The 72089-nt window shown below is 40.9% G+C and overlaps 1 protein-coding gene across 1 annotated transcript; it reads left to right on the top strand.

Moving 5' to 3' along the window:
• Positions 1-37639: 37639 nt before the first annotated feature.
• Positions 37640-60220, top strand: LOC104605787 (aldehyde dehydrogenase family 3 member H1-like). The gene is made up of 10 exons (XM_010270677.3): positions 37640-37983; positions 39985-40053; positions 40174-40270; positions 57932-58138; positions 58298-58413; positions 58563-58667; positions 58769-58941; positions 59048-59138; positions 59302-59451; positions 59830-60220. The coding sequence occupies exons 1-10, from the start codon at positions 37762-37764 to the stop codon at positions 60067-60069; spliced, it is 1470 nt and encodes a 489-aa protein (XP_010268979.1). The 5' UTR covers positions 37640-37761; the 3' UTR covers positions 60070-60220.
• Positions 60221-72089: the final 11869 nt, after the last annotated feature.

Here is a 72089-nt window from a genome sequence, read left to right as displayed (position 1 = left end):
CACCTGTTTCCTGGAGCTATGTGGTGCCATTTTCTAGAGCAACGACAATGATGCCAACAGACGCCAAAGATATGAAGATCCAGACCACATGATTTCCAAAATGGTCTCAAAAATCAAACAAACTCCATCCTGGTTGTGGTTATGGCTGCACCAACGTTTATTTTGAGAGCATTGATAGGGGAGGGGACTAGTAGTCCGGATTCGCAATAGAGCTGGATCTTTTGCAAGCAAAATTTTGCTCATGATAGAGCATCTAATTGCACATTGGGAATATCTTCCGTACATTTATATTAAATAGATGAGGAGATGTTCCCAATATAGAGTGGGATTCCCATTCTTTCACAATGTGTGCAGAGTTTTTGCTTCGAGAGATTCGTCGCCCCACAACATGGGTTGTATTATTTATTCATTGATGGAAGACTCTTGATATAGTGTTGGGTTGCTTTTGAAAACTCCATGCATGAACTAAGACACTGAGCTGTTTGGATAATAGCAAGAGGTGTGGTTTGTTTGTTATCAAAGATTAACCTATTAGGCTGCGATTCCGAAGAGTTCAAATGTCGATTCAGTGCATATATACAGTCTGGTTCAATTTTGCATGTATTTGATAAGAAAGTATTTATATACCGGTAATACAACAAACACAGATTCCAAGAATACAAAATTATCATTATGCAAAACTAAACCAACTAAAAAATTATTTGGCAAGAATACAAAATTATTGCAAAACTAAACCAACTTTACAAGTTTACGTCTTTCTAAAACAAACATATTTGTATTTGTACTGATATTATTGTATTTGTACTCTTCCCAAAACGCATCTTTACATATACTTCCCATAAATGCCATAGCAACATAGCAATATCAGCCAATATACTCTCCTTTAGCCATTCTATAATCTATTCTTTGATGGAAAGGGATACAATTGTTGTTCTCAACCAGGGCTGGCAAGGGATTGATTCTACTCAGCAGACCCAGACCGATCAAACTAATTATAACGGTTTCTGATTATGGTTTTCAAAACCGGACCAGATGGTCGGACCGAAAAACCGGTAACCAGTTAGCCCCTGGGTTCAGTTTTATTAAAAACCGGAAATTCCTAAAAACCGTTGAAAAGGTCAGAAAACTGTGTACCTGGGCGATCGGACCGTTAAACCGTTCGATCCGAGCAGTGGTTCGTGGGTTAGTCTTTTTATTTTCAATGTTTTAAATAAAAAAAAAAACAAAAAACAAAATACCTTCTATATCCCCCCAACCCAGTTCGAATGTTTATTCCTTTAGCTTTAGGGTTAGAACCCATTTTCGTTCTATCCCTTCCTGAGTTCTCTCCTCTCAACCCTCACACCCTACCGACCACCTGTGGCGGCCAGTACCTCCAGCGTCCGACGGCGACACACATCAACCGATGGCGACCGGCAACGGTGAGTACTTGCAACGGCGGACGACGAACTTGCAGCGGATGTTCGACAAATTTGCAGTGTCACTCGGCACTCAACATTGGGCATTGGCGACCAAACCCATTGTCTGCAAGTTGGAGCAGCAATTACAGGCTTGCAATGGCAACTTGCCTGCGACCAATCTCTTCCCTCTGGCGGCGAGCCCATTGTCTTTAAATCCTATTCTAACTTTTTTTCTCTTTATTTATGTTGACAATACTCGAATAAAGGATGCAATGAAGTTGGGAAAAGTATCTTGCTTCTATTTCTTCTTTTTCTATTTCCTTTTTTTCATTTTTTATTTTTCACTTCAGTTCAGAATATGTTCAATTACCATAGATGTCTGATGGTGAATTCTTTTTTCAGATTAATATGGCTTCAACATGGACACTTGAAGATTTCAAATCTGCTATTGCTGAGGATGTTGGTTCCCCACCAATATCAGATCAGATGTTAATTTACGTATTTTAATTTTGTTGGCAATTTTTAACTTCTGCACTTAAAAAAACAACATAATTTGTTGAAATATAATCCAGTTTGTTATATCCATTATGAGAGATCAATGAGTAACGAATATGAGAAATCTTGGCAAAAGGAAAAGAACAATAATCAAAACCCCTCTGTTCCTTCCATGAAATTTGATTTTTTTTTGCAATTTTCTGTATTTTTTAGAATTTTTCTGTATTTTATTTTTATATTTTCTCTGTGTTTGATACTGTATTATTTTTTATTTAGATAGTTTTATTTTCTGTTTTTTATTTACTTTTATGCTATTTTTATTATTTATAAATGTTTTTTATTATTTTTAATTTATTTATGACATCACGGGTCAAACCGTTCGACCCGGACTATTGAACCGCTTAACCGGAAACTGGTCCCCTGACCGGTTCTATTTCCGGTTCGTTTTTAAAAACCATGGTTCTGATTCTGATTTTCTTTTGATTAATAACTGGGTTGGTCCTAGTTCTTGCTTGTTCCAAATTGATTCATACCCAAACTGATTATTTTGTAATAATATATAAAGATTCCTAGTTTTTTTATTAAGATAATTTTGATTAAAATCACTTATCTGTTAATATATAAATAATTTATTATTTTATTATCACATTTATTAAGATTGTATTAAAAAAACAATTTTTGAGTTATTATTTATTTAAATAATTATAACGATCAGTATAATTGGGTGTAATCAGGTCAATCTCATTATTTCAATTATTAATTAGGACACTTCTAAGCATGGTTTTCAAAACTGGACCGGACCAGAAAAACCAGGAACTAGTCAGATGATCGGTTTCATTTTACCTCAGAACCATTATTTCACCAAAAATCATTGATTTAGTCAACAAAACACTGATTCGGACATTTGAACCGTCCAACGGTTTTGATGGTTTTTATTTTTTTTATTTTTTCGCAGAACAGACCATCCGTTCGATTTGAATGACCGGACCATTTGACTCGACAACCAAACCCTAATTAATTCATTGTCCGGTTCAATTTTAAAAACCTTGATTCTAAGCGTATGATTTTATTCCAATTAATAATCATAGGGACAAAGACTAATACAGGCCAAAACCAATCCCGATCCGTTGACACTTGACAGGTGACAGCCCTATAAATGTAAAACACACGTCACGTCAAGATCCAAAGTTCCAAACCAAACCTTCTGGGTGATCTTACATTTCAAAAGCAAATGTTATTGATTTTCGGTCTTATCGTAACGGTGAGGGCAGTTCCAATCAAATTTAGCACGAATTGATCTCGTGGGGATTAAATGGCTTAAACAGTGTCATACAATAAAAAGTTGTACGGGTGGGGCGCTTTAAAAATAGGAATTAATTTTTGTTATTTGAAACTTGTCTTTTTCATCTTCTTCTACTCTTGAAAACTAAAAGATTGGAATTTTGGTCAGCAAAGTGATTTCTCATCTTCTCTGGTGTGGCATAATTGCATTAACAGTAAAACAAAACCAACTTGCTAAATCCCTCTGATCCAATGCATTTTTTTATATTTAGATAATTACAAATATCAATGGATCGGGTTAAATGGTAAATTCGGCTTCAACCAACCTTATAATATTGGGTTAGGGTTTTTTTGGGTGTAGGATAGGGTTAGGGTTTTTTTGGGTGTAGGATAGGGTTAGGGTTTTGTTACTTCAATCTGAGTCAAATTCAAATCTGGTTATACTAATCCATTGGGTCATGATGCCCCTATATATAAAGGGTATTCTTATAATTAATTTGGTATGAGTTTTAACCCTCGAACTTTAAAGTTTATGAGTTTTTTCATATTCTAATACCTCAGAGCCTATAAAACAAATTCCAACTTAAATCGTCATAGATTCTTGGGCTTTCAAAATGTGTTATAAAAGCTGTTGGTTGAGTCAGGTCAGCATTGAATTGAAGCTTATAGGATCGATCGTGGTGGGTTTGGAAGACTACATGTTACTAAGTTGGGTCAGGTTGAATTCAGGTGGGTTCATTGGAAGTTGGGTTAGAATGAATGCAACCTGTACCAAATCCTACCTGTAGACATCACTATGAACTATCTTGGCCCTATTTTGACTATGGCTATAAAACTGTATTTGTGAACATGGTTTGTCATAAAGCATTTTTTTTTTAATCTAGGTCTCCTACCCACAATAATCTTACTCTAAGATGTTCTCAATGTACAGTTATAATGTTTTGTGGGTAGGTATAGGTAGAATCTTTGTGGGTAGGAGATGCAATCTGGTTTTCTTTTTCCTTTATTTGACTAATAATTGGAATTGGGATCTGCTCTTTACATAGTGCATCTCACAGCCATATCCTACCCTATATTGGAAACATCTTTCCATGAATAATAAATTTAGGAACAAAAGATATTTCTGATGTACGACAAAGACATACTGTGAGGTTGGTGTAAAGCATACAATGTGAGGAACAGATCCGGACTCAAATAGTTGGGGCTTATCCAAAATTTATTTAATTAACCCCTTTTTCCATGTAAAAGGAAGGCCTAGCCACAAGTTTGAAGAAATCCTCTATAACCGACCAAACTGATTATGTTGATTCTGGTATAGTTTTGTCAAAATTAATGATTGGGTGACGACCAGTTGCTTTTTCTTTTTCTTTTTCTTTTTCTTTTTTTTTTTTTTGTATTTTTTTTTATATTTGGTAAATTATATGGACTATATATATGACAGTTTTGATTAAAATACTTATTTTATCAAAATAATCATTTTTGTTAAGGTTATGTTATCAAAAAAAAAAAGTTTTAAATTGTTAGTATAGATGTCAAGTATAATTGGAGGTTATCGGATCAGACCCGATTGTATTGATTAATAAATGGGGTGGTTGGGGCAGTTCTGGATCTATCTTACGTAAATTGATCAGTAATCAATTTCGGACAGGTACAATCTATTAAGAATGAGACCCAACCTACACAAGACTACAAACTAACATGTGCAGTTTAAATATTTTGAACTACCATGTACTGGGTGTATATTTGCATAAAAAATAAGATATTATGTATTATATAGAGAGGCCATTATTATTTGATGTAATGGTAAAATCTCGGGCTGACAAAATATGAAAACGCAAGTTTTATTAATACTATTGGACTGTATAGGGCAGGTCCATATTCAATCCAATTGCCAAATTTAAAATATGACCTAAAATTAAATAAATCATAAAAATAAGAGCCCTAGTGGAAAATTAAAACAAGGAAAAATGATCTTTTGGGAGCAATATAGCATGTCAGCTTTATCATCATGTTCATCATTGCTAAAATTAGATATGCATTAAAAATGTCTTAAACTTTTTCATTAATAAGTGATAAAGAATGATAGTGATCTTGATGCTTACACAGCTTGACAGTTCCACATGACCATTATTCTTAATGCCTCGTTCCCTTTTCGGTAAGTCACTTATCCGAATAAATGCACTTACTTAAGTACTTGGGTAAGTATTTCCCAGGAAAGACTTATCCGGGTAAGTGCATTTACCCACGATCTTTTATTTCCCATGTAAATAAGGCAATGACCATCTTAGCTATAAAAATTCCATATTAAAAGGGGCATTTTTGTTCCATCCAAATATTGGCAACTTTTCATTAGATGGGAAAGTTTAGGCATGTTTGGTTCAATTCTCATTCTGTCTCATTCTTACCCAAGATGAAATTCTAAAATGGAAAAGAATGGGTAAAAATAGGCATAAACATAATGAGAAAATATTGCTATGAACCAAATAGGTTTTTTCCTAAAAATGAATTCTTTTCAGACTAACAAGTGTTCTATGTTGTTCATTTTCATTCTTCACAAAAAAAAAGCTGGTATTCACAAACCGCCGGCCTAGGTCTCCAATAGTCAATGTTTACCAATTGGTATAGATGTTTTGTAAAAGTGATTTTATAAAAGTACTTTCATAAATTTTTTTTATAAAAGTGCTTTCCTAAAATTGCTTTTGTAAAAATGCTTTCATAAAAGTAATTCTGTAAAAGTGCTTTCATAAAAGTGCTTTTATAAGTGTTTTCGTAGAAGTGATTTCCTAAAAGTGCTTTTATAAAAGTACTTTCACAGAAGTGGTTTTATAAAAATGCTTTCATAAAAGTACTTCCATAAAAGTACTTTTGTAAAAGTACTTTCATAAAAGTACAAAGTGATTTTATAAAAGTAATTTCGTAAGTGTTTTCATAAAAGTACAAAGTGATTTTATAAAAGTAATTTCGTAAGTGTTTTCATAAAAGTACTTTTGTAAAAGTGGTTTTATAAAAGTACTTTTGTAAAAGTGCTTTAATAAAGTACTTTTATAGAAGTGCTTCCATAAAAGTGCTTTCATAAAATTGCATTCATAAAAGTACTTCCATAAAAGTGCTTTTGCAAAAGTAAACATCTATGACAACAGTTTTATAGGTAGAGTTTTCTCAAAGAATGAAATGAGCAAAATAGGGCATGATTATTTTTCATGATGCAGACTAATCAATTTTTGTGCTATGAGGCTGATTTTTCATTCTAAAAAGAATGTGGCCATTGGCAAGAATTTTGTAACCAAACACTCTAATTTTATTCATTCTTGCCCATTGTTGTCTAGAATGAGCAAGAATTAAGAGAATGAGGACAAAAAAAGTGAACCAAACATGGCCTTAATTTACCCACCTAGGAGATGGGTATCACTTACCCGGGTAACTGATACCCAAGAAAAAAAACTTTCATTGGTCCCCACATAAAATCTGAAAAATAAGCATGGGTTTCTTGGTCAATGGGAATTAAAATCCCATTGACCAACTTTCCCCCCCATAAAATCCAAAAAAAGAATGCACCTAAAAGTTTGCAATATATATATATATATATATATAATATACTAGTTAAGATAGAAATTGAAAATTAACAAAAGAAACAATATGATTGAAAATAAATTTAAATATTTATTATTCAATTATGACATAATGGGTTTTTTTGAAAAGTTGGATCATTGACCCACCATCTAGATAAGAAAATAGCTTTGCTTTTGGATTAGTTTTAAATTAGGGGAAATTATACTTGAAGCCGGTGTACATTTAAAATTAGGCTACAAGTTGGTCCATAAACCAACGAAATTTTGACAACCGGCTCTACATTTCAAATTATAAAACCCTTGCCATGTCATCGGAGGCTTATGTGATTGTTGCCAACATGCAACTCTTAATCCATGTTGGACACAACAAAAAGCTTATATTGAAATTGCCCTTTAATGTTGGGTGATTGAAAAAAAAAAGGTTTTTAGTCTCTCTCTCTCTCTCTCTCACTCACTCACTCAGTCACAGTCATCTTTATATGCTCAATGACTATGTGATTTGAAAATAAATAAAAATGATTTTCGGTTTCTATGTTTATGTTCTCTACATCAATTTCTCTCATTCTCTCTCTACCTATCATTCTCCCCTAATCTCTCTCGTTCTCTTTCTCGGTCGATCTCTCAGTCTTCCTTAATTTCTATCGTTCTCTCTTAGTTTCTCTCCTACTCCCTCTCTCATTTTTTTTTAATTTTCTTACATACTTATATGGTATTAATTAGGTTGTAGAAAAGAACATGAGACCAACTTGGTATGGTTTGGCTACAGACCGAAGTTGAGAGAGTGGGAGAGACAGACAGAGTGGGAGATTGAGGGATGACTATGAGAGTGAGAGATAAGGAAGGTAGATCGAGAGACAAAGGGAGTGGGAGAAAAACTGAAAACCAATTTTCAGTATAGGTTTTTTGTTATGTCCAACATGGACTAAGAGTCCCATGTTGGCAACAACTACATAAGCCTTCGGTAACATGGCGAGGATTTTTATAATTTGAAATGTAGAGATGATTGTCAGAGTTTTGTTGGTTTCTAAATCAACCTACAACCTAATTTTAAATGTACAACTGACTTTGACTATAATTTTCCCTTTAAATTATATATTTCACTTACATTATATAAAATATTTTTTACTTATCACATTTAATTTTTGTTTGTCTGTGGTATCATTTGACTCAAACTACTAACCCACCATCAAAAGTAAAAATTGTTTGATTTCTAGGTTGATATTAAAATTTATATTACATTTCCATCATTGATATTAAAAAATTAGGGCAATTAAATAGGGTAATTGGTTCTTGATATTAAATGAGTTGAAAAGAGGCCATTTAAAGATAATCAATGCATTCAATTCTCTCTCATTAAATCCAACATTTAAGTGATTAACTTGCATTCATGTTCATTGAATCATATATTTAAGTCATTTTTGTTTCTTTTCATCATTAAGTTCTATCGATTAAATTCATACTTAATAAATTAATAATTCCAATAACATAAAACCTTATACTTTTAAAATCTACCTAGCAAAAATAGTGTTTTCATCTAGGTGGTGGTAAGAAATTAAATCATTTTGGGTCAAATGGGTTAGTCCATGTTGCCATGATAAACAATAATAAGTATGATAAATAAAAAATTGGGAACATTTTTAACATACATATTAAACAATAATAAGTATGATAAATAAGAAGCGTTTTTTATTAATGATGGAAATGGAATGAAAAATTTAAAACCAATTGGAAATAAAAATACTTTCCTATTCTCTCTCATTAAATCCTAAATTTAAGATATATTTTTCTCACCATTAAATTCTTGTAATTAAATCCACAATATTAATTTCAATAGTATAAAAATAAATATTTTCAAAAGTAATTTGAAAACAAAACCATTTTCTTCCCTCCCAGTGGTGGGTAAGCAATTTGACCATTTGGGGTCAAATGGATTAATAAATAACGCCATAATTAAATAATAAAAAGATTAAAATAAATAACTATGAAATGTAAGAAGTATTTTTATTAATGATGAAAATGGAATGCCAAATTCAAAATCTACCTAGAAATGAAATGATGTCATTGTCAAATAATAAAATTTTTAATAATAGAAAATACAAAGAACCACAAAAAAAAGATAGAGAAAATTTCGGGCACATATCTAATGCTATACATTTATAAAATAAATAAAATATTGGGTAAATGTCTAATATTGTTCATTCATTATATTGAACAAAAATAAGTTTTATACATAAGAAATAATATAAAGGGATAAATTTTGTCCTTAGAAAATTTCAGAAATATTCTTGAGGCCATTTGTACTTTTTAATATATATATATATTGTTCGGGTCATGGTTGAGCTGGCCCTACGAGACACGTGGCCGCCTAGCCATCGTCCGACTACGTCATCCTAGCTCGGCCACATCGGCCTACCTCGGCAAGCCATGCTATTATTGAGGCCCCCCATCTTATCCTTTCATCCACATCAACTACATGTCACATGGATGAGCACGACTATGGATAAAGAGGAGTAAGGAAGACAACTCCGCCGGAATGGGACTCTATCCTAAATACCTTGGCGGCTAACCTCATCCCGACAACCTCGGAAGCCCAATCCGACGAGAACACGAATCTTCGGCTATAAAAAGGTACTCCATGCTCAAGGTAGGGGATCCTAACTTCACCCATACTACTACTTAGCTCAGACCAGCATCCTTATAGCTCGGCCCGACCATCCACCACCTCTTACTGGCTTGAGCGTCGGAGTACTGACCCGGGGATAACTCCTCGGGCCTCTGACTTCTTCTTTCTTGATCAAAGGTCTTGAAGTGCGGCTTCGTCCTTGTAGCTCGGCCCCGCCTTGTTAGCAAGTACTATCTGGTTGCTCTCCTCAGTTCGTGCACCAAGGAGAGGCTCGGTAGACGAATGCCACCTCATGTGATCTCCGTTGCCGAGTCCAGCTTTGTGAAAGACCGCACCATGCGCCCCAAGAAGGAAAGGGAAACGCACACCGCAGTCCCAGACCATAGGCATGATGAGATATGAGAACTTTGACAGCGCTTGGAAGAGCTAGAGCGCAGCCAGAGAAGCACGACGCCGGTTGTAGATTAGTCCACGCAACTAGTTGCACCCACTACCAAGAAACCACCCTTCACCTAGGAAATTGTGGACGAAGTACCTCCCACAGGATGGCAGGCACCTCAACTTGATAAGTACAATGAAAACACTGATCTTGCCGACCATATCGAGGCATTGAAAGCTCAGTTAATGTTGCATGGATCTTCCAAGGGTTTGATGTGCAAAGCCCTGGTGGCTACCCTCAAAGGTCCAGCTCTAACCTAGTATTCCTCTCTGCCTCCACGCTCAATAGCATCGTGGGAGCAGCTGGAAACTCAGTTCCGTGTACAATTCACAATGAGTCAAAAGCATTGGAAGACCTCGGCCAACCTCATGCAAGTGCGATAGAGGAAAAATGAATCTCTCAAGGACAATCTAGCGAGATTCAACAAGGAAGCACTACAGGTTAGGAACCTGAACCAGTCTGTGGCTGTCACCGCCATTCAACACGGCCTCCGCCCATCCCCATTCAACTTCTCCATCTCCAAGAACCCTCCACAAACCTTGACTGCACTAATGAGCCACGCGCAGAAGTATATCAACGCAGAAGAAGCGCAGACATAGTTGCGGGATGAGAAAGAGAGGCCCGACAAGAGGAAGAGAGATACTGAGGAGCAGAAGTCAGAAAGAACAGATCAGGACCATAAGATGCAAGACCGCCGACCCGACCATAGACCATGGACACCCCCACCAACCTGTAGGAACTTCACGCCGCTCAATACGCTGTGGTCTGAAGTCCTGATGTAAATCTACGACCGCAACTATGTTCGTTGGCCTGAGATGATGAAAACGCAAAGCAACAAAAGGAACCGCGATAAGTATTGCGAGTTCCATAGAGATCATGGCCACGACATGGAGAACCGCTTCGACCTGCGCAACCACATTGAAGACCAAATCAGGCACGGATACATCGATGGGTTCATCGATAAGAGCGAAAAGCCGGCACAAGAAGAACAACGCATAGAGGATGCTCGACCACCGCCTTGAACTCCCCCTACAGGTGTGATCCACATCATATCGGGTGGAATCGTTGCAGGAGGGGAGATTAGCTTGGGGCGCAAGAAGTATGTGCGACTGTGCGAGATCGACAACTAGGGACACAAGAAGAAAACCGGCCAATCTATCACATTCACCGATGATGACCTCTGGGGGTTCAGACCCCGCATGACGATGCCCTAGTAATCATAGCCGAGGTGGCCAACTTCAAGATAAGGCAGATCCTGGTTGACACAGGTAGCTCCGTCGATGTACTCTTCGAGGACACATTTGAGAAGCTCGGCATCAACAAAGAGCGCCTCACCCTCGTCAACACTCCCCTAATGGGCTTCTTTGGGGAGTCCCTCCAGTTTACTGGGAGAATAACCCTTCCCTTGTTGATCAAAGACAGTGACATTACTACGACGACCATGGTGGACTTCATTGTGGTTTGTTGCCCCTCTTCGTACAACACCATCCTCGGTAGGCCGACCCTTAATGCTCTGTAGGCTATGGTCTTCACATTCCATCTCGCCATTAAGTTCCCTACCGAATATGGCATATGGGTAGCATGTGGGGACCAAAGAACCGCATGGCAATGCTATTGTCTCTCCGCATGGCAATGCTATTGTCTCTCCTGCTGAGAACTACGCCCAGTCGCAGAAACATTAACGGTAAAAGCTTATGATCTAAGGGGCGAAGTGAGAGCACAGTGTGGCCAACATGTCAAAGACCTCATCCAGGTGCCACTCAATGAAGAAGATCCCGAGAGGACAGTCCAAGTCAGCTCTCTCCTAAATGTTTGCCTCCGGGAAGAGCTTGTGCAACTCCTGAAGGACCACTCTGACGTATTTGCCTAGTCAGCGGTAGATATGCTGGGGATCGACCCCGAAGTCATCATGCATCGTTTGAACGCCGACCCCTGCTACCGACCTATCAAGTAGAAGAAGAGAAGCTTTTCATAGAATGGTGGCAAGTCATTGCAGGCAAAGTGCAAAAGTTACTCGACGTCGGCTTCATTTGGGAAGTCAAATATCCTGATTGGCTGGCCAACATAGTAATGGTGAAGAAAGCCAATGGGAAGTTGAGGATATGCATCGACTTCATCGATCTAAACAAAGCCTGCCCCAAAGATAGTTTTCCTTTACCAAGGATCGACCAACTTGTCGACGCATCAGCGGGCCATGAACTCCTGAGCTTTATGGTTGCCTTCTCTAGGTACAATCAGATTCGAATGCATCCTGATGACCAGGAGAAAACAACTTTCATCTTTGATCGCAGCTTATATTGCTACAAGGTAATGCCCTTTAGCCTCAAGAATGCCGATGCTACTTACCAACAGCTGGTGAATGAGGTGTTCAAGGATCAGCTCGACTGAAACATAGAGGCACACGTCGACGACATTCTAGTGAAGAGCAAAAAGGCCGAGCACCACCTTGCTGATCTAAAAGAAGTCTTTAGTACCCTTAGGAAGTACAAGATGAAGCTGAACCCGACCAAATGCGCTTTCGGGGTTGGCTCTGGTAAATTCCTAGGGTTCATGGTGACACAAAGGGGGATTAAGGCAAATCTAGAGAAAATACAGGTCATCCTCGACATGCAATCGCCCCGAACTCAAAAAGATGTGCAATGACTCACCGGTAGAATAACCACCCTTAGCAAGTTCATGTCCAAATTTGTGGACCGGTGTCTACCATTCTTTAAAGCCCTCAAGCGACTGAAGGACTTCCAATGGATCGAGGAATTTGAACGGTCCTTTCAAGAACTGAAGCGGTACTTGAGCTCGTCGCCTCTCCTCACCAAGTTGAGCCTAGGGATGAGGTCGTCAACTCAGTACTGGTCAAGGAGGAAGACCGGGTACAGAGGCCGATCTACTACACCAGCAAAGTCCTTAGTGGCACATAAACCCGGTACTCCAACTTGGAGAAAATGGCTCTGGCTCTGGTCACCTCGGCCAAAAAGGTCAGGCCATACTTTCAAGCCCACAATATCCGAGTGCTCACCGGCCAACCACTCAAGAAAGTCCTCCAAAGGCCGGAATCATCTGCCACTTGATCAAATGGAGCGTAGAGCTAAGTGAGTTCGACATTGAATATGTACCATGACCCGCGATCAAAGCTCAGCCCCTGGCTGAATTCATTGTCGAATGCACATTCACCGCCGAGGATCCTGCCTCGCCACCGCAAGTATGGATCCTACATGTGGATGGCTCATCCAATCAGCAAGGCAGCGGGGCCGGCCTCATTCTCCTTGGCCCAGATGACACAGTGTTAGAACATGCTCTTAGGTTCGAGTTTAAAGCATCCAACAATGAGGCTGAGTATGAGGCCTTCATCGCCGAACTAAGCCTTGCCCTAGACTTGGGAGCTCAGAGAATAGAAGCCTTTAGTGATTCTCAGCTGGTAGTCAACTAGATCTACAAATAATTTGAGACACGAACGCTCACAATGGCAAGCTATCTACAAAAGCTTAAAAGTTCATCCACCGACTTGAGCACTTTAACATCCAGTAGATTACTCGAGCCAATGCGCTATCCAAGTTAGCTAGCTCTTTGAAGACCGACTTTGGCAAGATAGCACGATTGGACATACTGGCCCAGCTGAGCATCACGCCGACAGCTCTCCTCATCCTCCCTGTACAACACAACACATCTTGGATGGACCCCATTGCACAGAACCTTTGAGAAGGCACACTTCCAGAAGATCGGACAGAAGCAAAGAGACTCCAGCACAGATAAGATCGATACTGCCTTATCCAAGGTCAGCTCTACCGCCACTCACACACTCTCCCCTACTTGAAATGCCTCTCCCCATCTGAGGCAGACTACGTCCTCAAGGAGATCCATGAAGGTATCTGTGGAGACCATCCAGGCGCATGCACCCTAGCACACAAGGCACTCTAGCAAGATTATTTTTGACCGACAATGAAGCAAGATACAACCCAGTTAGTTCGGAAATGCGGTAGTTGTCAGTGACACTTCAACCTCCATCACTAGCCTACAGTTCCCCTGAAGCCAATCACCAGCCCATGGCCATTCGCATAGTGGGGGATGGACATCTTCGGCCCCTTCCCCACTGCGGTTGCTCAGAAAAAGTTCATCTTGGTGGCGGTAGACTACTTCACCAAATGGGGGGAAGCCGAAGCTTTGGCACGCATTACTGCAGACAACGCTTAGAACTTTTTTTGGTGAATTATTGTTTGCCGATTCGGTATTCCATGCGTCCTCATCACAGACAACGGGACATAGTTTACTGATCGAAAATTCGAGGCCCTCTGCTCCAACCTAAAGAGCGACCATCGGACCACCGCGGTACACCGACCCTAGAGCAATGGGTAGACCGAGGTAACCAACTGATCCTTATTGCACGGCCTAAAGACTCGGTTAGACCAGGCCAAGGGGAGGTGGGTCGAGGAACTTCTGAAAATACTCTAGGCATACAGGACTACTCCGTGGGCAGCCACTGGTGAGACACCCTTCAGTCTGACCTATAGAGCTGAAGCTATGGTACCTGTAGAGATTGGCTCTCCGACCCTTCAGACCGAGCTCTTTGATGAAGAGTAGAACGACGAAGACCTCCGCACAGATTTAGACCTGATCGAGGAAGTTTGAGACCGAGCATATGTCAAGATGGTAGCACAACAATAGAGGATGGAAAAATACTATGACACCAAAGTTAAACAACACGAGTTCAAGACAGGTGACCTCGGAAGGGATGGGAGATCCATCATATGGATGGCCAAACCCTGCAGGAAAGTTGGGCGAAATTTCGAAAATTTCTTTACTCCCATCCAGGAATCCTATTCCCAATTTAGAAAACTGCATTTTCAAGGTTCGTTCTTGTAACCAAACCAGACCAAATCTGAAACCAAGAATAGAGAGGGTTATACCTGATACGGAATCTACGCAAGAATGCTCCTCCCAACGTAGGTGTTTATACCCAAAGAGTGTACCAAATCCTCCATCCACTGAAGATGACAGCTTAGGATGAGGTGGGATCAGTAGGTAGTTCTTCACCAAGAACTTGTGATTCTTCAGCAAGAATCGAATGGGGTAGTGAGCATAGCTTCAAAAATTGTTTCTTTTGGCAAGAAACAATATCAAGATCAAATCTTGATCAGATCCAAGAACTAGAGATGGTGGGGACTTCACTCCGGAGTCCACATCCCCATCCTTATTCCAGATCAGGTGTCCCAATAATTCCATGTACATCATACCATGTATGGGCTAATAAAAGCTCAACTCATGCATGGTATGAAATTTGGTTAGATTAATCTTATCATTTTTTATTACTAATTAATTTATAAATAGTTTTTGGGAAAATTCCTAATTAGTACCCTATACTTTGGGCCTAATGCCACCTTGGCCCCTAAACTTTAAAATGTGACAACTCGATACCCAAATTTTCAAAACGTGCCAATCTAGTACCTACTGTTAACCGGTTTGTTAACCAATTGTTAAGTGGTATTTGAAAAGACAAAAATTCTCTTCAAGTGTCATCTAATTCTCTTTATCAACCATCCAAATGTTATTAAAAAATGAACAGTCCCAAATCCTTGCCTCTTCTATTCAAGAAAGTTGGGGTCACATTTCAGTGGGCATTCTGGTGACCCTAACTTTCTCGAATAGAAGAGGCAAGGATTTGTGATTGTTCATTTTTTATCAACATTTGGATGGTTGATAAAGAAAATTAGATGACACTTGAAGGGCATTTGTGTCTTTTCAAATACCACTTAATGGACTGGTTAATGACAGGTACTAGATTGGCACATTTTGAAAGTCCAAGTATTGAATTGTCACATTTTAATGTTTGGGGACCAAAGTGGCACTAGGCCCAAAGCACAAGGTACTAATCGGGAAATTTCCCTAATCTTTTATAAATTTTAATAAATTTATTAAAAAACAATTTTCACAAAAATGGAATAATAGGTGCAACCATAGGCAACACACATGTCACAATCTGCAACAATAGGTGCAATTATATATACCTGGATATTTAAAACTATTTAAATAGTATAAAAATTAAGTATATTATTTATATTAAGTTTATTAATTAATTTTAAATTTGAAGTTATTCTTAATGAAAATGGAACATAAACCTTTAATAATAATTATTAGTTATTTATTAATCATTAATAATATGATGTTATGATGTCCTAATAACTAGTTAATTATTATTTAGGTGAATTAAGTTAGGTAAGATTAGTTAATCAAGTAAATTAAGTAACCCATATATGAGGCATTCAACTTTCAAAGCTTCAAAGCATTAAGGCTGTGTTTGGTTTGAAAGAAAAGGTAGGGAAAGGAAGGGAAAGTCAGGAAAATCTTACCAAATCTTGTATAAATTTCCCTACCTTTCCCTATATTTTCTTTTAAACCAAATACAACATAAAAGGATACATTTTGAACATTGTGACCTGACTTATGAGTACTCTCAACATTAAGATTCGTCGAAAACTATCTTTCACAACTTTTGAATCACAATAAAATGCAATACGTTATGGCAAGTATAAAATGTTTTTCTCTAATAGGATTGTAAGTGTAGAGCCCGTCCAAAGAGGAACTGAGGGAGGGAAAAAGAGATGTGTCTTGATGTAAGAGGAATGTGAGTGGAGGCTTTAGGATTGAGAAAGAGGGAGAGATTTTAGGTTAGTTTGGTTCACAGTTGGAATTGAAATCAGTAGGAATGAGATTTCATTCCCAATGGAGGGGTAGGGAACGGTCATTCCCTCAAATGGGGGAATGCCATTCCAGTAGGAATGGGAATGAGAATCCGATTCCACCCAACCAAACAGTAAAAATCGGAATAGCCCATTCCGATTCCAATTCCGGACCCCTATTCCTGCAAACCAAACAGGGCCTTAGGTAATTGGGAAGACTAACCAAGAAATAAACAAAAAGGAAACCTATATAATAAGAGAATCTAACGAAATCATAGGAGTGAAATTATAGGAACAAATAAGGAAGCAAACCAATTCATATGAGAGGACTCTATATCTAATGGGAAGGGAGAGGAGTGGAGATCTAGAGAGAGAGGTTGCTGACTTCATAATGAGAGGGGTGGGAAGGGGATCGGCTACCATCACGGCAAGCCCGTGCTCACATCATTCCAATCGCCTTTTGCAATCTTGCATTCGGAATATCTCTCCCTGAAATAAAGCATATAACTACGGAGATATTCCCAATGTAAGGCTCTAAAGGCTGCTCAAACAAGCTTTGCCCTGAATGAAGCCAAACTTGGTGGGAAGGGGGAGGGAGAGATCGGCATGGGGGGTTTGAAATTGGAGTAAGGAGAGGGCCTTTGACGTGGGATAGTTTAGAACTTTAGATAAGACCTAGGAGCCTTACCTCTACAACTACAAATGGAACTTATAGCTGATAGCCGTCAAAAGAGGGAGCTTTGTAATTGATCTTCTGAAATGATATTTAATTGGAGGTGCACCAATCCTTTGAAACTCTTCAGCTCAGTTGTTTAAATAGAATGTGTAGTGATGAAACAGTTCAAAGACAACTATAAAGCCATTTAAAGTTGACGATACAGAATGGTTGGTTGAGAGGCCTTCAATGCTGTTGCATGAAGTGTTTGATTGATCAATAGCTGTTGGAAGTTTTCTAAATTGTAATTCCAAACCATATGCTTAGAGATGTGCTTGTGTAAATCAAAGGTGGAAGATGAGGTTACTTCTATGGAGGAAGTTAGTCTAGAGCATCGTATTTGCTTAGGTCATGTTTGGTTCACTGTTTGTTTGCTTAGTGCTTCATTTTTTTTTAATTCTTGCTCATTCTTTGTAAGAATGGGCAAAAATGAATTACATTAGAGTGTTTGGTTACAAAATTCTTGCCATGAGCCACATTTTTTTTAGAATGAAAAATCAGCCCCATAGCACAAAAATTGAGTAGCCTAGGAACATGAAAAATAATCATACCCCATCTTGCTCATTTCCGTTCTTTGAGGAAACTCTACCTACAAAATTGTTTGTATAGATGTTTACTTTTGCAAAAGCATTTTTATTAAAGTACTTTTACAAGAGTGCTTTTACAAAAGTACTTTTATAAAAATACTTTTATGAAAGCACTTTTTACGAAAGTACTTTTATAAAAGCACTTTTATGGAAGTACTTACAAAAGCACTTTTATAAATGTACTTTTACATGAAAGCACTTTTACTGAAGAACTTCTATAAATGTACTTTACTAAAGCACTTTTACGAAAGTACTTTTATGAAAATACTTTTATAAAAGCACTTTTACCAAAGTACCTTTACAAAAGCACTTTTATAAAAACACTTTTTGAAAGCACTTTTTACAAAATCTCATATTTGTGTAAAATGGGGGTATTTTTGAAATATTATAAAATGGGTTGAATCTATGCTATCATTTAGTCCCCTCTCATTTAAGTCTTATATTTAAATTATTAACTCCTATTCTCTCTTATTAAATCCTATATTTAAGTTATTTTTTACTAATAAATACTACTAAGTATTAATTAGATATATTTCCAATACTTTTAACAATATAAACCCATATATTTTAAAACTTACTCAGAAACAACACCATTCTTTATCCAAGTGATAAATAAGTAATTCAACCATTGGAATAAAATTGGTCATCCCATTAAGTCATAGTCAAATAATAAAATTTTAAAATAAAAATAAATATAGAAAATTAAAAAAGTGTAGAAAAAATTATACACATTTATGATATTTTTGTTAATTGAATTAAAAAAAAGAGTATATTTAGTCCATCTCTGATTATGAGGGTCAAAAATTTAATTTCAATTAATGTATTTCACCTCACTTAATCCCCTCCCATTAAGTCTTATATTTAAGGTATTAATTCTCAATCTCTCTTATTAAATCCTATATTTAAGTTATTTTTTCACTAATAAATGCAATTAAGTAAATTTATGTCTAATACTTTTAAAAATATAAATCCATATATTTTTAAAACTGACTCAAAAACAAAGCCATTCTTTATCCAAGTAATGACTAAGCAATTCAACCATCCAAATCAAATTGATCAACCCATTAAGTCACAGTGAGATAATAAAATTTATAAATAAAAATAAATATAGAAATTACAAAAAGGTAGAGAAATTAGACACATTTTGTGATATTTTTATTAATCAAATTTAAAAATAAGTGTAATAAACCAAATTATTTTTATTAATGATGAAAATGAAATATATAATATACAACTAACTGAAAATGAAAATATTTTCCTATTTGGTGGAGATAAATAATTCAACTTTTGGGTCAAATGTATCACCCTTTAATGTCATAATTAAATAATAACAAATAATAAAATATAAAAACACAAAAATGAAAAATACATAAGTTTTACAAAAAAATTGGCACATGTATAATATCATATATTTATCATATTAAATAAAATTAAGTGTACTTAAAATAATTATTTTTATACACATAGGAATAAAAAATTATAGAAAAATTGAAGATATTTTTCTCTTACAAGTAAAATCTCTTCTCATGTAACTTCTTCTCGCAATATCTCTTGTACATGTATGTTAAATTCATGTACAAACCAAACATAGACAACTTAAATTTTAAAGGCCCACCCTTTGACATGTATGTTAAATTCATGCACATGTATCTCCCCACCCTTTATTCATGGAAAAAGTTTTGGCCCAAAAGACCAACCACAAGTCTTTTTTTTTTTTAATTTTTAAAGCCTTTCATGGCAAATTCATTCCATGGTTTTCAAAACCGGACCAAAAAACTAGGAATTGATTTTATTTTACCTCAAAACCATTATTTCACCAAAAACCGTTGATTTGGTCAACAAACCACTGACCTGGGTGGTCGAACTGTTCAAACTATCTAACAGTTTTGACAGTTTTTTTTTTTTTTTTGTCAGAACGGGTTGTCTATTTAATTTGAACAGTCAGACCATTCGACCTGGGAACCAGACTCCTAACTGGTTCATTGTCCAATTTGATTTTAAAAATCTTGATTCATTCAACTACAAGTTGGATTGCATGATAATAGGCCTGATGTGAATTAAATTGGATTGGACATGTAACCTCCACAGTGGTCTTCCCATTTAATGGTTGGTATGGGTCAAGCACCTGGGGCAGAAATAAGTGGGGTCATGTTGAGAAGATCTTTCACTCAACCCTTTTGAATTTTAATCGAGTTTGGCTATGCCAATAGCAGATTCTTCAGCTGAATGCATCTTCTAATTTAAATTGAGATATACCTTTTCTTTACAATTATCAGAAATAGGGGTGGATCTATGTTTAATCTAATTATAAACGGATTGAATTAGGATCACCCTTCATGGGATCAAATTTGAGTTTGAATTTGAACAATTGGATACCATTTTCATTCATATAAAGTGCCAATAGTAATGTTGATTTTGTAAAGAAATATTATGGCCTTCATGGATATGGGAAACTTGCTTTGATAATTATATGGTTAAGTGGGTTCGGAAGCTGAGGAGAAGAGAGAATAATATGATATGAACCTGCATTTTAAAAGTAGGTTGGGTTTAGGTCAACCCTAACCCAATCTGAGCTGTTGAACCCCCAACCCTAACCCTAAGATTTTCGGTTGGGTTGGGTTTGGGTTGTTCCAATTTCTCTATTACCTTTTGCCAAATGTTCTTGTTTCTGACATCAATTCAGTTTTAACATTATTATATGTTTAAAAAGTCATAATTATTATATTTTAGATAAAATCTGATTTTAAAATTAAAATTATTGATATACATTTATACACATATACATACATATACATTTAGATACTCAATAGGGGAGTGAGTCGCGTGACCACATTCAAATTGGTTATGGTCCTTATGGATATGTCAACCACAAAATTCCAAGGGTTTTGTTGTTTTGGAAAACAATATGAGGAGGAGAGAGAATAAGCTGATGTGGACAAAAGCATCTGTGTATGGATGTGAGGAGGAGAGAGAATAAGCTGATGTGGACAAAAGCATCTGTGTATGGATGTGAGGAGGAGAGAGAATACACATACAGACAATTGCATTTTAAGTATGAAGAGACACATTCGGTGCACTGACTGGTGTTAATATATACCCATATTCTAAGGGTTTTGTTGTTTTGGAAAACAATATGAGGAGGAGAGAGAATAAGCTGATGCGGACAAAAGCACCTGTGTATGGATGTGAGGAGGAGAGAAATACACATACAGACAATTGCATTTTAAGTATGAAGAGACACATTCGGTGCACTGACTGGTGTTAATATATACCCATATTCTATAGGGGAGTGACCACATTCAATTTCCTAATAAAACTGAAAACTGATTTAATTGTGGGTATTATTTAATAACTCCTTGAAAAATTAATACCAAGAAAAGAGTGAATAAGCTGACTGTACAACCGTGTTTTAAGAATATAGAATAAATGATTTTTTTAAGTAAATACAGTAAAATGGATAATATATAAGAGCAGAAGATCACAATCTGCTATTAAAACATGCCCATGCTCTATATAGCCTATGGAGGAGTGATTGGGTTCAGTTTCGTAATAAGAAGGAAACTGAATTTGGTTGATTTATTAATTATTTAGTATCTCCATATATGGTGAGCCCCACTTATTAGTAGGGCTGTTAATGGGTTGGGACGGGTGTTGCATGAAGTCCCAAATATATTAGGGAGAATGACGGTTCAGCCCAGGGTCAGAATTTCTAGGATCAAAGCACAGTTGGGGTAGGTGTCTGCTTGGAATTGATGTTAATTTATGGGCGGGCATTGCTGTATAGAGTGTGGGTTTTTGAATTGGGCCTGTCCATACTTTTCCGAATCTAGGGGGAATGATGGTTCAACCCAGGGTCAGAATTTCTAGGCCCAAAGTACAGTTGGAGTAGGTGCCAGAATTGATGCCAATTTACGAGTGGACATTGATGTATAGAGCATGGGTTTTTGATATTTTAAATGTTTATAGCTCTGCAGTGGAATTCAGAAATCTGCATTGGACCTGTCCATACTTTTTTGAATCTATATTATTAATCTGCATGAAATCATAAACTCAGAACTGTCTAGGGTGCTCACAGTTCAGTTCTAGCCGTTTTCTAAAATCCCCGATCCCAAACCAAATCTAATCAATTAGTTAACAGGTTGAATGGTTAATTAGAGTTTGTGGTTTTGTTTTCTTAGTTTGGTTTGATTTTTTGTTTTATTAATAATTAGTGGAGTCTAATGTGGACAACTGCATTATAGTATAAATAGATATAGAATACATATACACTAGAAGAGATAAATAGAGAAGTGTAGACTGGTATTAAAAGAAGTTCACATCTTTGCCCCACAAGGAGTCGCCCCATGGTACATTCCTGCTATGTATTGAAAACATCTCCCGATGATAATACCAGTCTCAATAATGTCATCATTGAGAGATGTTCCCGGCAAGAATATACTGTGGGGCATTGTGGGGCGGCCTTTTATGGTGCAAAGATGTGATCTCTAATGCCCATGTTCTATCCACATTGATACTCATTTTGGGTGAGTTTAAATAGTCCCATATTTTTATATATATTTTTAAAAAGTAACAAAACCACACAATTCCAAGGGTTTTGATAAGCAATATGAGGAGAGAGAACCACTGATGTAGACAACCACATTTTAGGTGTGTGGATGTGAGGAGGAGAGAGAATACATCGATAGGAACAACTGCATTTAAGGGGAGTGACTACATTCAACTTCCTAATAAAAAGAAAATTGTATTTGTTGTGGACATATTTAAATAATTCAATGTCTGACTTTTTGTTGAGAAAGTGATATCAGGTAAATAATGAATAAGCTGATATTACTGTACTTTAAGAGTATATATATAATTTTTAAATAAAGATAAAAAATAGACAAAATATAAAATATGAGAGAAGAATATCACCAGCTGGTATTTAAACATGCTCTATAGAAGGTATCGCCATCTATTGAGATTAAAATTAAATAGCCGCATGTTTGAATATTTATTATAACCCACCTCTAGATGGTATCGTCATGTATGATTGGGGCCCTTTTTCTGACTTATTAGTTTCGTAATTGGGCTGTTCATGGATCGGGTCTAGGTTGGGATGGGGTTAGGGTGGCTTAGTCCCTGGCTAATTATTAATTGGGATATTATGGACCTAGAACTAATATAAGGGTGATCGGATTTGGTCTCACAAAATTGTTCCCACAATCTTTTTAAGTCATACATTGGAAATATCTTTATATTTGTATATTTTGTAGGTGTTTGTCATCAGTTATGGGAACATCGTATTATTTCTTGAGAAAAATGGTGTTGGGCATGTGAAGTTATAAACACTGTTTTCTTTTTTTTTTTTTGTTTTGTTTGGATTCGGTGCTGCTATATAGGTGTTTTTTGAGATAACAGTACTGATTTTGTTTAGTATTAGTGCTGGCAGCAATGTTTTTAATATTGATCTATATTATCCAATATTCAAGATGATGCCACATTGATGCCACGCCATTGTATCGTTGGTAGCAATGCACTGTTATCCCAGAAAATATTGAATTTGGTGTTGTTCCAAACAACACTTTCCCAATTTCTAAAACGTTGTTTGGAGCCACGTTTTTTTTTTGGAAAAACGATACCAAACAAGAGGGTGTTTGAAGCACCATTTTCTCTTATGTAGCACCTACATGGTGCCATTACGACATTGATGCCAAACATTGCCTTTGAGTTTGGATTTGCTGACCACAACACATTGTTGGCCATGCCCATCCACCTGCACCATCTGATGGTGCGCAATCTGGCTGGTCCTAGCTGTCAACGACCTTGCCTCTGAACGGAGCTATAGGTAGCCTGAAACAAAGAAGATGAGGAAGCTCCGGGGGGAACCCGGTATGAATGCTCCGAAGCTCAAGTTAGAATTCTTAGGCAAGATAAAATCAGATGGCGCAAAGTTCACGTACCTTGTTCTTGGGGGGTAGGAGCCTTTTATAATCACCTCGTGCACTCACTCCTAAGCTTCTGTCAGGTCGGGTATGATTACCTCTGGGCTCCTGCCAGTTCGGGTGTCATCCCCTCTGCTGGACAGAACCGCCACTGCTCCCTTTTGTCGGAGCCATCTCTGCGACTGGCGATGAGGGTGGCAGGTGGCAGTGGCAGGTGACCATTGAAGTGCGGCTGTCAAGCGTCAGATCCCAAGTCAATCAGGTGCGCCGCCCTTGGATACGGACCTCCTCGGTGTCAGGTATGGTACATTTGTTCAGTTCGGCGTCCTGGAGACGAAGTGCTGGAGTGGCGAGCGAGGTGGTCTTGAGTTCGGATAGGGGAATGTTCCGAACTGCCATGAGGCGGGCCAGTTCGGGTCATTGCCTTGTGTGGCTCGAGGCCTAAGGGAGAGTTCGGGCTCCTCGTAGGGAGTTTCGGGCTCCTCGTAGGGAGTTCGGGCTCCTTGTTCGGATTGCTGGTGGGGAGTTCAGGCTCCTTGTGGGGAGTTCGGACTGCTGGTTTCCTCCCTTTGGTGCTTGCGCCCTGGGCGCACTGTTGTGTCGAGCTGTTTGCCTTTGCCACATGTTGAGTGATTACGAGGTCAGGCCAAATCTTCCTTCATCAATTGCCCCCCACTCCTTGTGCTAAGGGTCTTGCCTTGGCGTGGGGAGTTCGCAAGGTGGCAAGTGGATTTGTCCCGTACTTCGAATCTCGATTGACTGATAGTGCGAGGTGCGTTGTCAGGGTTAGTTTCTTCGAGTGCCCAAAAGACGGAAAATGCGTCGACCTGCCTACAAATGCTGCCAGACGTGACAGCGCGCGCTTTATTTAGAAATCAAAAAAGCGCGCCGCTGGGAGACGTGATAGCAGGCGTCCTTTCAAATTTTGAAAACGTGTCGCTGCCACCTTTAATGTGAGGAGACGTGCGCTGGCATTCTGTCAGTTTCAGAAAGATGTGCGCCGGCGCTCTGTTAGTTTCAAAAAGATGTGCGCCAATCATGTCTCGGTCTCAGGAGACGTGCGGTCAGCGCGACTGCGGGTCATCGGATTGGCTTTGATCTGTGCTGTTGCTTCTCGGTCACTGTGGGTATAAATAGTGGGGGACCCCAGTTGCTTTGTCATTTCTGTGTTTTGCCTCTTGAGCTCGCGTCCAAGTTTTAGCTCGCGTCCAGGCTTTCAATTCGCGTTCAAGGTTTTCGCTCGTTCAAGTTCCCGTAGTCTTGTTCAAGCTTTTTTCCGGGTGAGTACCTTCCTGGAATCCACCTTCTCTCCTCGATGTCTAGCTCGGAATGCTCAAACGGTTCTTCAAGTGGGTCAGATGCAGGTTCTACGAACCGAGTCGCATCCCCTGATAGTCCTAGCGAGCCGGAGGTAGAGCTCGAGGAAGAGTTCGAACCCGTAGGTCGAGTCGTCTCTGGTAGTTTGGCGTCCACCTCTCGTCGGGGTCGGACGTTAGACAAGTTTGGCCCCTCGACCATGACACTTGAGGGGCTCCAATCCCTTATTACCTATTACAATTTTCCTGGGGAGTACGCTTATTTCATACCTTCGGGTAGCTTTCCTTGGGAACATGGTCATGATGAGATCGTGATATTCTGGGAGCAGCTCGCTGCGGGGTTGCGATTGCCTTTCCATCCCCTCCTTGTCGAGGTCTTGAATCACTTCGGCGTTACGGTCGGCCAGTTTCACCCGATCTCCATTCGTAATTTGGTGGGGACAATTTCCCTATTTAGCGAACAGGGCTTTCCTTTAGACTCGGAGATCTTCTCTTCCATCTTAATGCTTAAGAAGCAAGCGGGTCTCCTCCCCGGGCGTAGGTGGGCGTATTACCTGTCTCCTCGCCCGGGTTTTAAGCTTTTACATGATCTTCCTAACAAGGCCCCGACGTGGAAGTGGGACTACTTTGGGGTGCGAAGTGTGCTGGGGTGGCCGTTTCAGACCGGGTGGGGGGTGGCCGCCCCTGACTCCGGTGTTACGCTTGACAAAGAGATGGTGAAGGGCCTCCGACAATGGGCGCGACTTGGGCTAAAGTGCCAACAGTATCTGACGGAGGCTAAGCTCATTGCGGCCAGCCTGAGTTCGGGTAGGTTCCTTACTTGGAGGTTCTATTTTGCTCTGTCTGGCTTTTTTCTGATGCCGAACACTTTTTTGCAGGTGTGATGGACTCAGGAAGGACTCGTGGTGGGCACTTGTTTCAAGGCATGAAGAGGAGGAAGCGAGTCGCCAAGCGAACACGCGCCGAGCTGCCCCAGGATGCGGAGCCCGAGGTACCGGATTACCCGTCAGGGGATCCGCCCAGGGAGCCCGAGATGGCTCCTCCAATGCAAGAAGCAACAGGGGGCCCGTATGCTGAGACTACTTACACAGGGGCTCCCACCTACTCTGGTGCTCCTACTTACTCTGGGTTTGCTCATATGCAAACTAGGCCCTCGGGCTCGGGGGCCCCAGGGGAATTCAGGAGTGTGCTGTCGCCGACCTACGCTCTTCAGAAGAGTAAGGAGGCCATTTTCCCCAAGGAGGTCGCGGCGTGGACTGATCTCCCTTTGCACCAGGTGGCCTGCCGTGCTGTTACTCATGCCATGGTGGTAAGTCAGACTTTTTATCTTGTTCCTTTGCTTTTATCCTTCTTGCTATCGTTCTTTTGATCACTCGTTCTTTTTGGTAGGTGAACTCTTCTATCCATGCCTTGGCGGCCCAGGTGGAAAGGAGCTCGAGGCAGGCGCGAGCTGCTGAAGAGGCTCTTCGTGCTGCCGAGACGACTTCCCGAGCTACTGAGGCGGCTTCCCGAGCTGCTGAGGCGGCTGCTCGTGCTGCAGAGGCCAGGCAGGCGAGGTTTCAGAGAGATGCCGAGGCCATGGGAGTCGTAGTGAAGCACATGGTGGACCTGAGGCTGGATTTGCAGCATCAGGTTGAATGCCTTCAGGAGGACATTAGGAAGAGGACGCAGATCTTTTCTCAAGGTATTGAAGATGCCAAGAAAAAGGCTATCGATGAGTACATCGCCTCACCGAGCTTTGACGACCTAATGATGGATTCGTACCGAAGGGGTTTCAAGCTAAGCTGGTGGATGATCCGGAATACGTACCCCGAGCTCGATATTAGTGCCATATCCACTTCGCGCATAACTCAGGAGATGGCCAATGCTGCTGATGGTGAGCCAGATTCTGAGGGCGAGGCATGGCCTTCGGGTATCGTTGAAGTGCCTTCTGATAATGAAGAAGTAGCTCCGGGCCTGTAAAGATTTTTTTTTTTCCGAAATGTACTACCTTACTTTGAAATGGAATGACTTTTCTTTTGGTTAAGTGTTGGTTGTTCTTTCTCCCGAACTGAACGTATTTGCCGAACTGACCATACATCCGGTCTGTTTCCTGCCCGGGTTACCGCACTCGCGCGGCCTGTCTTGGTGATCTCTGAGATGTCGATGTCCCTATTAGTTCCTTGTCTCCGTTTTGCCTTTGGCTTTCTTTGCTTGCTTGTGCCGAGGTTCCTTCGTTAGCTCGGCATCCTAGCCCTTAGGCTTTGGTGGCGATTTTATCCACTTCGCTTGGTGGTCTATAGGTAGTATCGCCTTAAGTTGACGATGTTCCATGCTCGGGGTACTTGCTTACCCTCTAAGGTTTCGAGCTCGTATGCTACCCCGAGTGCTTTTTTTACTCTGTAGGGTCCTTCTCAATTTGGTCCGAGTTTGCCCACGCTGGGTTTGGGTACCATGATCTTACGGAGAACCAGGTCGCCAATGTGGAAGCTCCTCTTCTTTACTCTGGCATTGTAGTACCGAGCTACTTTTTGCTGGTAGGCCGCTGTAAGGATGTGCGCGAGGTCTCTTACCTCATCCAATAGGTCGAGGTTGGTGCGTAACTCGTCTCCGTTTGTCTGATCATCATATGCTTCTAGTCGCAGTGTAGGTATTTCGATTTCCGCCAGGATTACCGCTTCGGTGCCGTAGGTGAGGTTAAAGGGGGTCTCTCTCGTGGCGGTTTTTTCCGTAGTTCGGTGAGCCCACAGAACACTTGGTAGCTCATCTGCCCACAACCCTTTAGCTCGGTCTAGAAGTGCTTTCAGTCCGCGGAGGATGGCTCTGTTCATTACTTCTGTCTGACCGTTTGCCTACGGGTGTGCGACCGATGTGAAGTTCTAACGAATTACCATATTTTGGCACCATTCTTGGAACTTGATATCCTCGAATTGTTTGCCGTTGTCGGAGATTAGTACCCGAGGTAGCCCGAAGCGACATACTATGTTATTCCAAAAGAAGTTCTGTATGTTTCGGGCTATGACTGTTGCCAGAGGTTCAGCTTCTATCCACTTTGTGAAGTAATCTACTGCCACCACTAGGAACTTTCTTCCACTTGTTGCTGGCGGGAATGGCCCTAGGAGGTCGATGCCCCATTGTGCAAAGGGCCATGGACTGGTGAGGTACTTGAGGTCGGCAGCAGGCTGATGGTGGATATTGGCATGCTTTTGACACTTGTTTTATTTTCTGACGAGCTCGACAGCTTCTGCCTTCATCGTTGGCCAATAGTATCCTTGTCGAAGTGCCTTTTGGGTGAGGGCTCTGCTCCCCAGGTGTCCGCCGCACAGACCTTCATGAGTGTCGCAGAGTACGAGCTCGGCTTCGGCAGGTTGCAAGCAACGCAGGTAGGGGAGCGTGTAGGATCGTCGGTACAGTTGTTCGTCTATTATGACGTATTTGATTGCCTAGCGCTACACCCTCTTGGCTGCATTGCGGTCCGCAGGGAGGGTTCCATCTAGCAAGAAGCTCGTGAGTGGGTCGATCCAGCTCGGCTCTGCTTCAAGGACGGGAGTGACCTCTTCTGCCCCATCAAGAATGCTAGGCCGAGGTAAGTCCTCTATGTACACGGTTCTCATGGTGTTGTGACTCGTGCTGGCCAACCGGGATAGGGCGTCGGCCTCAGTGTTCTCTGACCTCGGGATTTGCCTGATGAAGTGTGACTGGAAGTTGAGCAGAGCCTCCTTTACTTTTGCCAAGTATGCAATCATAGTGAGCTCGCGTGCTTCATATTCGCCCGTAACCTGGTTGACCACGAGCTGGGAATCACTGCAGATAACTACGTGCTTTGTTCCTACCTTGCGCGCTAGGTTCAGCCCGGCTATCAGTGCCTCGTACTCCGCCTCGTTGTTGGATGCCGCGAACTCAAAGCGTAGTGCATATTCCAATTTCGTTCCGCTCGGGCCGCGTAGCACTATTCCAGCCCCACTGCCCTGCTGGTTTGAGGAGCCATCTACGTGAAGGATCCAGGGCTCCTCATCCCAGCTCACGTTTGACCTAACCAGGAGAGATGCTACACTGGCTGCTACTTCACGGGGTTCAGACTCTATTGGCTTGGGAGCTCCGGGCTCGCCCGAACTGGGGATCTCGGGCTCGACCGGCTCAGGGACTTCGAGGCTAAACGTGCACTCGGCGATAAAATCTGCCAAGGCTTGGGCCTTAATAGCAGTTCTTGGCTTGTACTGGAGGTCGTACTTGTTGAGTTCGATGGCCCATTTCGTTAGTCGACCGGAAACCTCGGGTTTGAGTAAAACTTGCCTCAGAGGTTTGTCAGTCAGGACGATGACGGTGTGAGCCTGGAAGTACGGGCGGAGTTTCCGAGCTGCTATCACCAGTGCGTATGCTAGCTTTTCTATCTGCGGGTACCTTGTCTCTGCTCCCTACAAAATTTTACTAACATAATAGATGGGTCGTTGGACCCGATCTACTTCTTTTATTAGTACCGAACTGACCACCTCATCGCTTGCCGAGAGGTACAGTTATAAGACCTCGCCCTCCTCGGGCCGGACTAAGGTTGGCACACTAGCGAGGTAGCTTTTTAGCTCATCGAACGCGAGCTGGCAGTCTCGGGTCCACTCGAACCCTTTGCCTTTGATTGCTTTAAAGAAGGGCAGGCAACGGTCTGTTGATTTGGACATGAAGCGGCTCAGAGCGGCTATGCGGCCGTTTAGCCTCTGAACTTCTTTTACTTTCTGGGGTGGTCTCATTTCTAGGATAACCTTTATCTTGTCCGGGTTGGCCTCAATACCACGCCGGTTGACAATGTACCCTAAGAACTTGCCCGAGGTGACACCGAAGACACATTTGTTAGGGTTCAGTTTCATGCTAAATTGATGCAGGATTTGGAAGACAGAATCTAAGTCTTGTATTAATTCCTGTGAAAATTGCGTCTTGACGACCATGTCGTCTACATAACATTCTATTTTTGTGCCAATCAAGGGCCGAAACAGCCTATTTACAAGTCTTTGGAAGGTTGCCCCAGCACTTTTTAATCCGAAGGGCATGACCTTGTAGCAGTATAGGCCGAACTCGGTTATGAAGCTGGTTTTTTCCTCATCGAACTGGTCCATCCTGATTTGGTTGTAGCCCGAGTAGGCGTCCAGGAAGCTTAGCAACTCATGTCCCGAGGTCGCGTCCACTAGGCGGTCAATTCTGGGGAGGGGGAAGCAATCTTTCGGGCAAGCTCGGTTTAGGTCGGTGTAGTCGACGCACATGCGCCACTTGCCGTTTGCCTTTTTCACCAGGACTGGGTTGGCTACCCAGCTTGGGTAATGGACTTCCCTTATGAAATCTGCTACGAGGAGCTTTTCGACCTCCTCGTCGACCGCCCTCCAGCGCTTTGGGGCTAAGTTGCGTTTCTTCTGTCTAACGGGTCTGACTACAGGGTCAATATTAAGCTTGTGAGTTGTTATCAGGCTGGGGTTAATATCGGGCATGTCGGCCGCGGACCGGGCAAAAATATCTAAATTTTGAAGTAAAAAACTCACTAGTTCGGTTCGTAGTGGTTCCTCGACGAAAGCACCGATATGTAGTGTGCAAGTTGGGTCTGTAGCTGAAGTCGGGACTGCGATCGTTTTCTCTGTGGGCAAAGCCCGTTCCTCGCCTTGCTCCGTAGGCCGCTCGAGTTCAAGGTCATCGGCCGCCTTGGTTTTTCCCTTCAGGGCGGCAACATAACACTTGCGGGACTCGAGCTGGTCGCCCCGCGCTCCCCCACACCGAAGTGTGTAGGGAACTTCATTGCCAAGTAGTATGTGGAGACCACTGCCCGTAGGATATGTGTAATTGGCCGCCCTATTATGGCATTGTATGGGGAAGGGGTCGCGACCACCAGGAAATCATGGTTGAGTCTGACCGCACAAGGCCATGTGTCGATTTCCACATGTACTGTTATTTTTCCGAGGGGCCTGACTTCCTCTCCGCTGAAACCCACCAGAGGAGTGTTCGCGGGCTTCAGCTCGCTCTTCTGTAACTGTAGCTGGTCAAATGCTGACTTGAAGAGGATGTCCATCGAGCTGCCCGAATCCACGAGTACGCGCCTGACCTCGAAGTCGCTGATCCTTAGTTTTATGACAAGCGCGTCATCGTGGGGGTTGTGGACCCCTCGCACATTGTCTTCCGTGAAGAAGATCGGCTCTTCAGTCTTTGGTCTCTTTGGGGGGTTCTGTTCCTCTTGGGCTGCTTCGCGAACTGACGTCCGGGCCGCTGCCGAAGTACACCTTACTACCACCGAACCTCCCACTATTACATGGATGGTTCCCCGAACTGGCCTCTCTTCCGGAGGCTGTCGCTGCAACGGTTCGGCTGGTCTGCTGCTAGATTCGGGGGAATCCTTTCCGTGCTCCCCTTTCCGACCTGCCTTATTGTTATTATTATTATCATGCTGTACAAAATTCCTTAAGAACCCGCGACGGATGAGTCCCTCTATCTCGTCCCGGAGATTATTACACTGTTCGGTACTATGACTGTGGTCTCTATGGAAACTATAGTACAAATTTTTATTTCTCTCGTTTGGATTTCCCTTTAGGCGAGGTGGCCACTTTACCTATGGGGCGTCCTTGATCGTCATTAAGATCTCGGTTTGCCTCATGTTTAACGGTGTGTAATCCGTCCGAACTGCTAAGGGAGCTCGGAACGACTGGTTCGGCTTTGGCTCCCGGGCCAGGTTTTTTCTGTCGACTGGTTTGGAGGGCTCGCCTTCCCTCTTTCTTTTCTCGTTCCTGCTTTCGGTTCGTTGGTTGATTTCTTCCTCTGTTCTCATGAACTTATCCGCGAGCTTGAGGATTTCAACCATGGTTGGGCTGGTTAGCTACCATGTGCCATTTGAACTCTTTGTGCGTTACTCCTCTCTTGGCCACCGCGAGTTGCACCGCGGGGTCTAACCGCGGTATCTGCAAGCACGCTTCATTGAACCGCTTGATGTAGCCCCAGATGGATTCTCCTTCTCTCTGGACTACTCCGAAGATGCTTTCCTCTGTTCTGGGGCACCACTTGCTGGTGACAAAGTGTGCGGTGAAGACCTGCACGAACTGGTCCCAGCATCTTATCGACCTGGGGGCCAGGTTCCTGTACCAAGTGTGGGCTACCCCCCTGAAGGTGGTGGTGAAGGCCACACACATGCACGATTCACTGGCCCTAGCGAGGTGCATTTGGGACTGGAAAGCATCAACGTGGTCGTTGGGGTCGAAGGACCCATCATACTTGTCCAAAGGTGGGAGCTTGAAATCTCTGGGCATGGAGACCGCCAGGAGTTCTGATGCGAGGGGGGAAGGAACTGAGAGAATCGGGGCAGCTTTTACCTCGTCCAAGCTTGTCTCTTCCTTACCTCTGAGCTCGGGCAGGACATGGGTGGCAGTTCGACGACTTCGCCGGCGCCTTCGTTGTTGAGTGGGCCTGGTACTGGCACTGCTGGCCTCTGTGTTGCTGAGCTCAATGGGCCCGAAATGCTAGTAGTCTGCTGTCAGGGCGCTGAATCGGTTCTCTGTGAGCGGGAACTCGGGCCTGGAGCGCCGAGGTGCTGACCTTGCGGGCGAGGTTCCTGACCCACCTGCGAGCTGTGAGGCGGGGTGATTTTTCTCTCTCTTCGGCCTCGGGACGAGGCTTTGCTGTTAGGGGGGTTCTGGGGCCGAGAGGCTTTTCCCTGGTGGGGGCGTCCATCCTGTGGGGAGGCCTTAACCGGCTTCGGAGCAGGGTGCCGAGGTGGAAGTAGTGGTTGGTTCAGAGGCAGTTAGGGGAACTGCTGTTGATAGTGATACTGGGAGATGTTGTGCTGTACTTGGTGCTGCTGAAGCTGGTGTTGCTGGAATTGTTGCATTTGGGCTTGCATTGCCCGCATGCATTGCATTAGGTCGTCCAACTGGTTTTGGCTGGTTGCCAGGGGGACGGCAGTTGGTTCAGTAAAGGTTGTCTCAATAGGGAGAGGAAAGGGGATGCTCATGGCAGGAAGGTTTACGGGCGCCACTGCTTGTGGCACATTCAAGCTAGGGATCCCATCCACCGAAAGGGGGATGGTGAACTGTCCGACGCACACCACGGGGACTTGAAGTTGTTCCCCGGTGGTGTTTGTCTCCGTGCCACGTCCGGCGTTGCTGGAAGAAGCCATGAGTGTTGGGGTTTTGGAGAAAAGAGGTTATGAGAGTTTAGAGGGAGGCTTTTAGAAGCGACTTCCCATAGATGGTGCCAATTGATGGTGCGTAATCCGGCTGGTCCTAGCTGTCAACGACCTTGCCTCTGAACGGAGCTACAGGGAGCCTGAAACAGAGAAGATGAGGAAGCTCCGGGGGGAACCTGGTATGAATGCTCCGAAGCTCAAGTTAGAATTCTTAGGCAAGATAAAACCAGATGGCGCAAAGTTCACGTACCTTGTTCTTGGGGGGTAGGGAGCCTTTTATAACCACCTCGTGCACTCACTCCTAAGCTTCTATCAGGTTGGGTATGATTACCTCTGGGCTCCTGCCAGTTCGAGTGTCATCCCCGCTGCTGGACAGAACCGCCACTGCTCCCTTTTGTCGGAGCTGTCTCTGCGACTGGCGATGACGGTGGTAAGTGGCGGTGGCAGGTGACCGTTGAAGTGCGGCTGTCAAGCGTCAGATCCCAAGTCAGTCAAGTGCGCCGCCCTTGGATACAGACCTCCTCGGTGTCAGGTATGGTACGTTGTTCAGTTCGACGTCCTGGAGGCGAAGTGCTGGAGTGGCGAGCGAGGTGGTCTTGAGTTCGGATAGGGGAGTGTCTCGAACTGCCATGAGGCGGGCCAATTCGGGTCATTGCCTTGTGTGGCTCGGGGCCTAAGGGAGAGTTCAGGCTCCTCGTAGGGAGTTTCGGGCTCCTCGTAGGGAGTTCGGGCTCCTTGTTTGGATTGCTGGTGGGGAGTTCGGGCTCCTTGTGGGGAGTTCGGACTGCTGGTTTCCTCCCTTTGGTGCTTGCGCCCTGGGCGCACTGTTGTGCCGAGCTGTTTGCCTTTGCCACATGTTGAGTGATTACGAGGTCGGGCCAAATCTTCCTTCATCACCATCCATTTTACTTTACCTCATCGATATTCTCAATATGTAGTTGGATGAATGTGACCAACAATGTGTTGTGGTTATCAGATCTAAACTTACATATTTTTATTCGTGAAAAAATATTTCCAATGCAGAGCTGCAAAAGCCTGCAGGTTTTGGATAGTGTAAAAGTTGGGAGGTTCATGGGGTGGGAAGGATTTCAGAATGTACAAAACCCTTGTTGAACCCATCCCGTTGCTATCCTTCAAACAGTTAAAAAGTAACTTAAGGGGTAAATATGGATTTTCAAAATATTTAGTCACACTTGGATATGACATAGTGGAGGGGAGTTTTTTTTTTTTTTTTTTCATCGTCTTAGTTTTTAGCATCAGAGCCGTGAGAGTAGGTTATATTCACATGCTAAATAATTTACCCTGGGTAGTGATTATATTCAGGCTTTGTTGATATTTTGTATAAGGTAAATTAGTTAAATTAGATAATTAATCAAAATTTTCACGTTCGTGAATCAGTATAATGGGTTTCACAAAATAATTATTTCTAGAGAGTAGGTTAAGGGTGGGGTGGGTCAATTGCTTACCCACTCTTCATAAAAGGGTAAAATCTCCTTCCTTTATTCAAATAAGCAAGGTTTTTAAAATCGAATTGGTCAGGGGTTTGGTTACTGGGTCAAACGGTCTGACCGTTTGAACCAAACGTTCAGCCTATTCTGACAAAAAATAGAAAAAAAAGAAAAAAATTCAAAATAATAGAAAATGGTCAAAATTATTTAAATGGTTCGAGCGATTAACCACCCGGTTCAACGATTCACTGACCAAAATCAATAATTTTAAAAGAAAATCTGATTTTTAGGAAAAATGGAACCGATCACCTAACTAATTCCCAATTTTTCCGGTCCAACCATACAATCTGGTCCAGTTTTGAAAACTATGCAAATAAGTTGAAATGTAACCAAACACCGCCACCACAGTTTATTCGGATGATTCTTATTTGTAAATCAGTTGCCTAGGTAAACACATTCCTGAGGTACCGATAAGTGAACGAGACTTCCATTTTCTTATAAGAAGGAAATTGAATTTGATTGCGTGTGTGTTTTAAAGATGAAACAAAAGCTTTAACACTAACTAAAGAAAATACAAGAGCCAAGGTCCAACCAATTTGGCCGTGAAAACCACGGAATTCTATCACATATAGCCCTTTGAGCAACAGTATGAGCTGCAACTGTAACAGCAATTGAGTAAAAAGATTTATTAAATTCAAAATGTCATCTAGCTTATCTAACATTTTAGGCTGTATTGGCATTCCTTATTTTAACTATTTATCTTTTTCTTTTTAAAAAAATAAAATATAGGAAATTTTTGCACATGAACATGTCTACACGTGTTTAAGTTTTTTTTTAAGGTCCCCGTGTTGTCCTGTGACCACAGTCACAGGAAAACGAAATATTATTTAATGCAACGTTTCCAAACCGTCGTTGATCCGGACGGTTGGATCATTCGGCCTAGGAACCGTATAGGTAACCGGTTTTATTTTATTTAAAATTCAGAATTTGATAAAAAATCATTGAAAAAATCAATAAATCGTTGATTCAGGTGGTCAAACCGTTGATCCGTTCAACGGTTTTGACCATTCTTTTTTAATTATTTTTAATTTTGTTGTTAGAACAGGCCATCCATTCGAACTGGACGATCGGATTATTGACTCAAAAACCGGTGGCTAAAAGGGTTCTGTTTCCAGGTCATTTTTTAAAACATTGATTTAATGAAACCAAACTAGCAATTGACATAATGTTTTAAGGATAAATTACAAAGACCCCCCTGTATTATGAGATTTGTGACAAAAACTCTCTATACTTTGTTTTGCGACAAAGAACCCCTTGTATTATGACCTTTAGACAAAAACCCACTTCCATTAGCCTTTCATCTTTCCTGACCTCACGAAACATAAACAACAGCTGCTGTAGATCTTGGCGACGGACTTCCAAACTCCTCATCTCTCTCCCTCCCCCGATCTCTCTTTTTCCCCTTCCCCTTCCCCTTCCCCTTTCTCTCTTCCCCTTTCTTCTTCCCGACTTCCTCTGTTAAACACCTTGGTCACAAAACTATCCGTACCAAGCAAGTTAACTGAACAGAATCCTCAAGTTGCTTTCATGAGTACTTCATAAGAGATTATAAAATGACAATGCAGAAGAAGGTTCTTCTTTTCTTTGCATTCTTCTCCAGACATGAATTCAGTTGCAGTAGCTTCGTCACCAGTCACGGCAACGAGATTATGGTTTTTAACAATTTTTTTTTTCCTGATAAATCCCTCTCTCCGTAGCTTAAATCCAGACCCATCGAGACTTTGAAAAGAAAGAAATCCTCAACCCCATTAAGAAACCTGCGATGGGGCAGCCGCTCTTAGACGTGCTCTCTGTGTCTGTGATGCATTCGTCATTTACAGTCCATGTAGTTGTTCTTCTCTCATGTCTGTGCATGAATACGGTATTGCATCCCAGAGATGTCACCACAGCCACCTTTGCCGTTGCCGGTACCGACACCGGTCTCGGTGGAAATGAAACAGACCTGCTGGCCTTGCTAGCCTAGGGGTCATGTAGTCGTGGAATAATTCTCACCACCACTGCAAAGGGATTGGTCGGAACTATACCGCGAAATAGGAAACCTTAGCTTGCTTGGGGGGTTATGGCTGCTAAACAATAGTTTCCATGGTGAAATCCCTCGACAAATCGGTCGTTTACTCAAGCTATAGGTAATAAATTTCTGCAATAATTTATTGGAAGGGGAGATTCCTGCCAATCTGTCTCACTGTTCCAACCTCACAGACATTGTTTTAGCTGGAAATAGACTAACAGGCAAAATTCCAGCAGAACTCGGCTCTCTGTTGAAGCTAGAAGCCCTCACAATACATGGTAACAACCTGGCAAGAGAGAGACCACATTCTTTTGGGAATCTTTCATCCCTTATCCGTTTCTCTGCAGCATACAATATGTTGGAGGGAAGCATTCCTAATCTAGACCGCTTAACAAAGTTGACAACTCTTGGATTAGGTGGAAATAAACTATCTGGTATGGTTCCTAGCAACTTATACAATCTCTCATTCCTCGCTGTTTTTGATGTGGGTGCTAATCAGTTGGAGGGGACTCGCCACCAAGATTAATGAATTCAATGGTAAAGGGGGTCTGTCTCACGGTGATATTAGAGGGGAGTCTTTATTGCAAAACAAAATACAGGGGTCTTTGTCATAGACCCGGAGGGTCTTTATAATTTACCCAAATTTTAATTGTGGAGTGGGGTGTCCCCATTGTCCTGCCGCCTGCGGCTGTGGTCGCAGCAAACACGTATCGTGGGGGGTCGTTTTCCGACTTATTAGGTACCTTGCATGCATTCTACCGACCGGGGGTACACAAATTAAATCCCAGTGCAGGCAATGCAACAATAATGAAATCACAAATCACGACCTTTGATGCACTGCTATGCTGTGGCCCCATGAGAAAGGGTCATGTTGCTCAACTGGGATTCAACTTTTTGCACATCGAAAGGCCATGATTCGCTGTTCTAGCGTTGGGCCAAAGGCCACGTTGTAGCAAAAGTGAACTCGGCGGGGAGGTACACGTCGCTCCACTGAACTACAAAAGCAGAGGATGGGTTGCTTCCTCTCTTCCTCTGCTCATTCATGGTCTCTTCCTTCACGTAGAGGAATCTAAGAATCCTTTATCCTGGTAACTGCATTTCTGTTGTTCATGGCGGTGGAGATGAGGAAGGGTAAGTTCGATGGTGATAGAGCTGCTGCTCTGTTGAAGGAGCTCAGAGTGAGCTTCGCTTCGGGCAAGACCAAGAGCTATGGATGGAGAGTTCAACAGCTTAAGAATGTGCTCAGGATGGTCGACGAAAACGAGAAGGCCATCGTTGAAGCTCTTCGTCTCGACCTCGCCAAGCCCAAATTCGAAGCTTTTGTCAACGAGGTTCGTTTCTTCTGCTTTCTGATTCATCAATGCAGGGCTCTTCTTTTTTCTTTTCTCTGTTCCCATGCATTCTCTTTTGATAACTAAGTGGGCGAAATTGTTACAGGGGAGTGAGAGGACTAATATAAGGATTGTTTTTAAGGTTAAAACTGGAACAAAAGAGTTTTCTGGCATTGAGAATTGAAGCTTGTGTTATGGGGTTTTGGTAGAAATTGATTGGATTTAAGTAAAGGAAAGCTAGTTGTTTGCTTTTTGGGGAACTGGAAAAGCATGAGGTAATATAATAGGAAGACATAAAATTGCAAGTGAAACTGACTTTGATGCTTGTGTTTGGCAGAGCAAAAGCAGATGGATTCAAATAGAATAAACTAGAGAAATTTAATTCAAGAATTTGTGCTTGTCTATTCGGAGTTTGGCTATGCTTTTATTTGATTTATTTGTTGATTCTGGGATTGATTCGTGGTGAAGATTCAATGGATAAGGCTTTCAAACTGTTTTTTTTTTTTTTTGGTTCTTTGGCTTGGCATTAATTATTTGATGAACAATTTGTAGTCAGGACATTTCACTTCCTTGTAGTTTGTTTGAGTCAAAGCTGGTACTCTCTTGATTGCCCAGAGTGCTTAATTTAATTTTATGATTTTATCATAACTAGGAGACGCCAGTGCTTCTGTTGTGCAACTTTTGGATGATATCATCGAAAATAAGAGGCATTAATAGAGTTTTCTTATTTGCTAAGATGGGCAGAACTTTTCTGTAATCCTCTATGATGAGAAAAAGGTTTGTAGTTAGTCCATCAGTGGGCAAAATCAGTTTTGAACCATGTTTTTGATATGACTAAGGTTAGCTTTTCTCTATTGTAATCTTTGGCTTTTGACTGGTGTGTCAACATTGGCGGACATGTCAACATAACTTGATTCAGTTCCAGACTTTTTGATGTCAGATAACATGTTGTTCAAAACCATCTTCACATTTTAACCAATTAGGCCCTAATTTCACTGCATTTCCACTCTTCCAGTTTGATATTATCTCTAACTCCCCCATATATATTGGTTTCACTGGGCTGTATACCTTTGTACATGTATCATAGTCTAATAGAGAAAAGATCATGTAAATTTATTATATAGGATTTCTGGTTTCCTTGACCTTCTGTACATAATTAATATGATTATGGCTTTTTTCAAAAGTAGAGGGAGGAAACTTTTATTTTGTTATAGTTCCTTGACTGAAGATTAAGAATCATACAATCTTCATGGTTGAAGACATATGAATTGAAATCAGGTACGTGGTTGGTCTAGTTTGCTCTATAGTTCTCTGTCTTGATTACACAAACTAGTAGAATGTATTATTACAAGAATATCCTAACTATACCCTCATGCTTTTAGACTTTTCACAGATGTTTACGACTTCTTTTATAGGATTAGGATCTATGCATGCCAACATCTGCTCTTTTGTTCATATAACTGTTCAACCTAAAAGTTTAAGCTGTTAGGTGAGGTCCCTGAATAAATTTTTTGTTCTCTAACACACCCCGTCAAGTGAAAGCCCATTGGGCTTGAAGTGTAGACAAGCACATGCCCACCCTTACCTTGTGCAGTTGTGCTGAAAATTAATCAATTACAATGGGGGCCAATAGGGATTGAACACTAGACCACTTGGTCAAATAGGCTCTGATACCATCTCAAGGAACTGTTCAACCTAAAATCTTAATCTGTAAGTTGAGGTTCCTGAACCAGTTGGAGATGTTAACATTCTTGTTATTTCAATATAGAGAAATTGGTTTAATTCTTTATGAAGTTATCAATGCATGTCTTCTGGGATATAATAAAGTCAGGTTATGTGGTAATTCTAACAAGTGAATGATTTATACTAGTTAGACTGGATAGTTCAAGTGTGACTGGTTTCCTGAATAAAATACATGCTCTTTTCTTCATCTCTCTCAAGTTATCCGCATTACTTTGTGCATTATTCTATCTGTTTTGATATTTCTTGGTCTTAATACAGATTTCTTTGGTAAAAGCTGCATGCAAGCATTCACTGACGAAATTAAAACACTGGATGAAGCCACAAAAGGTAAACAATTATCAGAACCACTATCTTAGTTGAGAACATTTGTTGGCCATGTTATTTATTAGTATTTTTTTTGTACCATGTAATATTTATCTGATGCAAAAAAAAATGGCACTTTTGCAGGCAAAAACTTCAATAATAACTTTTCCATCATCTGCAAAAATTGTATCAGAACCATTAGGCGTTGTCTTAATCATTTCAGCTTGGAACTATCCTTTCTGTATGTGACTGGTTCATCACAGAATAACACTTTTATATGATTGAAAATGTTTCAAAATGATTCCTTCTTCTACTTAAATATAGTTCAATCGAAAATATTCTTAGATGTCATCTTCTATTGTTATAAGTTTTATCCATGTTCTGTTTTTTACTAGACATTGCTCTTGTCAAAGAACCAGGATTTTATTATCCATCACTCTGATTGTTATATTCATATTTTACTCATATTCTTTGATATTTGTACATTATCCATGAAATATGATCTTGTTTATGTACTCATAGGTAATTACATTCTGATAAAATTGATGTAGTGCCTTGGTTGAAATTTCCTTTTATTTAAATTCCTTTTTACCTATTCCATAGTATTGTCTTTTTATAAGTAATATTCTAATCTATTGAAATGAAAAATGAAAAACAAGGATACGGCTGCAAACTGTATCACCTTATCAACATTCAAATTCAAAACCAATCCAACTAAGGTGATGAAAATTAGATCCATTTATAATCAGATCAAATATCTTCTCTGGCATCAGCAAACCCTCCCCCTTCGTTTTCTTAGATTGTTTTCCCTTTCACCTTCACCCTTACTTCTTCAAAACTAGTACCAGAGAGTGCCAAGTTTATCCAGTGACCCTCTGCTACCACCACTTGCCTTATATCTTCTGTTTTTCTACCTCTTTCTGGAAGAAGTTCCAGCCACAAAGAAACTACCACTAGATCGTTTCCTTCAACGATAGTCACTGTTGCCGGGGGAAACCCCATCCACTTTACCTTGATCCTTATCCACTCTACTGTTTCTTTCGCCTACTGTGAGTTATCCACCTTCACAAAACGACCGCACAATTCCCCTATTTTATTGACCACCGCCTCACTCCAGAGCTGCAGCGGAAGCCCGAAGATCTTCACCCAATACTCGTCACCATCTTTGAGACGTTTATCCAGTCCCTCAGAATACACCTCCCAAGGGAACAAGTGCATCAAGGATCCTTCGATATTTCTCGCCCCTATCGTCCAGACCCTGATCGCCTCCTTCTCGGAAGGGAAACTGAATAGGTAGTTTCGTCCCTGCAACCTCCTCACCCTCACCCTGAAAGCTACCTTCCACTTTCTCACCGCCCACTGCTGCAACTTTGGGATTGAATACAAGGTCTCCACCGATTGAACCAGGCAAGATTTTAGAAACTTCCTTCGCTTTTCCTCCCCTGATTCACTTACTTCCACGAAGAAGTTTTTCCTCCCCACTTACTTCTACCCTCATCCCAAAACTTCCTTTGCACTTTTGTCTCCTTCCTCTTCTTTCTGCTTTTGATCTCAAGGTAGAGCTCCTATCCTATTTAATTTTTTCTTTCATTTTAGTTTGATTTGTATCTTAGCAATTAATAGATTGCTTCATTAGAGCTTTGAAAATTGTTTGTCTTGTCACGGTATCAAGAGTTGAACTCTAGTAAAACATTTGAAGACACTCATTCTTTTCTTATGGAACATGACTTCCAAAGATGTTGCATCAAAGTTTTGCCATTTCAAAAACTCTTACATTTTAAGATCACATCTTCCACAGGCCTTCATTGAACAAGAAAGTTTCTTCCTTTTCTCTCTTTGACCAGTAATTTGTTTATGAGAAAAAAGGAAACCACTTACTAAATATATATCATAAGTTTATAACAATTATAATGACCAAAATACCTATGAATATTATAGTGTTTTAGCGACCAGGCTTCTATTCCTTCTGATGTCACAGACATAAATGAGGTTTAAGCCAATGGAACTTAAAAGTAATCTGAAAAACACAATTCCCAGATGCTAAGAATTTTCACCAATGATGTAATAGCATGAACTGATAGATTATGAGGCCTAAGCCTAGGGATCTCAAAAATATTCTAAGAAATACAAAATCCATAGGCTTTAAATAGCCATGAAATAATGTGATCTTAAAGATGATAAGTTATCTGAATGATAGATTATGTTATAAATAAAATAGTGCCATGATGGGATGTGAAGGTACAAAAGAGTAAGTGCTGATCCATCCCAATTATTTTGTGGTAGAACACATTTGTTGATGATGGTGTGATGTAGGACCAGCTCAGTTCTAGTCCTTAGAGAATGTTGGATGGTCTTCTTGGTCAGAATTTTGTGGCTGTACATGGCTGTAATGGCTTCTTGGAGGAATAAGAGAGAAAATAGGGAGGGAAAGAAGAGAGAAAATACCTGGAATCACTCACAGGGTGCTTAGAATCACTCTAGGGCATGAGAATCACTCACCATAGCTAGCATAAGCTGAAGAAAACTCAATATGATTCATTGCCTTTGTGTTAAACGTCCATACATATTTATAGACTCTAAACTCATAATAATCCTTGGAGTCAAACTGTTAGACTCATAATAATCTTAGGAGTCAAACTGTTAGACTCAATAATCCTAGTAGGACTCAAACTAAGCTGTCATATCCTATTTCAATTTAAAGAAGACTCAATAACTCTAATCCTACTTATGCAATGACTCTGAAATTTTAAACATAAACAAACTATAACTAGACAAATTAAACCCTATCATTGGACTCCACAGAAAATTGAAAAAATGACAAAGTACCCCTACTGTCCAAAAATACAGAAATACATAAAATCATAAAATTCCAATTTTGACTCTGTAGTGATACAATGGACCAGACATGATGTTTCTTGTTTATGTGGTCCCATAATTTCAGTCTTATTTCTTATTTCTTGTCTTTATTCTTACTTACTTGTACTATTATAGGTAGCATGGCATTTTTGTCCTTTTACCTAATGTTATGTTGAACATATAAATAATACTACCTTGGGTGGCAGTTGTACCTCCTCCTTCTGACCTTGGTCTTCCTATTGCACTACGGAAAGGTAAATGTAGTTGTAGTCCAGCAGAAGAAAAAATAAAATAGAAGAAGAAAAGAGAGAAGGAAGAGAGAAGAAGAAGAGGAGAAGAGAAGAAGATGTTCTTATTCAAAAGAGATGTGGCTGGCGACACCTAAGTTAGTATTTGTACTTGGGGCGACAAGTTATAACAAATAGAGGAGCAAATGCCAGAAATACCCCTATGCTAGTACATAACATGTTACAACACTCCCCCCTCAAGTTGGAGCATATATGTTAATCATGCCCAACTTGTCACACAACTCATTATATTGCAAATGGTGAAGACCCTTTGTAAGGCATCAGCTAATTGTTCCTTGGAACTGATGTAAGGGGTACAAACTTCCCCCTTTTCAAGTTTTTCCCTTATGAAATGCTTGTCAACTTCAATATGCTTGGTCCTATCATGAAGAACTAGGTTGGCTACAATATTAATAGCAGCCTTGTTGTCATAGTAGAGAGGCATTGGACCATCAACAGAGAAGCCCAAGTCTCCAATCAAATTCTTTACCCAAAGCACTTCATCAACTCCATGCGCCATGGCCCTATACTTGGCCTCAGCACTAGATCTGGTCACTATAATTTGTTTTTTGCTCCTCCAAGTGACCAAATTTCCACCAACAAAGGTACAATATCCACTAGTTGATTTTCTATCATCAGCTGCTCTGGCCCAATTTGCAACTGTGTAGACCTCCACTTTCACATGACCATATTTCCTGAATAATAACCCAGCTCCTGGATATTTGTTGAGATATCTGAGCACTCTCCCAGTTGCCTCTAAATGGGAGGTTGTTGGTGCATGCATAAACTGACTAAGGACACCAACAACATAAGCTATATCTGGCCGAGTAATTGATAGGTAGAGAAGTCTTCCTACCAACCTTTGAAACTTCTTGGCATCTATCACTGGTTCTCCAGTACAATCACCAAGATGATAGTTTTCATCAATAGGGGAATCTGCATGCTTTGCTCCCAACTTTCCTTTGTATCTAGGATATATTTCCTTTGATAAATGAAGATGCCCTTTTGAGAGCGGGCAACTTCAAGGAAATAGCGTAGCTGTCCCAGATCTTTCACCTCAAACTAAACAGCAAGGGATTCTTTAACTCTTTGAATCTTAGAATCCCAATTCGCTATAACCATAATGTCATTAACATACACAATCAAGGCCACAACATTCTTTTGGTTCCTTTTAACAAATAAAGTATGGTCAGACTGGCACTACTAGAATGAAGAGCCAAGTGAAATCTACTGAACCAAGCCCTTGGGGATTGTTTCAAACCATATAAAGACTTTTTTAGTTTGCAAACTTTCCCTTCACACCCTTGTGCTACAAACCCGGGAGGTTGAATCATGTATACTTCTTCTAGATCCCCATTCAGGAAAGCATTTTTAATATCTAGTTAGTGAAGTTCCCAATGAAAGTTAACAACCAAGGATAGCATAATCTGAGTAGTGTTCATTTTAGCAACTGGGGCAAATGTTTTTGCATAATTGACCCCATACACTTGTGTATATCCTTTTGCAACTAACCTGTCTTTATACCTCTCAACTGACCCATCTACTTTGTGCTTTATGGTGAATATTCACTTGCACCCCATTGGCTCCTTGCCTTTAGGAAGATCCACCAACTCCCAGGTGTTGTTTTTGTGTAGAGCACAACTTTCTTCCTTCATTGCATCTGTCCATTCAGGTACAGATAAGGCTTCTACAACACTTTTAGGAATGGAAACACAATCAATGGCAGTCAGAAAAGCATGAAATGAGGGTGAGATGTTTTCATAGGACAAGAAATGGGTAATACGATGCTTAGTAGTACATGATCTAACACCCTTCCTATGAGCAATTGGGACATCAAGATCATTGATAGAATCATCAATAGCAATAGGTTCAATAATGTCAAGGGGAACAAGGGTACTTGGATTTGCCTTCAAGGAGTCGGATGATGCTACATGTATAGTCTCTAGTTGCTTGACATCCTTTGAATTCAGCTGTCCCTTACGGCGCCTCATGAAAACATGAAATGGAGAGGAGTTAGGAATAGAAGGGAGAGAAACCTGTGGAACTTGCCTCTCCTCCACACTATTCTCCCCTTGATGAGAGGCTAAGGGTTCAGATTCAAAAAATGACACATCCATCAATACAAAGTACTTATGTGTGATAGGATTAAAGCATTTGTAGCCCTTCTGGGAAGATGGATAACCAAAAAAAATCACATGGAATAGACTTGGGGTCTAACTTACCCCGGTTTGAAGACAGGTCATGAACAAAGCACTTACAACCAAATACACGTAGACAAATAGAAAATAAAGGAGATTGAGGAAAGTGAAGTTGATGTGGGGCCTTGTATTGCAAGAGACGTGATAGCATATGATTGATAACATAAGCCACGACCATCACAGCATCAACCCAAAACCGTTTTGAAACATTCATGTGTAGCATCATACTACGAGCAACTTCAAGAAGATGTTGGTTCTTCCTTTTGGCAATACCATTCTGTTGTGGTGTTCTGGCACACAAACTTCTATGAAGAGATCTGTGAGAGGAAAAAAATCAGCTAAGTCATGACGTAAGTATTCCTTTTCATTATCTGATTGGAAAATTTGAACTTCAACATGAAATTGAGTAAAACCCATGAGGTGGAAATCTTTCACAATTTTAGGTACTTCTTCTCTTGAATGCATAGGATATATCCAAGTGTATCTAGAGTAATCACCAATGAAGCTGATAAAATACTTGTACCCACCCTCAGTAGGTATGTTTACAGGGCTCCAAACATAAAAAAAAAACATGGAAAGAAAAAAAAAATCTTTTATTATTTGATGGAAAAGTTGTTCTACAATGATTGCTCAATTGACATGTTTGACATTGCAATCTAGTGACAGACATAGATTTAAATAGTTTAGGAAACATAACTTTTAAAGACCCAAAGGATAAATGACCAAGGCGATATGCCACAACCAAACTTGACTCTTAGTAGACTGACTCATAAGACTCACAGGAGCTGATGCCGTAGAACCAGCTTTATTCTCTAAAATGTAGAGGCAATCAACCATATCTTCTTTACCAATGATCCTCCCCGAGGCTAAATCCTGAAAACATAGGAACGAGGAGAAAATGTTACACAACAGTTTAATGATTGAGTAATACTATTTCTAGACAACAAATTAATAGGAAGTTTGGGAATATGAAGGGCATGGGGTAAAACAAGGCCATCAAGAAGGGATACAAATCCATGACCAGCAATAGTGGATAAAGACCCATTAGTAAGTCTCACTTTGTCCCTCCCAGAGAGAAGAGTGTAGGTCTGAAATGCAAAAGCACATTTACCTGATGTAGAAGCAAAAGAAGTAGAAAGGGTAGGAGGTGACCTCTCCATTTGTCCAAGAATCCTACCATACAGTTCCAAATGATCTCTGAAAGAGTTAATGATGTCTTCCTTAGGGTCAGAACCACCAGGATGCTCTTGGGAAGTAACAGTAGTCAGATTATTTGATTGATAATCTTGTGTAGCCAGATCTGTAGAGGTAAATTTCTTCTGAGGAGGCTTCTTTTATGTGTCTTGATTCTTGGTTGCCCACTTGGGCTTCCCCACTAGCTCCCAACAGGTCTTTCGAGTGTGTCTAGGCTTCTGGTAGTGAGTGCACCACATCTTGTCCTTGTCACCATTTTTCCTTGATTCTCCCTTTTGTATTCCAATGTTATCCCCTCTTGCAGCCAGAGCAATTGGTTGCTCCCCCTCAGAAATATTCATTAGATTTTTTTTTCTTTCTTTAGATTGAACTAAGGCATATACCTCCTGACTGAAGGAAGTTCTCTACTTCCTAAGATTTGTATCCAAATAGGTTCATAAATAGGATTCAGCCCCAACAAGAAAGCAAACACTCATTGTTGGGAGACAAGTTTTTTGTACGCTTTAGCATCCTCATCATTCTTCCACTCAATAGTCTGATAATGGTCCATCTCCTTCCATACAGAGGTAAGGGCTGAATAGTATGTAGATAGGCTACAGTCCCCTTGCTTACAAGTAGATGATTCTGAAGGGATGAGAGATCCATCCCATGGACGCCCAAAGATTGCGGAATAAGGGGCGAATTTCAAAAATTTTTTCTCTCCCTTCAACTGGGAATCGCATTCCCTATTTAGAAAATCATATTTTCAAGGATCATTCTTGAACCTTAAACTGAACCAGATCTGAACCAAAAGGAGTAGGAGAGAAATATACCTGATACGGAGTAGTATCTCCCAATGGAGGTGTTCACGCCCAAGGAAGGATCCAAAAACTACTCCACTGAAGATGGCGCAGTGCAGGATGGAGCAGAATCAGCAGTGTTCTTCTCCAAGAACTCTGTCCTTCGCAAGAATCAGCAGGATGGTACGTGAGCACAGCTTCCTTTCAATCCTTTCTCAAAGAACTGATGTCAAGATCCAATCTTGACTTCTCCCACAACTGGAGATTGAACTGGCAAACAGGGCGGCAAGAACAGGGAGGCGGCAAGAGAGTATTCGCAGGGTGCAGAATTCTCTCTTCTTGATTTCAGCACTAAAGAAAATCTGACGTTGTGTGTTCTAAAGGCTGCCGCCCCCTCCTTCTTTTGTTAACCTAAAAAGATTAGCTCCTAATCCAATTAGGAGCTGCTTATCCAAGTCATATTTGGATAAGACCCCTTTTAGGTGATAGGGATAAATCCTTATCTTATCAGCAGATTAGATTAGCTTTCTCCTAATCTCATTAGGAGGTTTCTAGATCTGAATCACAGATATGGACTCTCTGAGTGGATAGGGTCTTGACCCTATCCTATCTGCTAATTCTATCTCAGAATTCGCCCCTTTAATTAAATAGCCCAGTTCGAAATGGGCTTTAGGCCCATTAAGCTTATGTACTCACTTAACCTTCCTAACTGCTGCCCAGTTGGGCTTCCTTGTATGGCGTGGGACCCAAGCATTGATCTACACATCAGCTACATGGGTTCGGCCCAACCTTTGTTACAAGGCGTGGCCGAATACACTGTTATGGACAATGCACCCCCTGAAACCCATCAAATGGGCTTTATGGGCCCAACACTTAACCTAAGTGGTCCCTGGGCCAAGCCACCTTGTAACACCCAGGGACTGTGGGCAGATGCAAGATTAGCCCATCAGGTGTTATCCTCAATGGTCTTACACTTAACCTCTCAGCCCATAATGATCATACACTGCCCGACAAGAGAGGACCTCTCCCTCGGCTGCAAGGAACAGTGTTGCACTCTCTACTTATATGGATCCCGGGAATTAAAACCTTTTTGCAAACATTTGAGAAACCATAATATATATATACTTTTATATCTCATATAAAATATACTTTGCAAAACAAATCTCAACGGTTGAAATCGGCTGCCGGCAGTCTTGGTTTCCATCAGTGAGAGTAAATCCCCGATCATTACCTTTGTCCGACAAAGGGGCTGATCCTGTCACTATGATCACCCACTCAGATGAATTCTCAGACAGTCCCAACATACCCAGGTTTTGACCCCCACTAAGGATCTCACTGATTGGTATATCAAAGACAACCCAATCCGACACCTAGTGCAGTATCATAATCGAGTCTAGGGGTCGGGTGTAACTTTCCAGTTTTGCCCATCAATCTCCAAGGTCCAGGGCAATATTGGAAATCTGGTCCAGTTCATAGATTCAATTAATCCTACACTGTATGTGCCTAGGGTCTCACCCTGGCAGCTGAGACAGGCCACCCCAACCGACTTGGTGGCACCACAGTGTCAGCCTTGTCAGGATAGGTCTCCCCAGACCGACCCACTGGCTGTGAACATTCTAAACTAACACGAGTCTCATTAAGTGTCCAGTTTAAGGGTATTACACAGAAACATACCAAGGGAACATGAATCAAATATGCACTTTTATTCATTTACAATAAACTCATAAAGTACATTCTGATTGAAGCTAAGGGCATACAAAACTGTCTAACAGATTCTGCTTGGAGCTAGTAAATTTTGGCAAAATGTCTCTGTTCAGAGTAGGTTGCCTTGCCTTGTTCCCAAATCTCACAAGCTGTATCAGCCCATATGAAGTTTTTCTTTACATGAGGCAGCACGGAACCTAAAAGCCATGACATAACCATATTGTTTTCTTTGTCCCATCTATCATGTTCAGCTGTATCAGATTTTGGTTCTTTAATCTTTCCACTTATGTAACCATGTTATGGACGCCTTCCTCGGGAAGATGTACCATCGCCGCCGGCAGCAACAGGCCCCGAGCCCACCGCCAGTAGCAGCAAGGATTCAGTGATGCTCATCCTACCCAGTTCGGCAACAACAGCCTTATCTAGATTAGATTAACTCATTTTGCTTGTTCTTATCTTATTGTTCTTATCTCTTATCTTATCTTGTTAATAGCTTATCAAATTAGGATTAGCTTAGCTTATCTTATCTTGTTAGTAGCTTATCAGATTAGGATTAGCTTATCTTATCCTTAGCAAGATAGAATTGGAAGTCTCCCTATTCAGCAAGGAAACTCCCTTTGATTAGGACTCTTGTAATCTCCTATTTAAGGAGACCCCATTATGGAATGAGATATCAAATTATTCAGTCAAGAGTGAGTTAGGAGAGTTGGTGATCTCTTGGACAAATCACCGAAGGCGCCAAGATAGGTTCATCACGAGCAGGAAGGAACAAGGGAAAACAGGAGGTTTTCCCCGTGGACCGACCCATGACGAGATCCTATTCCCGGGCCCTCAACAACTTGGTATCAGAGCAAGGCGTCATGGGAGATCTGGAGCAACTACCTTCCAGGGTCCACGACCTCGAGCACCAACTCGTGGAGACCAGCTCCGAAGTTCGTGAGATCAAGGGTGAAGTGCGAGAACTGCGACGACTAATGGAGATGTTTCTTTCCAGCAGGGAAAGGAACTCTGACGGAGGGACAGCAGCTAACGACCGCTGGCCAGACCTGCCAGAGTCTTCCGGCGAACAGCAGTCCATCGGCCATGGAGCAGCCATCATCCCCTAGTACAGCAGGCTGAAGTTCCCATCGTACAACGGCAACGGAGACCCCCTAGGCTGGCTGTATCGCTGCGAGCAGTTCTTTCGAAATCAACGGACAAATGACCAGGACAAGGTAAGCCTAGCCGCCTTTCATTTAACAGAAGAAGCACAGCTTTGGTTTTATCAGTTAGAGCAAGAAGAACCCGGGCTCAGTTGGCCCCAGTTTAAATCCTATTGCCTTCTTCGGTTCAGACCCCCATTGACCAGCAACCCACTAGGCGAGCTAATTAACCTTAAACAGACCGGAACAGTTGCTGAATACCAGTGACAGTTCCAAATCCTCCTCGTGAGGGCATCCTCCGTGCGACCAGACCAACAAGTGGATATGTTCACAGCAGGGTTAGCAGAACCCCTGTGAGTGGATGTCGAGATGCAGAATCCCCCAAATTTGGTCACAGCCATGAACTTAGCCCGCGCATTTGAGCGCAAGCTGCAGCTCAGCCGCGGAATTTTTAATGTGGGTCGTCCACCAAACTCGTGGGTGCCCCCAAGACCAGCAGCAACGACCCCCTCTTCTGCTACCAGCCGGGAAATGAAGCCTCCCACGACCACCTCCTCTAGAGCAGTGACAAGTACAGGCAGTAACATGGTCACTCCTCCCATCAAGCGCTTGACCAGGACAGAAATGGCAGAGCGCCGAGCGAGAGGTCAATGTTTCAACTGTGATGACCTCTACTCGGCAGGACATAGATGCAAGAGGCTTTTTTGCCTTCTCATAGATGAGCAAGAGGGGGAGGAAGGGGAACCCGTCACATTCGAACCAGAGATCTCTCTCCATGCGATCACCGGTATTAAAACCTCTCAGACCATGCAGTTACAGGCACAGATCGCAGGTCAGACGGTGCGCATTCTCGTCGATTCAGGGAGCACACACAACTTCATAAGTGAACATGCAACCCTGCAGTTAAAACTACCAATGGAACTCCGACCGCGACTACAGGTAGCCGTTGCAAATGGTGAAAAAGTTCACAGTCCAGGGATTTGTAAGGACGTCCCAGTATAGGTCAATTCTGAACTAATTCTTGTTGATTTATTTGTACTCTCGTTGGATGGGTTCGATATTGTTCTCGGGGTCAAATGGTTAATTACCCTAGGCCCGATTTTGTGGGACTTCAGCGCACTCACCATGACCTTCCACCTGAATGGCAAGCAAGTTTCATGGCACGGTTGCAGGGTTAAAGAAAAGACACCGCAGGTTCATGCACTCAAGACAGAACCGGCAGCCATGGAAAAACTTCTCGCCGAGTTTTCAGATCTGTTCTAGGAACCGAAGGGCCTTCCCCCTTCCCGAGCTTGCGATCATCGTATTCCTTTGGTGGCGGGTTCAGCATCAGTCGTTGTCAGGCCTTATCGCTACCCTCACTTACAGAATGATGAGATAAAAAAACAATGTACAACGATGCTGAACCAAGGGATTATACGCAAAAGTCACTCCCCCTTCTCTTCGCCGGTTCTGTTGGTGGCGAAGCACGATGGAACGTGGAGGTTCTGTGTTGACTATAGAGAACTCAATGACCGGACGATCAAAGATAAGTTCCCTATTCCCGTTGTGGACGAACTGTTGGACAAGTTGCATGGTGCCCAGTATTTCTCTAAGTTGGACCTCAGGTCTGGATACTTCCAAGTTCGCATGGCTCCCGGTGACGTGAAGAAGACTGCTTTTCGCACCCACCATGGCCACTTCAAATTTTTAGTCACGCCATTCGGACTCTCCAATGCACCATCTACATTTCAGGCACTAATGAACGAGGTATTCCAGTCCCATCTGCGCAAATTTGTTTTACTTTTCTTTGATGATATCCTCGTTTACAGCAAATCATGGGTAGAGCATGTCCACCATCTGAGGACCGTTTTCGTACTCCTACGCCAACACAGCTTATTCTTGAAACGGTCCAAGTGCTCCTTCGGGGAACGACAGGTTCTTTACCTCGGCCACATCATCCATGGGCAGGGTGTAACAGTTGATAGTTCCAAGATTCAGGCTATAACAGAATGGCCCAAACCTCAATCCGCCAAGGCCCTACGCGGGTTCCTCAGTTTAACGGGTTACTACCGCAAATTTGTATAGAACTATGGAGTGTTGGCAGCCCCGTTAACCAACCTGTTGAAGAGAAACTCCTCCCGGTGGGACGACGCAGCTGATGAAGCTTTTCTGTCACTATGAAATGCACTGTCTTCAACCCCTGTCCTGCAATTACCTAATTTCGCCCTCGAATTTACAGTCGAGTGCGATGCTTCCGGAGTGGGTATCGGGGCCGTACTACAGCAGCAAGGTCACCCGACCGCTTTCTTCAGCCGCAGATTGGCTGACTGGCATCTGAAGCTTCCAGCCTATGAGTGCGAACTAATCGGCCTTGCCCGAGCCATCCAGCACTGGAGGCCGTATTTGTGGGGGCGGTCGTTCATCGTCAAAACTGATCATTACAGCCTCAAATACTTGTTAGAGCAGCGTCTCACCACTTCCCCTCAGCAGCATTGGGTTAGCAAACTGCTCGGGTTTGACTTCCGGGTGGAATATAAGGCGGGATCCTCTAATCGCGCAGCTGATGCCTTGTCTAGGCGAGAAGAAGACGCGATGGTTCTATGTAGCATTTCCCAACCTCGGATCTCTCTGTTTGACGACATTAAGAAGGCAACACCACAGTCCCCAGAATGGTCGCTCTTACTGCAGAAGATCCAGACCGGCACGGCCGACCCCGATTGGTCACTTCACGACGGGTTGGTACTGTATAAGGGACGAGTCCATCTTCCAGCAGACTGCCCGTTGATTCCCACCATCATCACCAGCATCCATAACTCCACCCATGAGGGCATTCAAAAAACACTACACGGCGTCCGGACTGATTTCCATTGGCGAGGTATGAAGACTTCTATTCGAGATTTTGTCCAGAATTGCTCCACATGCCAACAACACAAATGGGAAAACCTACACCCGGCAGGCCTCCATCAGCCCCTTTCCATCCCATCGCAGATCTGGGCCGACATCTCCATGGACTTCATCGAGGGACTTCCCAAGGTAGGGGGCAAATCAGTTCTCTTTGTGGTAGTCGACTGCTTCTCTAAATACGCACACTTCATTCCTCTATCACACCCGTACAGTGCCACTTCAGTTGCCCTCGCCTTCTTTACACATATCTTTCGCTTACATGGGTTGCCGGAATCCATCGTCAGCGATAGAGACCCGGTCTTCACTAGTGCCTTCTGGAAGGAGTTATTTCGACTACACGGCACCACCCTGGCCTACTCATCAGCTTACCGGCCACAAACCGACGGTCAGACGGAAGTGGTTAACCGCACTATCGAGATGTATCTCTACTGTTTCGTAGGCAATCAACCTCGACGGTGGTTGGAATGGCTTCCTTGGGCCGAGTACTGCTACAACACTGCCTACCATTCCTCCCTCGGCATGACTCCCTTTCGCGTCGTTTACAGCAGGGATCCTCCCCGCTTGCTGTCCTACGAGCCCGGATCTACTCGCTTGGATGCAATCGATCACTCCTTACAGGACCGCGACGCCCTCCTCGCCGACGTCCGCATACGCTTACAGCAAGCCCAGCTCCACATGAAGCTCCACTATGATAAGCACCACCGGGAACTGTCGTTTGATCCAGGATAATTTGTATGGTTGAAGCTCCAGCCCTACTGGTAGTGCTCCTTGCGCCACAAGGCTGCCCTGAAGCTGGCCCCTAAGTTCTATGGGCCCTACAAGGTTCTGCGACGGATTGGCAGTGTGGCCTACCAGTTGGAATTGCCAGAGACTAGCCAAATTCATGATGTCTTCCACATCTCCTTGCTGAAACCATTTACGGGTGTTCCCCCGGACCAAGTTCCCTCCCTGCCACCCTTGAAAGATGGCAAACTGGTCCCCTAGCCTAAAGTTGTCACCCGCTCTCGTTTCAATCGTGGAATCCTTGAAGTCTTGGTGGAATGGTGTGATCTACCACCAACAGAAGCCACATGGATCCCATTGGCAGAGTTCCAAGCCACATATCCAGCTTTCGAGCTTGAGGACAAGCTCGTAGTCCAGGAGGGGAGTAATGTTATGGACGCCTTCCTCGGGAAGACGTACCATCGCCGCCGGCAGCAACAGGCCCCGGGCCCACCGCCAGCAGCAGCAAGGATTCAGTGATGCTCATCCTACCCAGTTCGGCAATAGCAGCCTTATCTAGATTAGATTAGCTCATTTTGCTTGTTCTTATCTTATTGTTCTTATCTCTTATCTTATCTTGTTAATAGCTTATCAGATTAGGATTAGCTTAGCTTATCTTATCTTGTTAGTAGCTTATCAGATTAGGATTAGCTTATCTTATCCTTAGCAAGATAGAACTGGAAGTCTCCCTATTCAGCAAGGAGACTCCCTTTGATTAGGACTCTTGTAATCTCCTATTTAAGGAGACCCCATTATGGAATGAGATATCAAATTATTCAGTCAAGAGTGAGTTAGGAGAGTTGGTGATCTCTTGGACAAATCACCGAAGGCGCCAAGATAGGTTCATCACAAGTAGGAAGAAACAAGGGAAAACAGAAGGTTTTCCCTGTGGACCGACCCGTGACGAGATCCTATTCCCAGGCCCTCAACAAACCAGCTTTCCCCCTAGATGTGATATAAAGTTTAATGCCTTTTGACCATTCCAGATAATTTAGGCCATCAAAGGGGTAAGTCAGAGATTTTCATGCTGTCCATCCCTCATTAAGGTTTCCTTGAGAGGAAGTAATACCAGAGGTTGCTGAATCCTCAATAGCCATTTTACCCAATGTTTTACTGCTGATTTTCCAAGAAAAACTGAGAAAGAAGTTCTGTACTTCTACAACACTATTATTGGTACAAATAGTTGGCTATCCAACCACCCAAATAGAGAGTGGCACACTAACCAAGGAAGACAGCAGCACCTCCACCACCTGTAACTTAAAAAAGGGCTCCAAAAACAGGTTCAGTCAGACTGTAGGTCAGTAAACCCTAGCCAAAAAACACTTTAGCTTATAGGAAAGGAGACAACCAGTTCCTACAACCCCAAACTGACATTCACAGTAATCACACACTTAAATGTGAATGTAATAGTACATACCCGGATTACAATAGTGATTCCACAACCCACAATCCATAAAAATCTAGGTGCAAACCCTAGAAATACTGCTCACTGCATTCGGCTGTCACCACAATCACCACAAAGCCTCTTCTTGGTGCAACGACCAAGAGAGAAAAGAAAAAAAATAGGAAAACTAAAAGGCTAGGTCAGTCTGAAGGAGTTTTCTCTTCCTCTTCCAATTGAAAAACAGAGTTTTAGATGGAGAACTCGATTTGAGAATATTAGGCCCAGATCAGCGCTTTGATACCATGTAGTCTAGTAGAAGAAAAAATAAAATAGAAGAAGAAAAGAGAGAAGGAAGAGAGAAGAAGAGAAGTTCTTATTCAAAAGAGATGTGGCTGCGGGCACCTAAGTTAGTATTTATACTTAGGGTGACAACTTTAAAAAATAGAGGAAATGCCAAAAATACCCCTATGCTAGTACCTAACATGCTACAACAATAGTTGTACATCTCATCCTATTTCCCATTATGTTTTTGTTGCTCACCTTTCTGCTTCCCATTGGTAGTTTTTATCTTTATTATCATCTGTTTCCATTTCTAAAAATGTCCAAGAAGCCATTACCTCTCCAGGGTGGTGGCAAGCAATGAAAGAGGAATTGTCTACACTAGCATACAATCACATATGAGAGCTTACCACTGTCCCTCCTCGTAAGCATGTTGTTGGATGTAAGTGGGTATACACAATGAAATATCTTCCAGATGGCAGTGTGGAACGGTTGAAAGCCAGGTTAGTGGCAAAAGGCTATTCTCAGTTGTATGGTGTTGACTATACAGAGACGTTCTCTCTTGTGGCTAAGATTGGTTCAGTTTGAGTGTTGATTTCTTTAGCAGCAATGTATGACCTCTTTCAAGTTGACATAAAAAATTCCTTCTTACATGGTGATCTTGTTGAGGAGGTATATATGGAGCAACCACCAAGGCCTGTTGCTTAGGGGGAGGATGGTAAAGTTTGCAGACTCAAGAAGACAATTTATGGCTAAAACAATCTCCATGTGCGTGGTTTGGCAGATTCAGAGAAGTAGTGAGGGACACTAGCATGAAACAGTGTCAGGTTGACCATTTAGTGTTCAATTATGAATCAGAAACTGGGAAGACTTTGTTAGTGGTGTATGTGGATGACATTGTCATAATTGGTAGTGATAACAATGGGATTGACAGGTTGAAGAACTTTCTACATGATCACTTCCAAACAAAAGATTTGGGTAAATTGAAATATTTTTTGGGAATAGAAGTTGCAAGGTCAAGACATGGTATTAACTTGTGCCAAATAAAGTATGTCCTTGATTTACTTAAAGAAACATGGTTGTTAGGTGCCAAACCAGCTAAAACACCCATGGAACCAATGTCAAATTAAGTATTGATGCAGGTGAAGAGTTTGATGATTCTGAAAAGTACATGAGGTTGGTGGGTAAATTGAACTACTTGACTATTACTCAGCTAGATATATCATTTGCAGTAAATAAGGTGAGTCAGTTTATGCAACATCCTTGAGTTCCACATTGGGAGGCAGTTCTAAGAATTGTTAGGTACTTGAAGGGAGTTTCAGGTCGTGGATTATTATGAGTAGAGGAAGTCTTGAAATAGAGGGGTACATAGATGCTAATTGGGCCAGATCTGTGTCTGACAGGAGATCCAGTACAGGGTATTGTACCTTCCTGGGTGGCAATCTGGTGACTTAGAAGAGCAAGAAACAAACTGTGGTAGCAAGAAGCGGTGCTGAAACTGAATACAAAGCCATGGCTCATACTACATGTGAACTTTGTGTGGCTGAAAAATCTTTTGCAGGAAATGGGATTCTCAGTTGACAGGCCCATGAGGTTGTATTGTGATAACCAAGCTGCAATCCACATTTCTTCTAATCCAGTTTTTCACGAGAGAACAAAGCATATTGAAGCTTACAGCCACTTTGTAAGAGAAAAGGTGATCAATGGAGTGATAACCACAGCTCATGTGAGTTCAGGAAACCAGTGGGCAGATTTGTTTACAAAAGGGTTGAGTTGGGGGAAAGTGGATTACATATGTAACAAGATGGGACTATATGATATATATTCTCCATATTGAGGGGGAGAGTTAGAATCGATAGTACAAGGGTAGTTTGATCATTTGTCTATTTAATTAGGGTTGAGTTGTCTATTTTGTTTGATTTTAAGTTGTGTCTCCCATACATAATGACAGACAGATTTGTCTTTTGTAGTCTAATACCAAGATTATAAATATAAGGCAGGTCGAATGAGAGGGATAGACTTTTCCTCTTCTCAGACCGAACCCTTTCTTCTTCTCCTCTCTTCTTCTTCTTCTTCTTCTTCTTCTTCTTCTTCTTCTTCTTCTTCTTCTTTCTTTCTTTCTTTCTTTCTTTCTTACTTATCTCAGACCTAGGACTGAACTAGTGTTAATCAAATCATTCACAAATTTTAAGGCTGTTCTATCTATAATTATCCAACTTTTTGATTTTAGTAAATTGTCATCCTATTTTATTTATTCCAAATGTCTCATATTGTTTGGTTTGTGGTTTATTATTTCCTGTTATAGTCCATCAACATAAAGTCATTATCATCCAACAAGTCATCATTTTGATGATAGTTCATTCAAACAATAAATCAAGGCTACTTTCATGTAGAAACAAATGATTATTACTATGATTATTTACCTTTGCAGTGTTATCTCTTGATCCTGTCATTGGAGCTATTGCTGCGGGTAACACTGTGGTCTTGAAACCGTCTGAAATTTCTCCAGCCACATCCTCATTGCTTGCTAAGTTATTGAAGGACTATGTTGACTGCTCTACCATAAGAGTTGTTGAGGGAGCTGCTGCTGAGACGACTGCACTTCTGGAGCAAAAGTGGGATAAAATCTTGTATACAGGTTTTTACCCATTCATTAGGGAAAGAAACTTTAACAGAGAAAGACACTCAATTTTTTTTGCTTTTATCAATAACCATTGGCTCACCTTAATGTAGTTTCCTGTCTAGTTTGATTTATGAGTATTATTATAATCTGACAAGCTAATTGTCAATTATGCAGGTAATGGAAATGTGGGGCGCATTGTGATGGCTTCTGCCGCAAAGCATGTTACACCCGTAATCTTGGAGCTTGGAGGAAAATCTCCAGTTGTTGTTGATTCAAAAATCAATTTAACAGTAAAGAAATTTTCGTTTTCTTCACAGTTTCCTTAATGGTGCCATATTTTCTTTCAGTTTTTCTTATCTTTTTTTTTTCTGCTAATGGTGTTGTCTTTTCTTTTATTAAATTTTTTATGCTTATACAAAATTGTCTTTGTGATTCCAAGGTTTCAGCAAGGCGGATAGTTGCAGGCAAGTGGGGATGCAATAATGGGCAAACCTGTGTTTCTCCTGATTATATTATAACAACAAAGACTTTTGCTACAAAGTTGGTATGCACGACTTTTCCTTATGGATTTTTTTTTTCAAATGTGGAAGCAGTGTATTTCTTTCTATGTGGATTCTTCTTCTACTAATAATATGTTCTCTTCAGATTGATGCTTTGAAACATGTATTGGAGGAATTCTTTGGAAAGGATCCATTACAATCAAAAGATCTTTCTCGCATTGTTAACTCTAGTCACTTTTCACGTTTGACAAAACTTTTAGATGAGGATAAGGTTTCAGGAAAGATTGTGTATGGAGGCCAACGGGATGAGACCCAGCTGTGAGTTCCATCATTCCAACTGTATACTATTTTATTTCAGTTAATAACCTAATAGGTATGTGGACAAATCATTGAGACTATTAGTACTTCTCTGAATCCATTACAGAAAGATTGCCCCCACCATATTATTGGATGTCCCAGAAGATTCTCTGATAATGAATGAGGAGATATTTGGGCCCCTACTTCCCATTATAACGGTGAGAATGGAGTCCATTTAAAGAAGTTTTCTCCTCGTAACATTTATTCTGTTGATAAAGTTGTCTTTCCAATATTTTTGGGCTTCAAGGCCTATGGTGTATGTATATACGAAACACAACATGGAAATGATTTTTTTTTTTTTCTTTCTTCTGATCTGGAAAGGTTGACAAGGTGGAAGACAGCTTAAATATCATAAACTCAAGGTCAAAACCGCTTGCTGCGTATCTCTTCACCAGTAGCAAGAAGCTTGAGAAGGAGTTTGTTGAAAAAATTTCTGCAGGAGGGATGCTCATCAATGATACTGTGCTGCATGTAAGAAAGGATAAAAGTATAATCTAAGAAAAAAAAGAAAGAAAGAAAAGCATTACATAGATTATGTACATGCATGCATACATTCATGGATACATATTGCACACAGTCACAAGGCCTACTAAATAGATTTTAGATATTTAACATTGTGGGTTATTGGTACTGGTTCCTGGTATACCATAAATCACATGGATTAGTTTGCCATATCCATATATTTACCCATTTCTTGTTAAACTTTTAAAGGACATTGGTTTTGAATCCATGCGTTCCTACATGTTTCAGAATCCATGCATATAAATGTGCATAAACAAGTGTTTTTTTCTTTTTGGAAGGAAAAGGAAAACTCGGCATCCAATGAAGTATCTTAATTTGATTTTGCAGTTAACAAATCCCAGTTTACCATTTGGTGGAGTTGGAGAAAGCGGATTCGGTTCATACCATGGTAAATTTTCATTTGATGCTTTTAGCCACAAAAAGGCAATTCTATATCGACCTTTTATTGGGGATGTGACTGTAAGGTACCCACCATATACACCCAGAAAAATTAGATTACTGGATGCTCTTCTTCACCACAGTACGGGCGTAATTCCTGCTTTGATTGGATTAGGAAAGAAGGTTTGAATGATCAGATTGAACTGACAGTGTGCGTCATAGTGTGTTTATGTAAGTTTCTTATATATATACACCAGTGGAACCTGTGTGATGCATGGACTTGCCCTCAATGATACCTTAATTTTAAAAGGGAATAATATAATTCTTAATTATCTCTCAATGTTAAAATGATGATCGGAGATGGGATGAATAATCTTATTAATACAGAAACACATATATATTTACAAACCCAGAGTTTAACAAGTTCATAGCTAAAACCACATTTGGTAAAATCTAAAGGGTTTTGGCTTGTGAACAACCTGAGTTACTAAGTCTAAGATTAGGGCATTATGATCTAAACCCCACCTAGGTCCCAGGCTTAAGGCTACAAGAGGAAACCAAAGAAGCCAATCAGGCGAGACCAAGACTCTACCAAGATTCTTAGCTTGATTACCCTTTCCTCTGACAAATCTGGACTAGGTTACCCCATCCGCAAGTGCCTTAATCTCCTGTAGGTCTGGGTCTCTTACTAGGTTAATAAATTCTGGAATCACCCTATTTCTACTTGAGCCTACACCCAGAACCAACGAGACCATACCCTCATCATCAATGGACCCGGACTCATTAAGGTCTCTGACCTATTAATATGAGAGGGAGGTTAGGATGTGAGAGATGATTATAGACATTATGCCAAAAGGTACACCAAAGCTTTTTATTCGGCTCCCCATACATACAAACCAGCAACCAAGAAGGATAGTTGGATCCAATCCACAACTTTAAAACAATATAATTTTGGGAAGAAAATTGAACAGAGATATCAAACCTAGATTTCCAAAACACAAGCAGGCCTCCAACCAGCCCCTCATAGGGAACACACACAAAATTTGGGTACCGCAAGAGAAAAATTAAATCAGTGCTCCACTTAGAAACTGCCATAAGTCATTTTCTTCCCTGACAGTTCCAATTGCATATCCTCATGGCCCCCAGGAGGCTAGCCACCACTGCCCACTTTATTACAGACAAAAATCCATATACCAACAAAGTAGAAGCCCCCTCCATTCCTTCTACAACTCCTTTTCCTCCAGACATCCTTCCTAATTTTTGGCCAAATTGTGAGAAGCACCCAGGTCAATACATCTAAAGTCCAAATTAGAAGAAAAAAGTTATCTACATTAATTAACTAAACGAGTCCCTCATAATCCCCACCCATATCGTTTAAAAAAGATATTGCCTAATTCTTTACCCTAACCCGACTCCAATTCCTGAATCCTAATTCCCGATTCTATCCTCTGGTGTTTCCCCGAGCCTCCACCTGTCGCCTCCTCCCCCATTCCCTCCAATTTACTATCCTATCAACTCTGTGACATGCATGGGAACCTACAATCCAGATATCGAGATTCCTCCTTCAACTGCTTCACTTCCTTCTCCAGGTTCCTAACCGCCAAATTGCTAGAGTCACCATTACTTCCTCCTACTGCCTAACTTGAGATCTCCACATCAGCAGCCCTGTCCTATCCACCTCCACCTACATCTCCTGCCTCTCTTGCCTAGGTTGTCGTTGGCCACTGTGAATCGAACTCTCTTCTCCTATATTCCTCTTCTCCAATCTCTCCTCATCTAAAAGCCTTGGAACATACTTCCAAGAAGCAGGTCTCTTCCAGTCCTCCCTCATGGCTTGTTCCTCCTTTAACCATGGTTTCGGGTGCTTCATAGTTCGAGAACTGAAAAACGCATCAAGTACTAGAAGGGGTCCTGCACTACAGTTCCTAAAATGGTAGGGACCACAATTATAACAAGCATATAGGAGTTTTTCATATTTGAGCGCCGCCCAGATAGTGGGAGAAAGGAAGGTTCCACACTTTAATGGAGTATTCATAGAGATTTGCACCTTAGTTTGAACGTAACTATCTCTCTTGGAACCCCAAACGACTTTTTCTCCGATGGCATCGCCAACATCCGTATCCATGTAGTCAGTCGTCATGAATTTGGACCCGCACCTCCCGCTTCATGCAAGGACATAAAAGAAGGGGCTTGTCCTGCATGCCATCCATTGCTCGAAGACAAACTAAGGACCATCCATTAAAACAGAGTTGAAGTTACTCGTTTCCTTAAATAGCACTCTAAAATGGCCCTTTTGAAGTGGAAGGATTCTTACCCGTTCTTCATCCATTTTCCATGCTGTCATGAGAGCTCGTCTCACATCTTGGAATTGAAACATGGTTTTGGATTCCTCGAACCGGGATAAAGCTGGACGACCCCTGATGTGCAGGACATCCACATCCAAATTGATATACTATTTGACAGCTTGCACAAAAGATTGTTGAAGTTCATACAGATTTTCCATCCTCAAATACCATAGAGGCTCCAAGAAAAGAAGAAGAAGAAGAGACAATAATGACAACTTTCACTGCAAGAGACACAAAGACCCCTAGCCTTAAATAGTCTAGACAAGGGGAAAGCTCTACCCCACCCAATAGGAGCCTCAACCCGAGGAACCCAACGAGGGGACTCCCAACCCAACAAAGAGGAAACGAACCTTTAGACCCTACTCCCACAGAGCTACACTCCCCCCTCCCCAACGCAAAGGAGAATAAAAACCTCGCCCACACTTCTGAAAAGCCACAAAGGGAACAACCTTACCAAGAAAAAACATGACCGTCAACGATGAAAGCCCGTTCAAGTTGATTGTAAGCCTATGAGATGAGCATTTTTTTATATCCCATCTAAAATCTGTTAGTAAGATTCGTTCGCATGCTCAGTCACCCAAGACCCCAGGTTGTATTCTTTCTCCTTCTCTTCTCTCTCTCATATCTTGAATGCTTAGAGCCTATTCGTTTGCACTAAACTAACTTCTTAATCGTAATGATTGCTTATGGCTTGTTCAGATGCTTAGGGTTGTTCGTTTACACTAAACTAACATCTGCTTTCAAAGGCACATTGGAATTGATGAACTTTTCTTGGTGCCGATATCTAAATGTAGAGAATGTTGTTTTGAAATATGAAAGTTGGATTATAAAAAAATAAAATTAACCATTTTATCTTTAGAAAATAGAATGTTTAACTATTTAATAAATTGATTAATAGTTAATGAAATGATTACAAAATGATTAAAAATTAGGAAATTGATTAAAATTTACAAATAGGTATCTGTGTACAATATGGGTATGGTTGCAAAAAACTAAAACAACCAAGGGGTAAAATGTGATTTAGATGTTTTCTTTTGTTTTTTGTTTTTTTCCTAAGAAAAAGAAACTTCTAATTCATTAAAAGCAAAATAAAGAATACAATAGATAATGTACATCCAAGCCAGGAAAACTCCACAAGAACTACACAACTAGAGATCTATCACTATATAAAAATCTCCTTGTGGGCACCAGCTTATAATTGATTGATGGGCATATCCTTACTAGAATAGGAGATTAGTAATCTTCTCAGCATCTCCCTTGAAGTGGCAGTAGAGAGGTATAGTTCAAAGTCAAACTAAATGCCTTCCTTAAAGGCCCGAGTTTATGTTGTTTAGGCTCAATTTGTAAAAAGTACAAATGCAAATATGTACAATGCAAATACATACAAAATAATATAAAATACAAGGTTTTTCACTTTACATATTTGTATTTGTACTCCCTCCAAATTGAGCCTTATGTGCAATTGAACACTATGATTTTTATTGTTTCGTATGGAATAGCATTAAACCATTGCCTCTAGTGCAACCAAATGCCCCCTTAGTAAGAACAAGGGATCTGTTGCAAACATGTGAGCAAACCTTGTTACCTAACCAATGATTAGGCCTGTAAATGGAGTGCATTCGAATTGAATTAGATCATATTTGAATTTGAATTTAATTTATAAATAATTATTTGAATTCGATTTGATATTCGATGAATATTTAAAATTACAAACCAATTGTGAATTCGATTATATAATTAAATATCCAATATGATTCAAATTCAGCTAATTCCTTGCTTTTACATTGAAAATACTAACTTTTGAAACCAGACTAAGGAAGAAACCATCTCTGTAATGTTATACCATGTGAATGAAGAAGATAGACAAAGAATATATAAGAAATAAAAGAGAACAAAAAACTTATAAAAATCTATAACAAATGACAGATTAAGTCTCTAGTTTGTGAAAAAGAAAATATCTTCCGAGAGTGGGGCATAAGTAATGTAGAGAGAGAATAGAGGAAGAGCAAGAGGGAGAAACAAGTTTTTTTGTGACCTATGATTTTTTAGACACTGTAAAAAGATTAAACTAGATGATGACTTAGGCAAATAGAGGTCAAAGTTGAAATGCCTAACATTCAAGTGATGTGAAGCCCCTTTGCGATTTTTAGTTCTCTCTATTTCTTGCTCCCTCAAATTTTCTTTATAGAGTAGTTGCAAGTAAAAGGGGAAGAAACAAGGAAAGAAGGAGGGCAAATGCTTGAGAAGGGAAAGAAACAATGGATGTACTGCTTTGATAAATGAAAAAGTAGAAAATGAGTAGTCTTTTTGACCGCTATCCGCAAGAGTACAGAGTCATACAAGTAATATAGTAAGGAGTACAGAATCGTTCCCACGAGGAATGAATTATTTAGCCACCTATTAATTTCTTCTCAACTTGTTTAAAGCAATAATCAATTGGGTTGCGAATTAAGGAATCTAGACTGGCACTACTGATTAAGGAAATTAAATGATAAAAACAAGAACTTAAACAAAATCAATAACAAAGTTGCTAGGGATTAATCCTATCACGATCATCAAGATTCAATACTAATAAAATCTCATGAGGGCTGTTATATTCCAAGGTATTTCCTAAAAGCACTAGTCGATCTTTCTCAAGAGTCGATTAGCTAAACCTATGTTTAATTAAATGGAATTACAATCAAGGAATTCGCATTCTCTCAATTGAAATCCTCTTTGCATAAACACAAGTTGTTAATACACCTATAAGAAAATCCTACCAACAAATGATATCTCTACCTAATTATTGGCTGAACAAGTGTTATTAGTTCCACCTCGATTATCATCTCTCGATGCATAATCTTAATTAAAGAACGAATCATTGGTGATCAATCAATGATAAGTAGTCAGCATAAATAACACAATATACCAAGAACCTCATCGATTTTACTAATGACTGAAAATCAATGCATGATCAAGTATTAATCCTTAACAATAGAAAACTAGCCACTCATGATGTAATTAAGAACAAGAAAACTACCATAATTAATTTTGGATCAAATCACTTTCAATGATACGAAGAGTACTGCATAGAAGAGTTGACAGAACTGATTCAGCAAACGGATCTTCAAGCTGTCCAACCGAGGTGAATTTAGTCTTGGGTTGGCGAAACCCTAATTTATGAGCAACCTCTCTCGAGCGCAGCCCACTCTATCTCTGGATAGCAATTCCTATATCTCTATTAGAATTTTAATCACCAAAGATGCATTAAGAACAAATAATTTGTAGGTCATCAATTCAAGTATGAATGGTTGCTAACCGAACCATGCAAATTATCTCTAAGATGCATGCAGTCCGTTTCTTGATTAGATGATCTGATTACTTAAACTCTTTCTCAAGCAATTCAAGTAATCTAAGATGCAAGAATGATTCGGCCAAGATGATTCTATAAATTGAAACCCTAATAAAAAATCCCAAGAATAAAACACATTCAATCGGATCTGCTCAAGTTTAATTACAAATCAGAATTAAAAATCATTATGGTTTGCATAAAAGAAAAAAAGAAGAAAGATTCAATAGAGAAACATCAAGAACCCTAATCGAATCTAGGTTACCAAATTGCAGAACCAAAGAAGAATATAACTCATGAATCTTTGCAATCAATCTTCGATTTCCTTGCTGTGATCATTCTCCAATTCGCATTCAACAGCCTTCTCTTCTCTCCAGCAGTCCTTCTTCTTCAATTTTCTTTCAGAGGTTCGAACACTTATCTCCTCTTTTTATCCTCTTTTTATATCCTTTTCTTCAGATAAAACTCTGTTCTCATGTAAGTGGGAGAGTGGTGAATTCCCGGATGAAAACTTGCAGGCTAAGGAATTTTTCCAGCACGTTAGCAATCCAGTTGCAGATAATTCGGACCCAATTTTGACCTCGATGCAGTATGTATCTATCAAAACTCAAAACGTGAAAGTTGTAAAACTCTTTCTAATATTTTCAGCGCATCTTGAATCATCTCAATCAGAGTCCGGATGGGAGAGTTATACCCAAATTACCATGCGGTGCCAAAACTGTCCAGAATTACCCGATTAGCCTTGTTTTCCACTTAACGCCTCCTTTTGTGTTCTAAATCGAAATATAAGAATAATGTGTTCATTTAGGCACAAAATAAGTATAAAAGACTACATATTAAGGGATAAAAATATGGTAACTTTCATTCTCATCAAATCCCCCCACACTTGAATTGTTACTTGTCCCCAAGTAACAAAGACACAAGTCAAGCAAAATCTTTGCAAAAATCAAATTAAATACAACTATGCTTGGTTCACTATGTTAATCATAAGAGTCTCACTAATGCACTGCCCATGTTTTAGTTAAGAGCACACAAGTCAACTAAATCCAGGATGAATCACCAACTCACAATGTAAATTCAAAAAATTCAAGAGACATCAATGAGTATATGAACACTTTATAAACACTTCATAGTAAGCAACTCAACTAAATTGTCAACAAATGAAATTACAAATGCAAATTCAAATGCCATGGATTTTACCAACTAAATAGCATGGAGTCACCAACAAACACATGAGATCATTGAGTTTTTTTTTTTTTTTGCAAGAACCCCCACACTTAAGCTTTTCAACACACCACTTGTAGGGCATTTTATTTTTTCCTAAGTTATTAATATGCCTTTTGACGCAAATACAAACGTGGGTAACGAATGCACCTGGTTACTCAACATATAATAAACTTAGAATGCTTTGCATACTCTTATTCTCAGTCGTCATTTTACGCAAAAATTGACATTTGTGATGAAGATTCCTAGTTACTAAGCAACCAAAAACATTGGAGTAGACACATTTTAATTTAATTGACCTTAAATCATGTCTCAAAATTAAATAAGGTAACTTCCATTACAATTGCAATGAGTAGAATCCAAAGGAGTAAATTTAATTTCATTCATCAGCTACCTTGCCGAACTACTCCGAACTACCCATTAATATGCATCTCAAAAGTATCATACACACCAAATTGACTTCCTAAATTTATGCACTTTACATTACAACTTAGTAAATTCACCCTAAATTCCTTTAACTTGATACGTCCTAAAATAGCATGAGTAGCATTCTTTCATTGACTCTCAAAAAGATTAACACCATTAATACAGAGCATAGTTCACACAATTTCTGCAAAAACTTTGCCTAGAACAGAGAAATTCAAAAGAAAAGACTGTTGTAATTAATTAAACATCACACATAATCCCCCCCCCCCTCCACACTTAAGCATGGAGTTGTCCCTAATGACAAATAAATAACAGAAATGGAAACTCCCCTGCAAGGCAGTATCAAACGAGAGCACCATGAGAAAATGTCTGAGTGACTGTGAACGGTCCACTCCATCTCGACTTCAGCTTTCCTGGAAACAACTTCAAACGAGAGTTAAACAACAAAACCAAATTACCTACCTAGAAGTCCTTCCGAACAATATGTGCATCGTGCCATCTCTTTGTCCTCTCCTTGTATAGTTTGGCATTCTCATATGCCTGCAGTCTAATCTCATCTAACTCATTAAGCTGTAACATTCTCTTTTCACCTGCAGTCTTCATATCGAAGTTCAGTGCCTTAATTGCCCAAAAGGCCCAGTGTTCCAACTCGATAGGAAGGTGACACGCCTTGCCATAAATCAACCTATAAGGGGACATACCAATAGGGGTTTTGTAAGTAGTCCAATACGCCCATAGAGCATCATCTAGTTTTGCAACACAATCTTTCCTTGACCCATTGACAGTCTTCTCTAGAATCTTCTTAAGTTCCCTATTAGATACCTCGACTTGCCCACTAGTCTGGGGGTGATAGGGTGTAGGCACCCTATGATAGACATTATATTTCTTGAGGAGAGTCTTAAACTGTTTGTTGCAGAAGTGGGAACCCCCATCACTAATGATAGCTCTAGGGACTCCAAATCTCGAGAAAAGCTCCTTCAAGAATTTAATCACTACCCTAGCATCATTGGTGGGTGATGCAACCGCTTCAACCCACTTGGAGACATAATCCACTCCCACCAAAATGTAACGGTTCCTATGTGAGGATGGAAAAGGACCCATGAAGTCAACTCCCCAGACATAAAAAAGTTCGATCTCCTGAATATAAGTCAATGGCATCTCATTTCTCTTGGAGATATTTCCTACTTGCTGGCAGTGATCACATCTAGTAACAAACTCCCTAGAGTCTTGAAATAATGTAGGCCAAAAGAAACCACTCTCTAGAACCTTAGCAGTTGTCTTTGTTGCACCAAAATGACCACCATATGATGAGTCATGGAAATGAGTAAGAATGTCAAGCATCTCCTCCTCGGGCACACATCTCCTAAAGATATTATCACCACAAATCTTGTAAAGGTAAGGATCCTCCCACAAGCAATGCTTAACTTCTGACAAAAACCGCTTTTTCTGCTGATAAGAAAAATCTAGTGGCACAATATCACAAGCTAAATAATTTGCCAAATCTGCATACTAGGGTGCACTCAAATGTTGGATAGCTAGAAGGAGTTTATCTGGGAAGTTCTCATTGATCTCAGGCTCATCCGCTCTCTTCTCAGCACCCTCCAACCTAGACAAGTGATCGGCTACGACATTCTCTGATCCTTTCTTATCTCTGAACTCAATATCAAATTCTTGGAGTAAAATCCAGCGGATGAGTCATGGCTTTGCATCCTTCTTGGAAAAAAGGTACCTGAGAGCAGCATGGTTAGTATAAATTATTACCTTAGAGCCGAGCAGATATGATCTGAATTTGTCCACTACAAACACCACTGCTAACATCTCCTTCTTAGTGGTTGTGTAATTGAGTTGGACATCCGCCAAAGTCCTGCTTGCGTAATACATAACATGCATCTTCTTGTCCTTCCTTTGCCCTAACACGGCTCCAATAGCTTGATCATTGGCATCACACATAATCTCAAAAGGCAAAGACCAGTCCGGTGGTGAGATGATTGGTGCAGATACTAAAGCTGATTTTAACCTGAGAAAAGCATTCAAACATGCACCAACAAACTCAAAAGGGACATCTTTAATCAGCAAGTTAGTAAGAGGTTTAGCAATAGATGAGAAATCTTTAATGAAATGCCTATAAAAGCCCGCATGGCCAAGAAAACCTCTTACTCCCTTTACCGATGTAGGAGGTGGCAACTTTTCAATGATCTCTATTTTAGCTCTGTTAACCTCTATACCTTTGTTGGAAATTTTGTGGCCCAAAACTATGCCTTCCTCCACCATAAAGTAGCACTTCTCCCAGTTTAGAACTAGGTTAGTCTCTTCACATCTTTTAAGAACCCTGTCAAGGTTAGCCAAACACAGATCAAATGAATCACCAAAAATAGAAAAGTCGTCCATGAATACCTCCATTATGTCTTCAATCATGTCAGAGAAGATGGCCACCATACACCTCTGAAAGGTAGCTGGTGCGTTACAAAACCCGAAAGACATTCACCTATAAGCAAAAGTGCCCTATGAGCATGTAAAAGTGGTATTTTCTTGATCCTCTGGAAAAATAGAGATCTGGTTATATCCAGAATAGCCATCCAAAAAGCAATAATAGGCATGACCTGCAATTCTTTCCAACATCTGGTCAATAAAAGGAAGAGGAAAATTATCATTCCTTGTTGCAGCATTCAACTTGCGGTAATCAATACACACACGCCATCCATCAACTACCCGCTTAGAAATAAACTCACCATCTTCGTTTTTCACAACAGTCATACCACTTTTCTTGGGTACACACTGAACAGGACTGACCCAAGAACTATCAAAAATAGCATAGATAATACCTACATCAAGAAGCTTGACAATTTCTTTCTTCACTACTTCCTTCATGCGCGGGTTCAATCTTCTTTGTCTCTCAGCTATGGCATGAAATCCATCCTCCATGTGAATCATGTGCATCACAATAGAAGGGCTAATACACTTTATGTCAGAAATCTGCCAACCTAAAGCCTTAATCCTACGCCTTACCACATTTAATAGTTTTTGTTCCTACTTATTCGACAACTTGTTTGAGATAATAATAGGCAAGGTATTATCATCTCGCAAGAATGCATACCTCAAATGTGATGGAAAAAGTTTCAAATCAAGCTTAGGGGGCTGCTCAATAGAAGGAGGAGTGGGGTTAGCACTTCTTACCAGTAATTCAGGTGTAGCAACAAATTCAGTGTCACAAGCATTGCCATCCACTGCATCATCTTCAAAATCTTGTTCTACCTCACTAACTTGACATACTTCTCTCACACATGAATCGATCACATCAGTTCTCATACAAAGTTCTTCCTCAATAGGATGCTTCATAGCCTTGGACATGTTAAACTCCACTTTGTCATCACCAATTTGAAGGGTCAGTTTTCCTTCATAAACATCAACCAAGGCCTTCCCTGTGTTTAGAAACGATCTACCAAGGATCAAGGTGCAATCACGATCCTCCTCAAAATCAAGCACAACAAAGTCCACAGGAATTATAAACTTTTCCACTTTCACAAGTACATCCTCAACCACGCCATGAGGTTTCTTAATGGAATGATCCGCTAACTACAACGTCATCAAGGTAGGTTTCACTTCTCCCAGACCAAGTTTCCTGAAAATAGACAAAGGCATCAAATTAATGCTAGCACCTAAATCACACAAACACTTAGGAAACTCAATGCTACCAACAACACATGGAATTGTAAAACTCCCTAGGTCTTTCAATTTGGCAGGCATCTTGCTGGTGATGATTGAACTGCACTTTTCAGTCAATGGGACAGTTTGGTCATCCTCCCATCTCCTCTTATTATTGATGATCTCCTTAAAAAAGTTAGCATAGTGAGGCATTTGGGCAAGAGCCTCAGCAAAAGGAATATTGAATTGCAGCTTCTTAAAAATATCAAAAAATTTGGAAATTTGTTGTTCAGTCTACTACTTCTTCAGTCTTTGAGAAAAAGGGATTTGTGTGACATAGGGTGAAGGTTGGGCATTAGAGTGATTCCCCTTGTCACCTTGGTTCTCTTCTGACCTTTCACTGGGTTCTTCATCATAGATTTCAGCATTGGTTGACGAAGGACTCTCAACATCTGTACCTGTCCTCTTACCTTGCACATCTTTCTTTGGCTCCAACACTTTCCCACTCCTTAGTGAAATTGCTTTGAGTTAGTCTCTTGGATTAGGCTCAGTGTTGCTTGGTAAATTACCTTGGTTCCTAGCTGAAACAACATTGGCTAGTTTAGCTTCCATCCTTCTCTGGGCCTCATCCTGGCTGCTCATCTTGGTACTCATCATGTCCATTAATCTATCCAGCTTGGCTTCAAAAGAAGTTGTTCTATCATGCTGAGGATGTGGCTGGAATCCTAGTGGTCCTTGCTGTCTAGGCATGTTGTTGTTTTGGAGACTGGAGCAACCAGCATTGTTGTTATTATTATTCCATGAAAAATTGGGGTGGTTTCTCCACCCTGGGTTATATGTGTTTCGAATGCTGCTACAGTAACCCGAACCGGGAAGAGAAGGAAGAAGAAGAGGAAGAAGAGAAGAAGAAGGAAAAGAAGGGTCTGTCGAAATCTGATGGTTATCCCATTCAGTCGACCCCCTTAATAGTCATTAGATTCTAATCACATTTACAAAGACTAAACTGCCCTTACTTAAGTGTGGGGCAAAGTGTCTCTAATAAAACTGCCACATAAGCAAATCACTTAACAAATATAAGAGGACTAAACTACCCCTATTCGGCTCACTTTATCACTCCCCCTCAACCTAGAGAATATATGTCATATAATCCCAGCTTGTTACATAGATAGTTCACTTTCCCTGAGATTAGAGCTTTTGTAAACAAATCGGCCCACTGATCATTCGAGCCCACATGTTCTGTGTTT

This window comes from Nelumbo nucifera, chromosome 1 (assembly GCF_055504915.1).
Source record: "Nelumbo nucifera cultivar China Antique chromosome 1, China Antique-T2T, whole genome shotgun sequence".
Lineage (NCBI taxonomy): Eukaryota > Viridiplantae > Streptophyta > Magnoliopsida > Proteales > Nelumbonaceae > Nelumbo > Nelumbo nucifera.
Note: the sequence above shows the minus strand (reverse complement) of the source record. Positions and strands in the feature narration are given on the sequence as shown.

What these genes read in the sequence shown, in the direction of transcription:
- LOC104605787 (XM_010270677.3), top strand. Translation starts at nt 37,762, where the DNA reads ATGGCGGTGGAGATGAGGAAGGGTAAGTTCGATGGTGATAGAGCTGCT. An exon ending in AGACTTTTGCTACAAAGTTG is followed by an intron (nt 58,668 to 58,768) that starts GTATGCACGACT and finishes TGTTCTCTTCAG; the next exon opens with ATTGATGCTTTGAAACATGT. An exon ending in TCAATGATACTGTGCTGCAT is followed by an intron (nt 59,452 to 59,829) that starts GTAAGAAAGGAT and finishes TTGATTTTGCAG; the next exon opens with TTAACAAATCCCAGTTTACC.